Here is a 72,089-nt window from a genome sequence, read left to right on the forward strand (position 1 = left end):
TTCTCGTCTGTCCAGATTTGTCCAGCTTTCTCAGCTCTCTCTGCACGTTTCCTTCCAACAAGGAGGGATGGTGTCCTATGCATTCCCAATGCAATTTTTTTTCAGACTGTTGTGTTTCACATCTGATTTAATTTTCACCTAACCTGTTACTTGCCAATTATCTGAATGCTTTCAGATTCATCCAAGTTGAGCTGTATAACCTCCTGAGGTTATTAACACACAAAAAGGAACATGTACATGCTACTGCCCAGATATAAATGTCCTTCATTGGTTGGCCTGCATGTACCTATTTACTAACGATTCATCAGGTTAGCCTGCCCCCGTACCAGGACGATTACATTTCCATAAAAGTTCTTGGTTATGGAAATTTAATTGCAATGTAATTACATTTCTATAAACCTTCTTGTCATGAAAAGTAACTGCTACCTAGCAACTGACCTCTGCCAAGAATCCCTTTTTTTTTGTCCTGACCAAATGTAAATATTCAGACCTCTGTCTTTGGTAGTCATCTACCAAAACCACTCGCCATTCAGGATCACTCTCCCGCTGAATAGCTTTGTCGCTGAGATGATTCACAGATTGTTTCAACAAAGACAACTGTCTGGTCCACCAAGGGGCAATTCTCTCTCAACCCAAACTACAGGAAATTGAAAACTCAGTCATGAATTATTATTAGCATCTTGCAACTCCTTAACCAACTCAGAAGTAATTAATCGATGATCACTAGAACAATAATCATCAACAACAGACCAAACATCAGTCCTATCTGAAATATTCCTACCAACAGTAATAATATTTGTTCCAGCAAACAATCTCCTTCCATCTACCATTCCAGCATATGTTGGTAACTCACTAAAAAAACATTAAAGACATCTAATCCATACTGCACAACAAAGTCTTCAACTTATTCACCACTATCATCTGTGGACTCCACTATCTAAAGAAGTGACTTAGCATTTATATCAGCACCTAACAACAACTATAGCACTATAGACCAAGAATTAATTCTATCTCACCTTTATAAATGTAAATACCTCAATAGGATTTCTATATTGAAAATACGATCTAACAACACAGAAATGACAAGTTTAACAACAACAACATGATGAGTATCAGAAACTTGCCTCAAAAAAACACAATCCTACGTCCTCTTACACAAAACAACGAACATACTGTTAGTTCCAGTATAAAATTAATGTTATCTCTACCTAGCAAATGACCTATGAATTCCTCCTTTTAGACCAATTTTACGACATTGAAATATAATAATGTCTTAACATAATAATGCACCTAATCTGTATCCTCTAATAATCAATATCTTTTATTGATTACAGCAACCACTTGAAAATATATAACTCCTTTAATTTTTCTTTTTACATACCCTCTCTTTTTCTACTTTATAGTCCAGTTTTACAACACTGAAATTCAATAATGCTTTAACATAAGAATGCACCTAATCAATAACCTCTACTAATCAAAATTTTTTGTTCATAACAGTAACCACTCAAATATGTATAACCCCTTTCTGAATGTCTAAATGCCCCCTATTTACTGTGATAAATTTCTATTTCTCTTCATTGACCCCTATTCCATTTTTCTTTAATTCTGTCTTCTGATTCAGTTCTGCATCTACAACATAAAATTAATATCTAGATGTAAGTTTTATATAAAAGTGTTTTATTTTAATCGCCCCAGGCGATTTTCTTGTAAACTACACACAACACAAAAAAAATTACCAAAACAAAAGTTATTCAGATTGAAGAGGGACATCTTATGATGATCTTGGATATGATCTTGACCTTATTTCAAGATTAATAAAATTTGTGTAATAGCTATTTTTGACCCCACCGATGAAAATAGCAGAAAATTTTACATTGAAATATGTGGTGACACATATGACCTTGGACCTATTTGAAGGTCATACAGATAACCATCAGAGATAGTGTTATACGGGTGATAGTGTTATACGAGTTACACGTTTTTGAAGGTAATAAAATATTCTTGGAATATTTATATTCCAGGCCATTTATCTCACAAACTATGAGAAAGAACATATAAATGACTTTACACTATCGTATAACACTATCTCTGATGGTTAAACATATTACCTTCAAAAAAAGGTCAAAGGTCATATGTATAACCATATATTTCAATTAAATTTTCTGCTCTTTTCATTGGTGGGTCAAAAATAGGTCCTTCAATTTTAATAAAATCATATTAACCTTAAAGTAAGATCAAGGTCAAGTTAGAAGTCAAATACAAGGTCACCATGAAGTGTCTCCTTCCAATCTGATTGACTTTTGTAAGTGATTTGTTTTTATATTGTCTGTAGTTTACGAGAAAATCATCGGGGCGATTAAAAAGAAACACTATATATACAATTACTTACAAAGATACAATTTAGAAAAAAGGTTATATGTTTAAAATATATGAATGCATATTTTATATGTATATATATACATGTCATGTCAGGAACAGAGATAATACATGATGATGGGGAGATCTTTTAAATGGTTAGATAATTTATTAAATTGGTAATGAAAACATAATGAGGTCTTTTCTCGTAAGCTAAAGCATTATGTAGAATTACATGAAAGCAGTTCTGCTCTCTGGTTTAACAGAAGTGGATATTATTTTTTAAAAATGATTTTTTTAACGAAGATTACACATTTATTTATTTAAAACACGGATAATCTAAATATTTTTAATTTACTATATATTGGCCTGCACAGTTCATATTTATGGGCACTAAATAAGTTGATAGCCACCTTTTTATCATAAACACTTGTTCTGAGTTTTTGAGGAAGCCTCAAATGGATGATACTGTATTTAAGACTGGAATGTGCATAAGCATATATGGTTATTTTTTTGTACCTCACTACTCTATCCTTACTCGCAGTCCCCACGGGAAGCCCATTTTTATTAAACAGAATTTTTTTTAATTTACTTCATTTTATTTTATTTAATGTAAATTTAATTCCATTATTTTTGTAATTCTATTCATTCAATTGGTTTGAATCATTTACTTCAAAAATCATTTACTCCAAAAAAATTACAGTTTGATTGTTGCAAACAAAATAAATTTGCTTATACCAAGAGAGTTTGTCATTTAATAAAATACTTAGACATTTTACACTATATGCAGCAGAAGTAGTAACATTAATGAGAATTCTTTCCTTGCGATTAGCAATGTTTCCACTTGAGGATCAAAATGCAGCGATTTTATTCTTAATTAAAATTATGTTATCAATCCATAGTTTACATCAGGATAGCAAATACAAGCAGTTTAAGTTAGTAGCTGTATTTTATTTAAAATGGAAAATATAGCCAATTCTTGCATTCCCATGTGAAATTCATCGTAGGATAATCACCCAGCAAAAGAAACGTGATCGGTATATAATAAAATTCTCACTGCTTTTAAATTTCCTTTTCAAGAGAATCAAAATTTTCTCAGAATTCAGTAACTAAGACAACACCCAATTACACTAAAAAAAAAGGAAAACAAACGGAAATAAAGGACTAAATATCGCAGTATTTATGCAGTATTTAATTAAAATAATGGGTGACCAATCAACTTTCAGACAGTTTTAATTTTAGATATATTTTTCATGTTGTAGAAATAGCAGGCATTTAAGGTTGTCTAATAATTCAGTTCTCACCAGGTCTTACATTGATAAGAAAGTTTTGTCCTTCAACAAAAATTTTTAAATGTAGTTGCGGTCTCTTTAATATAGGACAATTACTATTTGGAGCCCCCCCCCCCACCTGCATTTAAATATTTTCTTTGAAGGACAAAATTTTCTTATTGATGTAAGACCTGGTGAAAGCTTAATCCTATTTTTACATCCTATTTTTACAACATGAAAAATATATTTAAACAAATTAAAACTATCTGAAAGTTGACTGGTCACCCATTATTTTTTTAAATTAAATACTGCATAACGATTTTTAGTCCTTTATTTCCATACTTTGTTTTCTTTTTTTAGTTCAATTTATTCATTTTTTGGCAGTCGTGTTTAATTTTTATAATTGTTTTTATTATTTAATACTTTTTAGTAATCATCAAGAAAAATTCATGATTCGAAAACGTATGGATATAATGTATTTAACGTACTGAGCCAAATGAGGAAACTGTAAACATTTTAATTTATTCATTTAATTGGCATATGCTAATCTAAAATTTCAGATTTCTCAAGTGGTTGAGTTCCTCAAGAGACTTTTTATTGTGCGTATCGTTCAGCAATTTTCTGAGATACAAACAACTAATGGCTTAACTCTCCGATTGTTCCACGCGACTCAGTGCTATGTAGGCCTGGCCCTTGGCAAAGATGCGAGTGCACAGATCTACGACAGCATTACCTAGGGTAATCCCTTGTAGTTTATGTACCATCATAGCTCAGCACAATATTAGTGATAGCATACACTGTTCACCGATACCCTGTCCCCATAAACATCAAATTTGATAATAGTGAGCTCAATCCGATGTTGAAAGCATTACCTCTAATAGTACTGTCATCAAACTCTACAAAGATCGTTTGTGGGAGCTCACTGGGCTCTAGCTGATCTCAGCTAGCACAGGCCACTTGATTCTTCTGAATATATCAGTTAATTTTTCTTCTGGTTTCGTTCCATTGCAATTTTGTATTATACTAGCAAATAGCGCGTTTGAATTTTGAAGATTGGTTGCGAAGATATAACAAAATTTCCGAATAGCCATGATCTGTTAGATCGAGAGGGTACCTAATTCATGCAAAACCATCAACCTACTAAAAAATACCCTGTTTGAATTTTCATAATCAGACGATTGTTTGCGGAGATAATTATAAGAGCACCCCATTGCAGGATGGACTTTTGTAGGATGTGAAAAAATGCACTGCCTGACTGGGATTCAAACCTGGAGCCTTCCGGGTAGAAACCTGAGATGCTATCACTCAATTATGAAGGCTAGTAATTACATTTTATTCAACTTTAACTTAGTGAAATTTAATCTTTCAAAATGTTTGGTATAATTTCTTACACCAAACAGTATACCTCTGTAAAACCAAACAGTATCTCTGGGGCACTGTTTTGAGATATCTGAAAACAGTAACCCAGAGGCATCCTATTTGTTACCAGTTGATGGTGATGACTGGTCTAGCCTAGCAAGAGGTGCTTGCATCACCTCACTACTCTATCCTTACTCGCAGTCCCCACGGGAAGCCCATTTTTATTAAACAGAATTTTTTTTAATTTACTTCATTTTATTTTATTTAATGTAAATTTAATTCCATTATTTTTGTAATTCTATTCATTCAATTGGTTTGAATCATTTACTTCAAACCCAGCTAATACAGTGATAGAGGCTCAGAGTTAGTTAATTGAATTCATTAAAGTTTGTGCTTCAACCAGCAGATCTCCAATATTACATATATTTATATATATATATATATAGTTTATGACATTCCCAGGAATGGAAGGATTCCAACACAGGGTCATAAATTTAAATCGGTCTGGCCATTGAGCTGCTACATTGGAACATCTGGGTAGTTGTGTAATAAAATAAATAAAATGAGAATCAGTTTTGTGGTTTCTAGGATACTGCTTTCAAAATAAAAATTACAACACATTTAATTATTTATTAAAAGAAATTATACCAAACATTTTGAAAGATTAAATTTCAGTAAGTTAAAGTTGAATAAAATGTAATTACCAGCCTTCATGATTGAGTGATAGTGTCTCAGGTTTCTACCCAGAAGGTCCCAGGTTTGAATTCCCGTCAGGCAGTGCATTTTTTCACATCCTATAAAAGTTCCATCTCATATTCTCACACATAAGCTCCAAATCAGGTTCATGATTTATTTATTATAAATTTATAAATTAATCATCTTCCGCCACAAAAACAAGTTATTTGCTGGGAATTAGTTATCAGTGAACTATATCTATGGGATTCCTCAGTATTATATGCATTTATTTCTGATAATCATGACTCTTCATTCATTTAAACAGATACAGATTGATTTCTGTTTATTTATTAATTTTTTTTTTACTTTTTTTACAATTTTGAGTTTTTTAGACAAGCTATTAATGTAATTTAACAAAAAAAGATTAATCTATTAAGATAAAAAAAGGTTTTTTATAAATCCTTAGAATTTATAAAAAGGTGTGTCACAAAGTACCCATAGTCTACTCAGGTACTACATAGTAAGATGGCTGCTATGTACTTACTATTACCAATAACAATAGCTTTGTAATGTGGAGTTTGTGTGCCTTAAAGTAACACATTTAACTTGGTTTACCATTCTGTCAGTCTTTCCTTATTTTTTTGGTAATAAAATTAATACACAGTGACGATGACGTTTCTCCCCCTCTGGGGTCGATCCTGCAGTTAAGCATTGCATGGCCCCAGGAGGTGCCTTTAGGGTCCAGGGATCCAGAGTCCCCGTGCTTCATCACCGTCAACCATCCGCTCAAGTGCAGATACACAATGGCTCCACTGGGGGCTGTCCTTCGCCCCTTCACCCTCAGGTCACTTTCTTCGCCTGAGTCTCAGGTCTTTTATACGCAACTCTGATTCCTTGCTGGGTGATCTTACTGAGTCCTCTTACTGATCTGGGTTCTAAATCAGACTTTATCCTATTCCCTAGCTTTTCTCGCTTCAGTTTTCAAGATACTTGTTGCTAGGTGTACTACCTTATCCCATTTTACTCTTCCTATCAACATGTATGGAACTGTTTCTTCTGGAAAAAGCCAGCTTAACCTGACATCTTGTATGCCCACATCCACTGTTGGCATTGGTCGATGGTGCGCTCAGTGGTATCTTCAATATCGCAGTACCTGCATAAAGGAGACGCTCTTCTGCCAAATTGATGCAGATAGGCTTCAAACTTGCCATGACCAGAAAGGAGCTGTATGATATAGAAACTTACCTCACCCAGTCCTCTCTGCACCCATCCATCTATTCTTGAAATTAATTTATGTGTCCATCCACCAGTAGGTGAGGTGTCCCAGGCCTCCTGCCAGTCAACCAAAAGTAAGTTCTTAGCCTCAGTCTTTGTCATACCAAGATAAATCTGCTGGAGCATCAATGCATGCAGCTGCACTGGTGGAATCTTGGAGATGACCTCAATAGCATTTCACGAAACTGTGTGGCCGCAATGTTCAACACAGTACGTCTTTGAAGCGAGGATATTTTATCTACATTCCTTTTTATTTTCCCATTTTTTTATTAGCCTTACCTACATTAATAGTAAGAATTTTAAATAATATCAAGATTATACCTTATTAACATAGTCTCTATAAATAAAAATGTTGTATTTTTCATTTTATTTATTATCCGGAAAGAAACTTAAAACTCTAAACAATAACTTGAATTGGATTTTTCAGTTTTATTCAATTTATTTTCAGACTTCTAAAACCAAATTGGCTGGTGTCCAAAATTTTATGAATATTGTTCATATGGTACTAGACATTACTGTTGTAATAGAATAGCAGGCATATATTATTTAATACATGTGCATTATTAATAACATTAAAGTTTTAATGTACGTGATTTTATAATATATAGACAAGCAACATTTAAAATTTTTGAATATGTGATTTGATGGGAACTAATAAGAGTATTAAGTGTTATTTGAGGAATTTCCATTTTAGATCATTGTCTAACCAGATTTTAAGATTTGATTTAGGATAGAATTTAAGTTACTTTAAGCTGAAGTCATATATCAGATTTCATTACTATTAACATATACTTTCCCTACCAATTGGAAAAGATATAAGAGTCATTCAAATATAAACCAGAATTTTGCCATGCAGACTGAGGAAGAGCAGTGAATGTGGTGGGCATAAGTGTTGGGAATGTGCATACAATGTTGTCAGACTGATGAATGTTGTCAGACTGAATGTTTAGCAAAGTGTTGGTGAGATGAGTTCCACATCTTTTCACTGTGACAGAGAATTGTTTCTAAGGAAATCTATTAGTGGCTTCTGAATTGCTTTGAAGAAGAAGGATAGGTGTTTTGTAACCTGTGGTGAAACGTGGGTCAACCATTATATCCCAAAAAGCAAGAAAACAAGTATGGAATGGTGGAAAAGTGGGGAGTGGACACTGATCAAGGCTGAGAAAGGCTTGAAAAGTCTGGCAACTGCGTCTTGACTCAAAAGATGTGCTGTTGATTTATTTCCTGCATGAACGAAGGACAATAAATGTGGCATACTACTGCCAGTTGTTAGATGATATCAGAGCTGCTTATTTCAACAAACGATGCTGGCAACCAGTTCACAGCGTCCTCTTTCTCCATGACAATGCACTGCCGCATACAGCAGTTCAGACTCACGATAAACTAGCTAAAATTCATTGGACACCTCTTGAACACACACCGTACAGTCCACACTTGTCACCTTGTGATTTCCACATGTTTAGTCTGCTGAAAGAAACTTTGGAAGGAGAAAGATTTTCTGATGAGGGGATCAGAAAGTTACCTATCCGGTAGAGAAAATGTATTTCTGTAAAAAGGAAAATAAGGTAATTTATTTGTAATTTTATCTAATAGCAATAAAGCTATGTATACAAATTCCAGTTTATATTTGAATGTCCCTCATATTCAAAAATATGTAGACTCTCAAAAAAGGTACGTTAATTTTTTACTTTCACTATTATAAATGCCCTTGTCTTTCTTATTACTATGATGTGTATAGAATATCTTAGATACAAGTACACTAATTTAGACTTATTTACTCTGAGAGTAATGATGTTCATTATACAATCACTTCTTTTGGTGAAAAGAACAAAGATATGATACTCTGGTGATGACCACTTGTAGAACTGAATATCAACTGTATTTCCAGTTGGCTTGGCATGCTATCATGCAACAGTATTCAGCTTGATGAAGAATATAAGCAGAACTTAATTTATCATCAGTTCCATTTGTAAGCCTGTCTGGGTACTTGTTATTTTTAGAAATGGTTACGCCACTTTCTGGAAGATGTTTGTTCATGTAAGGTTACTTTCAACTGATTTTATGTAGCTCCTTACTTATATATTTACCCATAAGCACTATCCATGTGTATACGTGTCTTAAATTTTATACAGTCATTGTTTGTATGTGTATTCATAAATAAATTAATCTTTATGGCAAATAATCAGATCCATTGTATTGATACTTGACAGTTTTGTAAACTTTAGTATTAACAAAAATATACATTTTTTTTACATTGTGATGTCAATAACAGTATTCCTTAAAACTATTTGTGAGCACTATTTATATAATATTCTTGTATTTGTGTAAACTATCTGTGTGGTCTTCTTCAGGAAGTGGACATCCAACTTCAGTAAGTGGATGTCCACTTCCTGAAGAAGACCTGAAAAACTATTTAAGAGGTGTTATTTATCTCTTTATCTTATGATTCCTTTGTGGTTAGATTTCCCTTCACATTATTCCCTTTTTTACTGCTAGTAATCCATAGATTTTGGCCAGATGCATGATGGATCTCTGCTAAGGATGCAAGAACCAAAATTTTATTGTATTCTTAATGTTTGAAGTGCAGTAGCTGTGTCTATAGATTTATTTACGGATTAGATCCTGTTCAGATATATTGTCTGTTCAAAAGAATGTTCTCTTCATTTTAATTTTATTCTTATATAAAAAATAAAAAATATAAAATAAAATATAATAAAATATAAAAATAAAAAAAATTATATAAAGGATATATTTTGGTAAAATGATGATACACCAAAATATATTATTACTAATTTAATAAAACTTAATATTCATATAAAACCTAATATTTATACAATAGTCAGCCTCACAAACTATCTTTCCATTGGAATAATTTTTTTTTTTAATTTGCAGATAATAAAAACAAGAATGAATATCAGTAATAATAATAGTAGATAGGTAAAATTAATAAAAATATATGAATAATACCTACTTAGTTTCCTACCTAGGATTGTTGAAATGCAAGATGATTTTTATTTATATAATTTATTCCTAATTTATTCCTGTCACGTTTTTTTTTATTTTATGTTTTTAGTCAAGTACTGGAGACAGGTGCAGCTAATTGCATTTCACATACAGTAACAGTGGCATTGGCTATAAGGGTTGAGCTGCTGTGCCTTATACTGTCACACAAAATCAAAATTAAAAAAAACTTGAAAACAGATTTTAGATATTTATCTGAAGAGTATTTGCAAGCCCAAATCTAATGAATATCGTTTAGTATAGTTGGAAATGGGGAAAATTTGTAATCATTGTTCAAAGTTTTTCTATCTTTCTTCACCACTTTCAAGGTCAAATTTTGAAAAATTTGGAAATTTATTTTTAGATATTTACATGAAAATTACACACACAAAAAATCAAGCTGGTATCTTCATTTTTTACTAGCAAATTTAAAAGAAATTGGTTTCAAAAAAAAATCAATAATCCATTTCAACCCTTTACATTCAGAATTTCAAAAAAATATTGATTTTTAGATATTTACATGAAGATTACACACACCAAAGTGCTGTGTATTCAAGGCCAACTAGCAGTACCTTCAGTTTTTAATACATTTCAGTAAAGAAAAATGATTGTTTCTTGTATAAAAATTGATAAAATTTAGAACAGTTTTGTTAGTAATGTGTGTTTCAGGCAATTCTTGAACTTTAGTTCATTCAGTACTTTGCACATTTATAGTTGCAATTTTAGAGTTATGCTTTTTTGTGAAGGGTTTTTCTTAGGGTACATATGATCAGTAAAAAAAATTTATTATACTGTACCATGTAAAACACTATATCTTTCACATTTTGTGAAGACTGTCAGTTTCTGTTTTAGTGTAAAAGGTATAACATTTTTACATCAGTTTCTTCCATTATATCTACCACATAAAAAATCAGATTGTTTTTTTTTTTTTTTTTTTATAAAATTGTGGTATTAGATTGCAGTAATGAAAAAAACTAATATCATTTATTTACTGGAACTTCATCCACCTCTGGAGGCACATTTTTGTTGCCATAGTTCCAGAATAATAAAAAATAAAGTTTTCCATATTAAAATGTTATAAGTTTTCCATATTTTTTTCATTTTCTCCTTTTGAGCTTGAAAAAGATACCATGAATTAAAATTTCTAAGAGAATTATCTGATATTATTTAAATTATTTTCTGATTACTTTGATGATTATTATGTAACATGAAATAATTATAACAGTGGTTCTATGAACAATAGACCTCGGTTCATTGGAAATATAATGAAATTGATTTAATAAAGTAAAAGTTAAAATGAAGTAGATAATAGATAAATTACAATCAGTTATAATTGAGTTAAAATATTTGGCTCATGCCATGTATAATCTTATTACATTAACAATATCATAACTATCTTTAGGGTCATCAGAATGAGCTGATGACTGTCAAGTAGGTGCTTCCACTATATATATATATATATTTAGGAACAAAAGTTAATCCTAAAGATGGATTAAAATGTAAGGAGTGAAGTATCCAAACTGTAGCTGCTAAGTGAAAAATTGGAAATGATGGGTGATGTCAGGAATTGTTTACATCAAGAAGAGTGGGAGGCATATGTTCATTCTGTTAACGTGTAAATTAAAACTTTTTCTCTGCACCTCTCCTTTTCTCCTGTTCAAGAAAGTTAAGGGTAATCATTTTGAAACAAAAAATTTTATGAAAAATTATTACTCATTCATTCTTCTAATAACAAGGAACCTTAGTGCAAAATTTAATTACTTTGCTCAATCAGAAATTTAAAATCTTTGTTGTATTTATATTACCATAAAAGATAAATAAAATATTTTGTCTAATTATAAAAAAATTATTTTTAATCATTCAAAAGAATGAAATTGTATGATATTATCTATGATTTCTTTTTTATCACCACATAAGTGCAGGTCTTATAATTAATTTAAGTTATTTATTTAAAATATATGAAGTACAGTCATGTCACTACTATATAACTGTAAATGTGAACAAGTTTATTATTTTTGAATAATAAGTGGATCATGTTAATGAATTAGAAATGTTATTTAAAAAGAATACAAACAGTTCATTTGTTAATCTTGACACTGTATATTAATTTATTTCTTTATCATTCATTTCTCTATTTCTTTATTCTTTTTAGCTAGTATGTCAGTGTGGGTGTTGTGAATCCTCAAAATTAAAAAATAAATTATATTTAAAAAATGGTAATAAATTAAAAATGATTTTAGTTAAATTAATATAAAATAACTACACTGATGATAATAATAACAATTTTTTTTTTGCGAAGGGAGATGGAAATGCATTTACGCACGGAGTGTTGGGCTCCCGCTGATGGTATTATCGAATCACTACCAGCAGACTACTGACTAAAACCACCCCCTTTTCTACCAGGGCTCGACCCGGAACCATTTAACACATTACTTTCGGTCGAGTCCTCCTATACTAGCCTGAGAAGGTGCTACCTAATTTTCAGGACTATCCAGGTCACCTTTTTTGGTCCTAAGAATGTTGCTATGAATTGGGCTACACTTTCCCAGCTGCTCAGGTCACGAAGCATCATCGCAACCACGTTTTGGGGGCTCAGTGCTCCGAGATCCGCCTATAGTGTCCTTCGATCTGCCGCCCACCGAGCACATTTGAAAAAGGTATGCTCAGTCCCATACACCGGGGCAATAGAGACAGTCGGGGGACGGCACTTTCCCTATGATATGGAGATAAGCGCGGAAGTATACGTGACCCGCTAAAAACTGAGTCATGTAGTACTCCACTTCTCCATGCCGCCGCTCCGTCCGCGGTCTGACGAGAGGGATAAGCCTTGCGGTCTATCGTCCTCTGGTCTCGTGGTCCCAGGTCTCTTACCATGCAAGAAACGTGCGAGTGCGTTCCTCTTTGGCAATGGTCTCCCGGTCTTCGCCTGCCCGTCGCCTCCTGTAGGTCACCTGGCGCTCCCTTGCCAAAATAGCAATGGGTATGACGCCGGCGACCACCATCAGTATTGCAGGCTCGGAAACCGTCCGATACGCTGAAGCGACTCGCAAGGGTGCGGTGCATACCCGTATAACAGAATGGAATGCACCGTGGACATCATCAATTGCCGTCTGCTGGCCTTCGGTCCGCCGACATTGGCCATGAGCCGGCTGAGAGCAGTTACGGCTCAGCAGTTTACGTCTTTGTCGGCGGCTTTCCGAAGCTGCTCAGCAAAGCTGAGTTTCCGGTCAATCATCATACCGAGGTACTTTGCAGCCGGTTTGGTCTCGACAACCTCCACCCCAACCCGAAGGGAGAGAAAGGTGTCGATACGATTCGTTAGAACCACGATCTTCATTTTACTGAGCTCTAGAGACAACCGATGGTCGTCCTGCCAGGCATCGACTCTGTGCATGGCTCGGCGGAGCCTGAGTTGGGCGCGCTACACGTCGCGGTCTGCGACAAGTAGCGCAACGTCGTCAGCGTACCCAACCAAGACAGATTCTTCAGGAATCTCCAGCCTCAGAAAGCCATCATAGACGTCGTTCCAAAGGTCGGGGCCGAGAATCGACCCCTGTCCTGCCCCTGACGTGATCGTAGTCCTACGCCAGCCTGCCGCGGTCTCGTAAATGAGACCGCGGTTCCTCAGGTGTGTCCACCATTCTGAGGAATAATAATAATAACGATAATGATAATGATAATAATATTCGAGCTGGTTGCGGTTGTGCTTCTCGGTTTCGCTGCTTGCAGCGGTAGTGGGAGACATGACCGTGATCTGTTTGCCGACACTAGGCGGAATGCGAATGGGGAGTGCCCATCCCTCTTTACGGTTGTGGAGCCGGGTTGAGGGTGGGCTGCCGTGAGCTTGCTCTGCCGAAGTCTTGCGCCGTCCAGTGTGTCAGTCACTTTGGCCTTTGGCAGGGATTATCCCATCGGTAAGGGTATCGGAGCCCTTACTGCTACGTTCGAGCTCTGGGATATCGGTATCGTGGGTAAGGCAGTACCTGACTCCCCGGCCCGGGTTAAATTTGTGATAGGCGGCTGACTGGGGGAACCCAGGCAGGATCATTGATCCGGGGCATGCCCAACCGTCTCTCCGCCCACACCTTGTGACATCATGACTAACGAAATTTAGGTTTATGGAAAAATTATCATCCACACCTAACATGACGAGGGTTCTCGTAAAAACCCTCGTTCTGGAGAACCTTCACAATTGCAGCGAAGGAAGAGCGTAGAATTTAGTGATAAGGAAGAGATTATAGAATTGGAGACGAAGAAAAGAGAAACGTTTAGGTTTAAACCATAGAGTATTGGTTCAGTACCAAAATATTTGGTTATCAAGAGGATAGACGGTGATTTTTCAAAAACAAGTCCTTTCGTGATAACTCGTGGCATCATGGAAGCTGCTGGAGGACCGGTAAAGTAAACACGGAAAACTGCAGTAGGACTTTTTGTAGAAACTGTTAATGATGTCCAATCATTACGATTATTAAAAGAAACGAAACTTGGAGTCATGGACATTGAGGTATCTCCTCATGGTACTCTGAACACCTCGAAGGGCGTTGTCGTGTGCAGGGATTTGTTAAACTGCACTGAAGAGGAGATTGTTGATCAATTACACAATCAAGGTGTTGTTGCGTGCCGTCGCCTATACATGCGTCGGAATGGGGAAGTTCAACCCTCCGCATCACATGTGTTAACATTTAATAAACCTAAGTGTCCAGAGAAAATTAATGCTGGTTTCCACAGGTTGGATGTATGTCCATTTATACCAACACCTCTGCGTTGCTTTGGGTGTCAGCGATTCGTTGGGTGTCAACTTGTACAAGGAAACAGATATGCATGTGTGGTGAGTCGTTACACTCAGATGACCCGTGCAGAGATCCTCTTGTCTGTGTCAACTGCCATGGACACCATTCTTCGAGGTCTAGGAATTGTCTTACATACAAACAGGAAGTAGCAATCCAAGAAATTAAGACAGAACAGAAAGTGAGCTACTTCGATGTGAGAAAAATTGTGCTTGCTAGGACATCTAAAACAGCTTCGTACACGTAAGTTACGGCTGCTCCTGCAGCTTCCATAAAATCAAACTATGTGTTTGCAGAATTGGCATCAGCCTTATTTACGATGATCGAACGAATCATCGAGGATAAAATGAAGAGACGTCCATCAAGAGAAATTAGTCCGAAGCCTGTGCAGAAGAAAGTAGATAGACCTGTCGAAAGTAGCACAGTAAAACCGAAATCTGTTTCTACAATTAAAGCAGTAAGTAAAGATAAAACTGAATCAACTAAAGGAAAGGTACAGGAAGTAAAAACCCCCACCGAGGGATCAGCGAAAATAGAAGTTCTGATTTTGGAAAAGGAAGATTTTAAGAAACCGACAGTTGAACCTCCGAAACTACAGAGATCATTACCGGAAAGGGCGAGACAATCGACCGTCCCACAAGTTTTGGCTGTAAGTGCATCCAATATGGACTGCGATGTACTTTTGTCTGCGCAATCGGACCCGGTGTCATCCGACGTTGGGGACTCCTCCGAGACTTTGGCGGGGGAACAGAAGACTCCTTCTCGGAGGACTCGGGCGCCATGGATGTCAACATCGAGGCCTTTCTCAGGATGGAGAAAAGAACTAAAAAAGGATGGCCAATGGGAAAATCGCGGCGATAAAATGAAAGGAAAATTGATTTTATATTCTATGGATAATTTATAGATATGTATTTTTAAATTAATTTTAGATACGTTTATTTTTGATGCGAGATATTAAGTGACAAGAGCCCTTTACACTCTTGTCATAACCTATATATAATTATATATTGACGTTTTTGAATGATAATTTGAATGGTTTAAATTTACTGACAATATTTCAAAAGGAAATGGTTTCAGGTTGCCATTTTGTGTTCTTTTGGGTTTTAGTCCTATGACAAGTTAGTGTTTTAGATGATTTTTATTGATAAGACAAGTCTTTTGACTATGTCGCTAGTGCTTTATTACTGGGAGGGAATAGTACCTTTTTTATTTTTGTTGTGGATGGGGTTAATGATCACAGTAGTGGATGCCCGTAAAACTTCAAAAAGAAAAAAAATAATAATAAATATATATATGTGTTACCAAAATTATATTTTCAATAGCAGCAGTAAAAACTGTCAAGAGTGTGCTTGTAATGAATCCCCAAACTTACCTACACCGACTATAGGTGATTTGATTTTTAGTTCATTTCTTTCAATGTTGATGATCATAATTCGCGTGCGCGCGCGCACACACACATACAAATATATATATCATTACTACCATAATAATACTTTTGAGATTAAAAAAAAGATTTTTTTCACTTTCTACAATTCTTGATGGACTATCTCAAATGTTTTACTCACATCAGCAAGCACACTTTTTAATCCTACACCTTATTCTGAATTAGTTTTCACTTATATTACATTCAACTATTATCTTCTAATAAAGAAACTGTGCACTACAATATCGGTTATGTTAAACATTATTCATCATTATCTGATCAATTACAAAGAGATTATGGAAATAAATTCAAAAATACAAATATTCAAAATCTGCTTAAAAAAACAAATTTAATTAAAATGTGAACTAGGTTACTATTTTGATTCTCAAAAGAATCATCAGCAGACACTAAGGTAATAATATAAAAAAATAACTAGTTATAAGTAAAATAAAAAATGATAAAATAATCTATATATACAAAATAACATGTCATGAGTTACTCATAGCCCAGCAAAAACTACTGAAGATAAATTATGAAAATTTGTATACACGTTCTCCTTATGGTGTAAGTGCACAATAAGAAAGGATTTTTTGAAATTCCAGTTTAAAGGGCTAAGATGGAGTAACAATGAAATTTACTATTTTATTTTTAAATTATCATGAACAAATGAAGATATCAACTTGATTTTTGGTGTGTGTAGTCTTAATGTGAATATCTAAAAACCAATTTCTAGATTTTTCAAAATTTGACCTTGAATGGCGTGAAGAAAGGTAAAAAACTTTTTGAAATGTTTCCATTTCCCCATTTTGGACTATAATGAATGAGATATTCACTAGATTTGCAAATACTCTTCAGATAAATACCTAAAAACCATTTTTTTTTTTTTTTTTTTAAGGGGTGTGATGGTGTACAGTAGTACAGTGGCTCAACCAACACAGCCACTTCCACTGTTACTGTTTGTGTGACATGACTTGCTACACCTGCCTCTGGTTACTTGACTAAAAAAACATAAAATTAAAGAAAATTGACTGCAACAGTAAGCACAAGTAATCATATAGCATGGGCAAAGCCATGATGGCGTTGCTAATAATAATACATAATTGTATGACAAATTTCTTTTTTAATGCTAACAAAGGTGTTTCTATTAAAGTCATATAAGTATTACTTCTTTAACAAAATTTAAATGAGTCACTGAAGGTAGCAGAATTGATAAAAAAATGTTTTGAAGAATCATTTTATTATAGAAATTTAGTTCAGTTTGTCATTATAAAAGTTTATATAAAGAAAAAAAGAACATTTGTCTGCAGTAACTTTTCATAACAAATGACACCGTATTTACTCTGAAACCTTTTAATTTGAATCTGCCATCTTATGTTGGTATAGGAAAAAATAAAATTAAACCCATTAAATGGTTCAATAATTACAGTTTAGGATAAATAGGGTAAAACTAAAAGAATGGTAAAGAACTATAACAAAATGTTTTAGAACAATTCTAAATGTAGTACTATTTTAAAATGTTTTTAAAAAAACATTTGACTCATTTTAAATACATTAAATCTGGGAAATTGATAGTTGACTAATATGTCTTTAAGCTGGTAAAAAAAAGTTTTCTTTAATGACTGTATAAATAGAAAGTATGGTAGAGAATTTTAATTTATTTACAATGGTAGAAAAACTTCATTATTGAATAACAGTAGGGGACTGGTATCTAACAAAATTTAGAAATCTGAAGATAACAGAATGTTATTCTGAAAAATTCTATTTATGGAAATTTTTCTAACATAACATTAAACGGTTATCCACCCTTTTAAATTCTGTTTAAGGGATGTGATATTTCTTTCATGGGTTGTAAGTTCATAATGTCCTATTCTTGAGATAAATCATTACCTTCCAAGTCTGTATAAAAGGTATGTATTAAGTTGTAGTGGGAAATTTGCGTCAGTTGTTTATTTGGGTTTAACTCCTTTTAAAAAACTTAACTTTCTTATTATTATTATATTATCATAGTAATTTTTTTATATTAATAACTTAGTGTCTCGTGAGAGCCAGTCAGTCAAAATGCCAATTTTTAGATTTTAATTAAATTTGTAAATAGTTTTTCAGAATTTCCTGATTTTGAATTTATTTATATTTGTTTCCTGTATTAAGAGATAATTTATGAGATAAATAATGATGAGCAGAAATGCTACTATTATGTTTATTGTTTGTTAAAGATTATTTAAGTATCCATTGTGAACAGTAATATCCATAAATTGGTTTTGCACAGAGTAATGTCATTAACACCATTAAATGCCTAGGCGAAGATGCTTTAATGCAAGTAAGCTTTTGTATTTTTATATTACCCTTAAAAATAATTATTATTTATCATATACTAAACATTCTCTTATATCTCATAGTTGTTAAAAAAAAAAAAAAAAAAAAACATTATTACAATCCTCGTTTTTATAACTTAAAAATATAAACTAATTAGACAAACCTAATTTTTATATTTTTAATCATTGGCAAGATTTCTGATTGGTAAAAAGTAGTTATCCTAACATTTTATTATCAGATCTCAAGAGTGGATTTTTGTGTTCGTCAAATGAAAAATATATATACTATGTATATACGTTACTTTAGAAAATACTGTACAGAAAGGCAGTTTATTGTGCTGAATGGTTAAAATGGTCGGTCTATTATTAATGGGAATTACAATAGTCAATGTTATCGTTAAAAAATGCTAAACGACAAGGTTGATAACAATCTGCGTTACAGTAGTTGTTTGTACGTATAATCATTGAGAATCGCATATTTGACAACAGCCGGTTAATTTTCATTGGTGTTCAGCGAACCAATAAGAAACAAACAAGTTTGCCAGCTGGTTTTATTCTTTTACAAAAAAAAGCAGATGTGTTAATGTTTTGATCAGTGCCCAAGTGACAAGTTATCAAAAAGTTGAGAAAACAAATTCGTGTTTTAAGAAAACTGCATTATTTTTCTTTTATCAGGTTAGCTATTGAAATTATTTATTTTCTCGAATACATAATTAATTTTATTGTGACACTAGGCCTGTGATTAGTTATATTAAAATTATTTTTACAGTAATTTCGAAATAGGTTTTTCACTTTTAAAAAATGTTTGTGCTGTATTTACATCTTGTTTTCTGTTTTTTATTTAACATTAATGTGTAAAGTAAGGCAAAGCTATAAGTTATTTCATAGCCTAATCTTCATAAACTAGCCTAAATACATTGACGTATAATTCGTTTATTTCTTTGACCTAAAATTAATGAATCCGTTGCAGATAATTGGAATTGATAATTGCTGAGTCGAGATAATATTTAGCTAATTGTATTAAAAGTTTATGATTAATCTCGAATTATATATAATTAATATTTTAAATATCAAAGATATTTATAATTATTTGTCATTGTATAACCCCATTGTAAGAAATTAGAAAATCTTGCAAGAAGTGTGTCACATAATTAAAGTAATTAGTTTAGGTTATATTTATATCTGAACTAGTTTGTTTGAAAGTATTGTCTTTAGTTTCAATGGTATATTATAATTAATGTAAATATCTTTTAAAAAATATTTGCCATGTTCCTTTTAGAAAGTTCCATTTAATTTTTATGATTTTATCATTTTTTCTTAACTAAATTATTGTGAAATTGTTAACATTGATAGTTGGTCATTATTTGTTGTTTTTCAACCTATTGTAACTTGTAGTTGTACATTTCTAAGGTAATTTGTTATTAGTGTTATTTTGGTGTTGATGAAATTAATTAAAAACTTTATTTCAGTTGAGTAACATTTCATTTAGAATGAAACCTAAGTTTGGGCTGGTATATTGAAGAAGTATGTTTTTAATCACACCTTATAAATAGAGTAAATAAATTTTATATTTCTAACTGCATGTTGCTGGCTTGTTTTGATCCACAATAACTGCATATGTTATGAATTCTGTTTTCTTCCAATGTCTAATATACATGCTGTCTGTAAAATTATTAAAAAATAATTTTTATGTGTTCTTAATGAAATGCTAGTCTTTGTATCTCTTTTTGCTGTAAATTATAAATTTTTACTTTCTTTGGGACCAGTAAGAAACTCTGGTACTAACAAAAATAATTTTAAATTGTGGTAATGTTCTGACTTTCTCTTCTGCTTATTTCAGAGTATCAACATTTACAAACTATAATGTAACTGGAAGAAAGAAATTCAATCATTTTTGGAAAAATTTGTTATTATTTGAATTAGTAACAAAAAATAATTGTGTAAATTTTCTGCCCCAATTTTTTTTTTATGTATGATGCCTTAGATTGAGTTTTATTAAATTGATTTTTATTTCCTGTTTATGAGAAATTTTTAGCCCAGAAGTAACTGTTTTAATTTACATTGTCACTTTCATAATGCCTTTGTACTTTTCTATTAATTTTCCATGTATACTTTATATTGTTCTTCTAATTATTTTATCCAGAACAACTTTTTAGTTACAATTGTATAGCCATCATTGTCTTATTTAACCATATTAGTTTGGTACGATCTGAAGATTGAATACATTGCTTAACCTTTCTGGTTACGTTTTCTCTCTTATCTTTCTGGTATAGTTAAACTAGTTAACACTTTTTTCTGTTGTTGTACATAAAAATTAATAACCTTGGCAGTACCAAAAGTAATCCAATTCCCTTTTTATAACCATATAAGTCTATCATGTTTTTTTTTTTATATTATTACTGAAAAATGTTCATTCCCATGGCCAACAAGTTGATTGTGTTGAAATTAAATTTTTAGAGGATTTTTTTAGCGTAAATCAACTAAGAAGGCTTTTTGTCTAATTTTATGATGATGAATCCTTTAAACCATTAACTTGTGTCTAGGAAAATGTGTATTTTACCCTACCAAATAAAATCCTTTAGCTTCTTGTTTCATTCTTAGCTTAGGATAAGATGCCTTAGCATTGATGGACAATTGTAACAGTTCAAGAATTGATTTCATCTTTTTTTCATATTTTCTATATCATGTTTCTACTCAGAATACCATTCAGAGCTTGGTGAGGATTTTGCCATTTTTCAGAGCTGTTATAAGTCTTTGTAAACAAGATTCCATTTATCTTAAAATTGATGTAATCTATTTACAAATTATAATGAAATTACTTTTTCATTGGGTTAGTGTTCTCCAGTAATTTTTAGCATTGTTTGTTTGCTTAGTATATTGATTACTTATCACTTTTAGTAAATAGATGTACCCACTTATGTAAGTTTTATTTTTATTGAACTTAAAAGTATTTATTTCATGCCACTGAATTGCTTGTTTTATAATTATGCCTTAATGTAATATTCTGCTTAAATTTATCAGTTGCTTTTTTCACATAGTGGATTCTTAAATTGAAATGAATAATATGATCATTTTTCTTGTATAAATTGTGTCAGTTTATAATTTTAATTCTAATATTTTGTTAGACTGCTGCGAATATATTGAAGAAGTGAAGGTTGTGTTTTGTTATGTAGGGAATTCTGTTAAAAGTCTGTTGTTTATTATGTATTCATTAAGATTGTCTGTTTCTTTGTTATTAAAAAAAAATAATTTTGTTGAGCTCAAGAGAGTTAATCCTTATAAAATCGCTCAGTACAAAATTAAAATGTTGCTGGTAAAAATTTTTTTTCACCTACAAAACAAAATAACTACATTTAGAGAGCTTAGGTACATTTAGTGAGTTGAAAGTATGGATTATTAAATTTTTAGGATATTTTGTATTCTATTGATTGGCCATTTGTAGAGTTATCAGACAGTTTTTCACTTTTTTGGGTTTACAGAAACTTTGATAACTTCCTTGTTTTTAATCAAGTATAAAATATAATATATTTTCAATACCCATTTTTCGATTTCAAATACCAATATGGTATTTGGCATTATTCACGCACTAAAATATTGATCTCCCATCCCATCTCTTATCATAAATGACTGTTTTTGGGGGGATTATCTCAAAAGTGCTAAGGATTATAAACACATAATGTAATAAATCCAAACATAAAAACAACTTTAATGTCTTTTATAGTCTATTTTTTATATTTTTTTTAGCATTTATACTATAATACAGTTTAGTCTTGCATTTTTTTTAAAACTAATATACAGTTATTTTTAATTATAGCAAGCATTATTTTATTGCGGGCCTTTGTGGCGCGAGTGGTAGTGTCTCTGTCTTTCATCCGGAGGTCCCAGGTTCGAATCCCGGTCAGGCATGGCATTTTCACACATGCTACAAATCATTCATCATCTCATCCTCTGAAGCAATACCTAACGGTGGACCTGGAGGTTAAACAAAAAAAAGTATTATTTTATTCACCAAAACAGAAACAAGAGTTTTTTTTAAAAAATGTATAATGCGTGTTAACATGAAGAGTGTGATATATGTGCAAGATTTAATGAACAGTAATTTTAAAACTTTAGTATGTAGAGTTTCCATTAACATGAAATCAGAACAAAGGAAAATTGAGAAATATACAAGTAATGGTTTATTTATGATCAAAAATAGTTTGCTTAAGGAAGGCCAGTTACCCATGCGTTTTAGAACTTTGTTGTTTCCCCCCTCCTCTTCTAGTTCTTAAAATTATAATGGTTTTTTTCTATGATTCCATTGCTGTATGGTGTATTTTAGTTAACTGCAGATAGAGAAGAAATGTACGTAGTTATAGTTTTAGGTACTAAATAAAGAGTGTACAGTGACCTTAGTCAATCTATAAATAGATTTTAAGAGTAAATAACACACTAAGTGACATCATGTAAACAATCAGATGACAAAAAAAATACCACATGGCTTAGTTTCCTTTGTGTTTTAATTTTCTTTAGCGGCTTTCTTTTTTTGTGATAATGCTTGATTTTAAATTATGCCGTTGTTAATGTTTATTTATTCCAATTTTGTTCAAATTATTGTGAATGTGTGTATATTTGCACGCACACAAGCACACATTCATGATATGATTATGTGTGTGATTCAAGATACTGGTACACACACACACACACACACATACACACACCAGTTATCTGCCACAGCCTCATTATTTATAAAGCTGAATTACTCAAAGCCTACGCCTACTGAAAGGTACAGTAATTTAGGGAAGTGACCAGTTCCTTGATCCTCACTTGAATTACTTTGATGATGTACTATATTAGGCCATAGTTTTATTGGGTGCAATAATCTGTTGTCAGTAATACTTGTGCTAATGCTGTTGTGCCCATAAGATCTGTACATTAAAAAAAATCTGTTCTTATCAGTTATCTGCTCGCCACCTATTTTTCCGTTCCAACGGGTTCAAACAGTAAGTAGTAATCAATTTACATGTTAGCTATGTATTATTTACTTAAATGTCATTATGCTTTAAAATTAGTGAAACAACTATTACCATTTGATAATTGTTTTCTCTATTGACAGCAGCGCCTGTCATTCAACTGATATCTTTTGAATACTTTCTGTTTTTATTCTAGTTAGATTTCACTTCAATTAGATTTGTTCGGAGTTTTGTGCTTCTAATTTACATTGTATGAAATGAACATTTGACAATTACCAAATATGGAACAGAATGTCGTGTAGTTCTTTATTGAGTTTAGGTTAGGTTAGGTTATTGTTAGGTATTATTTTAAAATTTTAAATATTGATTTAAACAATGATTGTACATGGCGGGCAGATAACCGATAAGTACCAAAAAATCTTCTTCAGTATATTTCATACAGTATGCACTATTCTTATTGTTGGATTTCATATAAGAGTGAAATAAAGAGCCTCTTATTTTCACTTGTCTATCAATAATAACAGTGTAGTGAACTGATTTTGACATAACTTGCTGAAACAGATTATCTCAACCACAACTTAAATGTACTCTATTGTATAACACAGATAATAATAATAACAATAATAATGTAGTTAATTAACATTTTTGAATTTGATTGCTCAAATGTTAATATTTCTTGCGCAGTTCTGCAAAAGAAGACCAATTTTTCATTATTTTATTTTGTATAATATTTTTTTATGATTATTTTGTGCAAGAAATATACAAAACATAAATAAATGAGAAAACTAAGGGGTATATTTTTTTATTTAATATTAAAATATATTTTCTGTTAAGAAGAAAATCTATAGTCATTATTTTTATGAAATGATTAAAAATAACAAATAGACCAGACCCTATACACAAACATCAAATTTAAGTTCACTTACCACTGTGACTTGTTATATAAGTGCATATCAAAAATACACCAATAAATAGTGTAGGTTTCACTTTGTTGTCTGTTGGTGACTTTAAATTGAGCTTAACTGAAGAATGACTCAGCCAATCTTCATCAAATTTTCACATGGATAACTTCAGATATACTACTACAGCATATCAAAATTTCAATGAAATTGATTTAGTAATTTTGGAGCAACAGATTTTAAATAGATTTTTTTTTACTTTACATATATATGCCTATTTTTAAAAAATTGTATTTTAAGCTTGTTTGGTCTGAGAAATTTTTTAGGGAAGTAATATTTGTCACCTCATTTTTTCTATATTGAAGTGATAAATAAATGTAATTAGAAAATAAGGATTTGTGTTCTACCATCATCTTTTTTCTTTCAACATAAAACGATCAAATTATCTGCACACAGTAGGACTGATTAAATAAAGTGAATCAATTTAATAATATTACTTTTAGTTAGGAAATTAAATAAACATTTGAGATTTAGCGAAAGTTGGATATCTATAAATAATGATTACTCAAGTAGGCATTACTTTTGGCTCATGATAGAGGCAGATATACACTATGTTATTAAAAACTCACCATTTACCAAGTGTATGTCCACATCACTACATTATTAATTTGTCCTGTTGATTGCAGTGAACCCTACATTTAAAATTACAGTTTCCCCTACACTTAAAAAAAAAAAAACTAGAACAAGTATTTAATAATTAAATATATAAAATTATTGTAATAATATTACGATATTCTTCATAGTGCTAAACGTACAGGGCAAAGTATGAAAAAACTGATGTTTTCAGCTTTTATTATCTTGTCCTCACCTCTGAAATATTTAACAGAAATCTTTAAAATTTATTGCCATATTTAAAAATTTAGTTATATGACTACTTTGAATTAACAATTTTTTAAATTACGTGGGGACTAGACTGATGAGGAAGTTTATAAATTATTTTGTAGATTAATAAATATTTTACCAAAGTGGATCCTAGAAAAATAAAACTTCTATATAGTAAGTATTTAAAAATATTTAATTCCTATACTTTTCTGTACTTTCTGCACTTTTATAATTGTGATGTCCTAGTTGTACAATGAAAATTTTATAAACTACTGAATTGAGGAGTGTGTGTAATTTATTGTGTAACAAAAAAGGGGGTCACTTGTCTATTACTTTATAACAACACTATTTTTTTCTAGGTCTTTGTTGTTTTATTCTTAACATTTTCAAACTATTTTAGGTTAAAGAGACATCAGCAGAGTTAGCTTTCTCAGAAAGTAATAATGTTCTTTATACATTCAGAGCCCCTACAGTGAACAAAGTGAATGTGTCGCTTGTAGTGCTTAATATCACCTGCATTTTGGTGGGTTTTTCTTGCTGATGTGCTACAATACATAAAAATAAATAAAAAAGGCAATGCAATAAAATTTCACTCCTACTCCTCAATTTCCTGGTAAGGCTGATATGGGATGCTTCTTATTCTTGATAAGCCAGTGTCTGTAGTGAATTGTGACTCATTCTGTGTTTATGATACCTAACCAAAAACAATTGTTGTTAGATGTTAATATACTGAATTTGAAAATGTAATATATTTTTCATAAGGACTATCTATAAATTATGTTAAACAATTTTTTTTTACTGTTCACCCTCCCCTCTGCCATCATCACATATTATCAGTATATACCACTTTCTAATAAATTGCATAATATTTCTGAGATTCCCTAAAATTAAAATGACATACTGTATTTTTAAACACAAAATTACATATTTTTTTCCTTTATACTCCCAAACCAAAATATTCATCAATCATGGTTAATTCATTCATATAAAATATTTTTATTGGATCCATGATAAAGTTTTTTGATTGAATGATAGGTTACAAATAAAAGATACATTTTTTTCTAGTTTAAATTTAACGTTTCCTAATATTCTTCATTTAGCAAATATAGTTTATATATAGTTTAAATAATGCACTAAGTATATAATTAAAATAATTATTATTTTAACAATTGTTTTGGTTGGCTGCATTTTTGTAACAGATTGTATTCATGATTTAATCGCAATAATTTAAAATGTTAATGATAAAACATGACTTCAAAACTTTGATATAAGTAGTATGAAACTTTCCGCAACCCAAAGTTTATGAGAGCCAAAGAATTCTTTTAGGTTTTTGACAGCTATTTATTTAGCTTGTTGGTAATGATAAACAAAAAGCTGTCGATTTAAAAACCCAAATCTTTGTCTTGGTATTGTATTTCATTTCTTGAATTGATCACCTGATCATCAGAGTTACCTGAACTCCCTGATAAATATGTCCAAGTATGAATAAACTTAATATTAATTGATAACAACTTTCTCTTAGATTGGTTTTTGATTTTTTTGACTTTCCTAATTATATCTTTGTATAACCCATTCATTTTTCACTAAGATTGGTTAATTATCATTGATTTTATTTATAAAAGAATGATGTATCTTATATTTTAATTTATTGTAGAAGTATTTATAGACTTCATTTTGTTCTGCAGTTATTCTGTAAAGAAAATAGAATGGATCCCTGTGAATGTATTTGGAATCATGAGTTAGCCATGCGACGGCTACTGTCACTGGTATGTATTTTATATAATTTTTTTTTATTATTTAGTTGTACAGAGTAAAGCAATTATATTAGTTACTTAACCATTGTAATCTTTACTCAGGTACGGATTGTTCCGGGATGTACTCCCTGAACTTCAGTTACTGATTCAGGACACCAAAATGAGCAAAAATGTTTGTATCCACATAAGTCCTATTTTGCTTTGTTTCTTTCTGGATACCATTTTGTGATTTTCAACAAAAAGATTATTTTTCAGGAATGGTTAAATCTACTTTAATTAAATTTGGCAGATTTAAGACTGAGTCTTATTCTACAAAATAGAAAATTTTGAAAACGTCACCTTCAAAAATTAAAAAATGGTGGCTATTTTAATTTTTTAATCTTCAATATCTTTGTAATTGTTTGATCAAATTTTTACTTATTACAAAATTTATTAAGCATTTTATTTTGAACAAAATTTCATCTCATTTGTAAAAATCCATCTACAAATAGTCGAGTTATTGCAGACAATTAACCTGGCAGTACGCTTGCGTACCGTAATGCAAGCTGATAACTTTTATTAATTTACTATTATTATTTTTCATTAATATTTTTTTATTATATTTAACAGAGGAAATAAAAACAGACAAAAAATGACTGATCACCTTGGTGAACAGTACCAGAATGATGACGATATCAAAATAGCCATTTAGCAATGGTTATCTTTTCAGGTGGCAGATTTCTATGAAGTTGGAATGCAGAAGCTAATCACATGATATGACAAGTGCCTTAATATAGGTGGGATTTATGTAGGATTGTAGATTATGATCCAGGCTTTCAGAAAAGCCTGGATCATAATCCAGGCTTCTTAAAATTTCTTGAATAGAAATTTTTTCAAAAAAAAATTTGCTTGTTATTTTTTATATCAAAACTGTACTTAAAAATAAAAAAATATGCTTCATATATTTTTTTTAATGGAACACTTTCAGCGCCATGTGTATCATTTTGATACATAGTGATATTTCTGTACGGACCATGTGTATCAAATTGATACATACATGAATGCTGAGAGAACTCCTAAATATACAGTTGGGCTGGAGGTAAAAACTTGCATCATAGGTCTGGCGCTTAAAGTGTTAAAATGCAGTCATCAGTGCTATTCATTTCTGTTGTTAACATTTTGATGTATATGCAAATTTTTAACACAATACATAATAGTTTTTTCTTCCTGTATAATGATATCATGGTCATTACATGTTTCAAACTATAACTGTAATCTAAAGTGTGATGTCACGTAAGTGGGTGAATGTTTCTGTAAATGCCACCCCAGTTTACAGTACCATTTACTGGTATGAACCTTAGTTCCAGTGAGCGCACACATTTAAGAGTGGTCTTTTGTTTCATTAAAACTTAGTAAGTTTTAGTCTTTAGTGATACAAAATAAACTTATCAACAGGGAGAGTAATACTGAGAGTGGTAATAAAAAAAAATCATAATTTTTTGGCAGTTGGGACATGTTGGAAAAGGAACACTCTTATAAAAAAGTGTATTCCTTTATTTTGCATAAGGTAATGAAAAGTGCTATCAAACGCTGAAGTCAATTAAGAGACTTACATTTGGGCCCTTGTATAGAAGTTAATAATAAAAATGAAATGTTATCCTTAGCATTACCATTTCCTGCAGAACAAGTAAAGGTCAGATATTTTTCTGTATGCATTCATCCATTTGTGTTGAATTCAAGATATTTAAAAAATACTAAAACTGTTAAAAGCCACAAAAATGTTCAGCACATTAAGATAGGCAATAAAAGTGCTGGATGTAGTAAAGCAGTACATCATGTTAAAGCATTACACCACTAATTCTAAAGATAAAATTTAGCTAATTTATTTAGAAGTCCTTTATAAAAATCCAGAAAAAGATTTATATTTTTCTGCTGTAACAGAAATACAGAGAAATTTTAAATTCCAAAAAATTGTTTAGGCCAACACCTGTGTGATTGGTTACAGTTCCTTCATTATGGTTGCAAACCTTTAGAAAAAAGGGTGCTTATCGTGCAAATAGAGCATTATAATGAATCTGACTGAACAAGCTGTGGCTCGTAGTATATTTAGAAAAGCAAGGAACTCATTCAGAACAAATTTATTGTAATCTGTTAAGTTACAATATCAAAAATAGCACATTTGATTTACATCATCAACTTAAGTTGTTACATGTAATTGTTTTTGTTATTTCTAATTAAAGGTTTTATATTAATTTTTCCTTTGGGAAATGGTAGCACACTTATAACCTGTCTGATTCGTAGTTAGTAAATTATATTTATGAAAATTGATATTGTGATGTTAATGATTTAAGTCTATGCAAGATCAGTATTCTGTATACATCTCATGTATAATGTTTATTGTTTGTTAAGTGGTAAATGTTTATTTGAATAAGAGTCTATTATCTATACTATTGTATTCATACTCAGCACATTATATTGTTGCATGAAACATAAATATTTCATCACCAGTTGTTTTTCTTCCATTATAAAATTGATTCACAATATTTCGTATTGCTAATTTTTTTATAAAATAAATATTTCCATAAATCTTACTTATTTATTGTTAAAATTTTAATTTTTTTTGTGTTGTTAAAAGAGTTTCCAGACTTTATGTTAAATTCTTTTCTTTCACATATATTTGGTCTATTTTATTTAATCAGTGTTTGATTACCTCTGTAAGGTGTGCCAGTTATAATATAGTTAAAATATTTCACAGAAATATTAAACTTGAAATTCTGACAAAAATCATTTCTAATGTTTCGGTTTAATTTTCATAATAAATAAATAAATCTTTTATTCTGATCAGTACATAATAATACATTACATTGGTCATGTCATTATAAGATAAATTATAAATATAAAGACATAAATTATTAGCTAAAAATAGATAAAAAGACCACATTTATAATTATTTACATAAAAACATGAAATAATGTTAAGGTAAATAAAAATAAAAAAATTATACAAAAATAATGTAAAATAATACATTAAATTACAAAAAATAAATACAGAATAATTCCCAATTCAGAAGGTGTTATTTAAAATTATCTTGAGCACTTATATATATATATATATATATATATATATATATATATATATGATACAGAAAAATTAGAATTTAAAAACTTTTCTAATTAGTATTATCTAAAGAAATTCATCAATACAGTAATATTGTTTCTAAAAAGAAAATTTTAAAATTTATTTTAAATAATTTGATGGGTAAACCTTTTAAATGATTTGTTTATTTATTAAAAATGACTGTTAATAAGGCCCTTTCCTCATAAACCAAAGTATTGCGTTGAGCTTTATAAAAACAGTTACATTGAGCTTTATAAAAACAGTTACATTGTCGCTTTGTTAGAGGTGAATATGGTTATTTTTTAAGAATATCTGACTATTTGTTTAGCAAATATTGTACATTTTCTAAATATCAATCTTCATGATTGATACTTATAGGCGCCAGACAATTTGACAGCTAATCTTTGTATCATAAAAACTCGTGCTGAGTCTCAAGAGAAATAATATATATTTAATAATGATGACAGGCTTAGAATTTTATTAAGGTGCTTTAAAGGAAAACAATATGATTTGATTTTGTTACAAATCAAATCAATTTAGTCATCCCAAGAGAACTTTATCATCTAATAAAACACCCAGAAATTTTGCTTTACGGGCAACAGTAATACTATCATCATTATTAATGAGAATTCTGCATACAGTGTTAATGATACTAGCAATGTTTTAGCAATTTTTTTCAGAGATCTAGCAATTATAGCCATTTTAATGATTACCTGAAAAGCACAATTCAATGGTTTATATAAATATATAAAGTTAGGTGATAACAATCCATCTAGTGAATAATTTTTTTTGACTATTGTAGAATTTTCAATTCCTTTTAAGTAATTATCTTCAGATATAAATATAGTTTTGTCACCTGTGAAGAAGATTATAATGAATAGTTTAAGATTTTGGGGTAGATCATTAATAAAAATAAGAAAAGCAAGGCACGGACTGATTTCACTTCCTGTGAAGTGATGATGAAGAGGCACACCATTTCTACATCGTAAAGTAAAGACCTAAATTTTACATGTGTGTTCATATCAAGGATAACATTTCAGATTTTTTATTGACTGTTGATAAGCTATAACTTCAACCATTTGTTAACAGCTCCTCTGATACAATTGCTATTAAATTTTTTCATCAGTAAGAATGTGAAACTAAATCAAGTTCTTTAGTGAAATTACATAAAATTTAAAATTGAATCTTTTTTGTTATCTACACAATTTAAAATATTTTTCCAAAACTGGGAAATGCCTGTGTCCGTAGAGAATTTTTTTCTAAAAATCATGCTGAAAATTTGTTAATTATACTTTATGCTTTCAAGAAATGTTAAAAGTAGATTTGTCATACTTTTCTCCAAAAATCTAAAGTATTTTATACATACAATAATGAAATTGATCTATAATTTTGTAGATTAAGTACCGAACCTTTTTTAAGGAGCAGAATAGCAACAAAATACTTAAGACAGCTGAGAAATACTTCATTGTTGACATGCTCATTAATTAAATTTGTTTGAGGGATATAGATTTAATAGGATCCTATTAAATTTTATTCCTATTTGGATACAAATTTATTCCTATTTGTATATTATGTTATAAGACAAATTATGTTTAGACATTTCATGGAGATTTCTTAACATGGAGCTTGATTTTACAATTCCTTTAGTAATCCATATGTTTTTCTTTTTATGTTTAAACTGTCTGTGTTTTTATTAAAGGGTAAACTAGAAAGAAAGCCTTTTTGTAATGAATTAAGAAAATTTTAAATTTTTCATCAAAGCTAATTTTTTAATTACTTTCCATATTTGTTTTTGACAACAATGTTCTCAAGTTTTTCATCCTTTTAAAAGAAACATTGACTCATCACACATCTCCATTAATAAGTGATGCTATTGTAATCTGTCAGTTTGGCATAAAAGACCATAATTTATTTAAAAGGATCAAAAATTATCTTTAGAAAATTTGTATATTTATTTTTTATACAGGTGGTTGAGGTCCTTGTTCTAGTTGGTTTGGAGATCAAAGTATTTAGATCTGCTAACTCAAACTGTGTTAAAAACATTTATTGGAAGACTAGAATTTTCTATAAAATTAACGTTAAATCACCACACCATGATATTAAATTTATTACCATTTTAAAAAAGTCTCTGATTGTTTATAGAAAAGTTTCTGAAAAACCAGAAAGAGATCTATAAATTAAAATCAATTTTAGACTAGAGCATTGAATTGCACTGTATTGAAAATTAATTTCTTCTGCGAATATATAACTTTCAGCTTTATGAAAGATGTAGTCTTACAAAGATTGAAAATTAAACATTTTTATGTGTGTTCTATAAGGAAGTTTGAAGTTACTTAGCTCAGCTCAATTAGTTCATTTACCTAGCTTCTGTGTTGTCATATAATATTCTGAAAAACATACAAAAACTGGTGACTTGGAAAGAAATATCTCAACTTCTTCAGTTCTGTTCCTTAGTCAATGAATATTTATATGGGAAATCTTGATGTTAGTGTGGTTAAAATTTTTTAGTAAGGAAGAATCAGTTTGATATTTTAAGATTCTCGGCCAACTTGTCTGATGAAATTGTGTAATTAAACTTTATCTTATTTTTATGGAGAGTTGTTAATATTAATGTTTTAAATAATGGTGTAACTGCTAAAAATTTGCATTTCCATATCAAGATCGCAAATCAAGTCATGGCCATATTGCAGTTGTTAAGTTTTAATGGTAATTTTTCATTTCCCAACCATTAATTAATTTTAATTATCCCGCTTATTTAGCAAACCTACGTAGGAAAATATTGCATGTATATCTTCAATTCACAAAAAAAAAGATTTGAAACTGAAGAATCCACTAGAAATATCTGAGACGATTCATTAGCTCAATGCTTCCATTATAATTTTCTATGTTTTTCTTACACATGCACTAAATTTACTATTATTTAATCTGCTTAAATAAAAGGAAAAGGCTTTAAATTTGGGCCCAATGTTTTATCGTTTTCTTGCTTTTAATTTCAAGTTCCACTATTTTCACTTTTCCTTTGTTAACTCTTCTGAGTGGACTGATTTCGATGATTTATTTTTTCTTGTAAAGGAATTCATCCTGGTATAAGTTCATCCAGGTAACATAAATGAAACATATTTTAATAAAAAATTATATTGTCTATTTAGAATGAAGAGATTTTCCATTTTTTTGATCTCATTAATATTGATGTTTATGATGTAACAGTTCATGTAAAGATGTCCTAATATTAAGAGTATCTTTACGTAAAAATTGCTTGTAAAAGTTTGGAAAAAATTTATTTTTAATACTCCTGGCATTCTAGAGAACCTTAACCTTACTTCTGTAGCTTTTTATGTTGCTTCTCTGTAATCATTTTCTTTATTCTTTGCAATTTTCTTGACTTTCTACAATTATTTAACTACTGACTTTGTTTTTCACCATCCATGTGATAGAACCAACTTAAAAAAATAGTAATACATAGTAACTAACAATTTTCAATTCTTTTAATTTTGACTTTTCAATGTCAGCATTAAATTAAGTTAGCAAGTTTATAGTTGTTTTAAATTTTACACTAACTTAAAAAAATTTGGAACTAAAATTCAAAATTTAAAGAAATTAGCATTTCTTCATTTGTATGGTATTATTATTATTTTTTTAAATTAGCCTTCTACTTTTTAAAAAAACATGTTAGGTATATAGAATTACGTGTTGTCTCTTTTTTATACAACATAGCACTTATAGAAAAACTTCATGGGTCCTACGGACAGTGACCTATTGTGTGGTGTCTGTCTAGTTTTGAAGTTTACACGATAATTGGTGCATTCTAGGAATTTTTTGTAGCACCTTGATTCCTTTTAGGATGTGTTTGACATTTTTATTTTGTAAATTATAAAAAAATTGGGTACCACTATTGTTTACTGAATGAGTTTTAACACTTGCTGATTATTTACAAGAAATTTTGTCTATTATTTACAAAAGAGTTAATATGAATCTGGTGATTAAACTAATTTATTATTCAGTGTTTATTATTTCATATAACTTGATGACCCCTCATCATTTTTATTTTATAAATTATGTTAATAGGTTGCAAAGTTCTCATTCTGTGATAATGAATGAATGAAATTCTATGTTAAAGTTTTTGAGGATATCTAGTGAAACTTTATTTAGTTGGGACTTGAGGTAGTTGCATCCCTTATTTTGTGAAGTGCAGTGTATTTTGTATAAAAGGGCTTTTAACCTCTTAAGTAATTTTTTAACAATCATTACTTCCTGATTTTTTAAATTCTGACCTGAAAACAGGACCACTACTCTGATACCTTTAAAATTTTAACTGATACCACCAAGCCTTGATATGATACACTGACCTGTGGTGGAAGGTCAGTATTTAATCTCTTTGCCATTGTAATGCACTAAACACAGTGCGATGTAAACTTACTGTTTAATAACTTCTTTTTTTAAAACTGATATTTCTCAATGAACTTTCATATCTAAATGTTGCCATAAATCATTTTTTTATTACTGATATGGGTTCTTAAATATTTTAATCATAACCTTTTGTTAATGATAAGCAGCAACAATCCTTTCTAACCCCTCTCATTGGTGCTAATTCTAAAATTATTATTTATAATAAAAATATGTATTTATTAATAATATTATTAATTAATTTGTATAGTAATTGAGTTTTGGAGGAATGAAGTTATCTAATTAAAAAAAAAGGAAAATTCTTTTCTAATTTATTTAATTTTGAAATGTTAATAAACATTGATTTTATTTTATTACTTTTATATATACTGTATATATTTTTTAGCTGTAGCATCCTTAGACAATAATGCACATTTTATTTAGCAGAATGTTTTATAAAGAATTTATTACTTTTAATGATTTAAGTAAAACCATGTAATGCTTTTTTAACAGATGTTATATGAATTGTTTTCATTAACATGTTTTTATTCTGTTTTAACAGCTGCGGCAGTCACAGACAGCTTGTACTGATAATGAATGTTTTAGCGAATGTAAGTTTTAATTTCATATTGTATACTGTATATTAATTTATACATGCATATTCACTGTTGCTTCAGATATTAACTTCATATTTTTATCATTGATTAATATTTACATTACATTAAGTAAATTTCTTTTTCTGATACTGCATATATTTGGTTAGGAGTATAAAATAACTGGAAGTGGTGGATGAGTAGAAAATAGAAATTACTCTTTTTATGATGGGATTTTCCCTTTATTGTGCTGTTCATCTCATTCTAAAATATAGAAATCAGTATTTATTGATGTAAAATTAATTCGTTATTCATACTATTTCCTTTAACAGAGTCTAGGTTTCTTTTACTCTATGAAATTTATTTATGTTGTGTATGAACTTTATGAGGCAGACAAGTTAAAAAGATTTTATTATTGTCATTGGTTTAGGTATGTCATTCACAACAATATTCAGGTATTAGATTATTTTTTTCTGCCTGGTTTCACCTAAAAGGCTAAGTAAACAGCAAAAATAGCAAATAATGGAATTCAGAAAACCCTCATGTTTTCAATTTGACCCCATTACATTCACTGAAGTTTGAAGTTTGGTATACAGTTTTAAAAAAACAAATAGTAGGACCACTAATAGCTGAATGTTTTCAGCAGATCATAATTTGGTTCATATTACTGCTAGAATGTGAACATTATCAATTATGAATTGTATGTTAAAAATGAAATTCTAATTTCTTTGTGGCCCTTTGGACATCCCTGTACAACATTACAATTGGTTTGTAATCTTTGTGTGGATCAACTTCCGTAGTGAACATTCTAAGGATATATGAGATTTCCAAAGGAGTCGCTATTTAAAATTGCTTCTTGGCTGGAGTGAAAACAGACAACCTAATTGTTTTTATTTGTGCAGGTCTGCATGCTAGGTTCATCATGCTTAGAATTCTGAGACCTGAAGATCCAACTTAAAAATAACATTTAACATTCTAATTAAGAAATCCCTGTAAATAAAAATAACAGAAAATATCTGAAAAAAGATTATTAATTTTACTTTAAGAAAAAGCTCATTCCCAATAATGTTAATTTGTAGTTTTTCTTTCTTTTTTTAACTTTAGTGTTTAACATAAATTTTAGACAGCATTGACTATCAAACTGTTCATAAATAATTTTTATAACTTAATGTATAATTAACAAATACTATATTAATTATGCATTGCCAATACTAGATTTAATTGTTAATTAGACAGTCGTTTGGTTTTTCTTCTTTTTCTCGTAGAAAAAAACTACAAGATTTGATTTTTAATTACTAAATTTATTAGTAGATTTTTACATAATATTTTTTTCAGCACTCAAGATTTTCAGAAAACTAAATACCAAATATTATATATTATGACACATTACATCATTAAAGTAGCATATAACCACTAAGTTTCTGATGAAGTATAATTTTAGTTAGCAACCCAGGTACCTACACTATACAGTGTTGTATTGTATAAATATTAAACACACAGTAAATGACTGTAGGTGGTACTGGTAAGAATATTTTGTTATTCCAAAAACAATGAAGGTCTTTCTAAAAAGACCTTAAATTTTGTGTCATAAATCCTAAACTGAATTGTTTATTTAGTTTTCTGAAAATCTTGAATGCTGAAAAAAATATTATGTAAAAATCTACTAATAAATTTAGTAATTAAAATCAAAACATGTAACTCAGTAGTTTTATTTTTTGTATAAAGTGCATAGTAAGCTGAACTGAACCATACATCAAAAACTGTGCAATAAAAAAGTATCCACTGTTAATGAAAAACATACGTAAATCCAGAAAAGGCAATATTAAAATGCTGCTCTTGTTATAAAGAACAAATTATATGACGGTTGTTCAATAATAAAGTGACAAATGTCAACAGCTAAAAAACTATTTAATAAACTGAAACTGTTTGATGTTTAAGGTGTATTCTGTGCGTCCGTTGCATAGAAAATATAAGCTGTTCAAAAAGAATTTTCAATATTATAATATCTTTTGTTTATTTCAAAATATCAACTATTTGAAATGTGCATTGTGGAAGAAAAGCATGATGTGAGAGATTTTTATTTTCTCAAAGTGTAAAACAGGCAAAAATTCACTAGCGAGTGTTAAAACAGTATGGTAAAAAAAGCATTAACCTTGCAAATTTTTATAAGTGGATTGAACAGTTTAAATCAGGCAGAACAAACATCACTGATTTTCATCTTAGTGGAAGACAGGCGGAAGTTTCAACTTACACTTTGTAAGATCAATTTAATGTCCTTTGTAAGGACAGATGAATGCTTTTTTTTTACTCATGGATTGCATCGTTTTGAGCCAAAATCCAAACATCACGGTATCGAATGGAAACATCCGAGTTCACCAGAATTATGAAAAAAATATTCTAAACTTACTCATCAGCCAGTAAAGTGATGCTAATGGTATTTTGGAACTGTAAAGGCCCAATTTATTGCAGTTAAAAGGTGTAATTCTTCTGCATATAACATCCATCCCATACCCATACTACTCAAAAGACATGAAAACTTAGTTAAAAGTTAGTTTAAGAGTCAGGACCAAATTTTTCTTTTGTCTGGTTGTCTCAGAGAGTTCAGCAACAATGAGCTGGTCAAGATTGTGATACAAGAGTGGCTTAGATACCTAGGTGAACAGTTCTTTACTACTGGAATAAGAATGCCCACAGATAAGTGGGCCCGCAGACAAGTGGTGGGACAAGTGCCTAAATGTAACAGTGGATAATATTGAAAAGTGGAGTTAGTTTCATTGTCACTGAATAAATAATAATCTTTTACTGTCATTTATCCCAATTATTGAATAACAATCACTCATCGAAAAAAAAAGCACCTTGTGCTTTATGATGTCAAAAGTTTTTAGTGTCTGAAGTATTATTTTAATATAAGAGGTCAGATGCCTGTAAAAGAATAAATATTTTGTTTGTGTGACCCACAGACATAATCAATATTTTTTTATTAAATTTTTTTTTATAGAATTAGTTTAATAACATTATCTTGTTCTAGTACCACTTTCACCTGGATCAACGCCAACTGAAGGTAACAGTTTTATGTTGATGGCTATGTGCTGGTTTGCTTTGGCTGTGTTATTGTATTTCTTACGACCACAATCATTAAGAAATCAGAATGATTCAAAACCAAGGAATAATGAACCAGTAAGTAAATAATATGATTTTCAGTTGTACGTTCAATATTTCTATAATGTTTTTTTAATGAGTAATAATTTTGCTTATTTTTATTTATAAGGATTATTTTACTTATGGAAGATCTGTTTTGAAATGAAGAAAAATCAGTGAAGATGGACAAATTATAGAAAAATAAGATATATAGAAATATAAGATAAGATTTGTGTATGGGTATTATTTTCTTATGGTCATTATTGATTTAAACATATGCTTTTTATGTCTTCATGAAATTCTCTACCAGTGAGTTATAACTACTTGCTAGCACACTTTTAAACACTTTATATTTTTCATTTATTTATAATGTCTACTGTTGTTTAAGATGTAGGAAGAGGTAATATCAGTTGTGCGAGATTAGCACTGTATGATAGTAATCAAAGATTTTCCAGCAAAGTTGCTGTCGTCCTTGAATGTTTTATTTTAATATGTCATATTAAAGCTAGTACTAGTAAACTAAAGCATAATCCTGTTGGATAGATTTCTACAATGTTTTTAATAGTCTGTGTAAGTTTAGAGTTTACCAACAGATTTACATCAACTGTAATTCCATCATGATTTTGAAATTCAGAATCTCATTTGAATTTAAGAAATAAGTTTTCTCACAGATTATTCTTTAAAATCCTCTATTCTTGAGGTTATTGAATTTTCCAATCTCATTGAATAATATTTTGTCTCTCTGTTAGTATGTATTCAAGTTTCATCTCTGATGTCGATGTGATCTATGAAGTTGAAAAATTAAAATAAAGTTATACTAATTTTTGCTCTTAAGTATTTATTTATGCTACAATAATTTTTCAATCCAAGCACACTAGTAACAATCTTAGATTAGCTATTGTATTTTTTGTAAAAGAATGAAGTGGTAAAGTACCTCTGCAAGTCTGAGCTTGTAACTGCAGTAAAAGTTTCATTTTAAAAAAATAAATAATACATATAAAGTTTTTTAGTAATTTAATATTTTACATCTTTTTTTTTGTGTGTAGATTAAATGATTTAATAAAAATTTTTCAAACATATCCCTTCCTAATAACAGCGTACTACAGGATGTGACAGCCAATGAAGGGTCACATACATTTTCTTATTGTGTGTGTGTGTGTGTGTGTGATGGTTATTCAGCTTCTTTTATAATTATTAGATTAGTATTTTTTCCTAATTTTCATAAATAAACAATATATTTGGTTATGAATCTGTTCATGGAATTGTTTTGTTGATTGATACATCAAGAGAAGTTAAACTGGCCGTATGTACATTCTAGGAAATTTTTCCAGCATTTGTCTGCAAGGAATAGAAAAAAAAAACATGATGAAATATTGTTAAATAGCACATAGTGTTTAAAAACAAAGAATGAAACGAATATAATAAACAGGTAAATTAAATGTTATGAACATTGAATCATTGAATGCTGTATTTACATAACATTTTGATTTAGTACACAGTATTTATATCATTGCATTAGATCGTTTACTGAGAAATTCCTAAAATAATTTTATCCAATATTTATAACTCTACAATTTTTATTTACAGAATGAAAAAATTTCACTTGCTTAGAAAGAGAATAGTAATTTTCAGTGAAAACTTACAAAGTAGTTTAGGAATGTTGTAGAACCAGTCGTAAATGTTTAAAGTGAAATTGTATAAATAAATTATACTGCTGCTACTTAAAATAGCTGAGACTTTTCTCAGCTACTTTAAGTAGCAGCTGAGAAAAATCTCTGTCAAAGTGAGATAAATAAATTACACAGTGTTTTCTTCAATTATGTAACATATTAACGTAATTGTTGGTTAGTAAATAAAAATAATTTTTTACCTATTATTACTCTTTCATGAACTAATGTTTGTTTAGTGTGTAGTTTTTGAAGTTTGATTAAATATAATGATTTCTTATGTTTTTAGTGATAGAAAATGTAATTCTAAGCCACAAATTTTACTATGTTGCACTGTTTGTCAACATAAAAACAAATATTTCTTTAGTATAATAACTGATCCATTATAATTATCAATTTGTTGTTAGGATGAGTTTCTCCATCACTGAACACTCTTTCAGGTTTTCTTTTGCACAGTTTAACCATTTCTACTCTCTGTCTACCTCTAGGAATTATGTTAAAAATTTATTTTGTTATTCTTCTGCTTTCATTCACTAAGTTCTCCTACCACCTTAGCCTACTCCATACAGCTTTCTCATGAGATGGTCTGCATCCTAGTTCTGCTATTGCTACAGTGTTTCTTATTTTGTCTTCTTTTAACTTTTCTGTCATGTTTCTTGAATAAAAAAATCCTTTTCTAGTTACTTGTGTTTTAATATGTTCTCTTCTTGTTGTAATCCAAAGCCTAAACCATATATGTTAGAATAGGGACTTAATGAAGTTAATATTGTTTGTTTATACTTTGCTAACACTTGCATAAACTCTTCATTCTTGCTGCATTCTGCTACTGATTTTCAATTGATCTTCACATCCTTTTGTATTTCACACCTTAAATATGTATGTCTTAAATATCAATTTCTTGGCCTTTTTTGTAATTGGAGACTTTGTTTTCCAATTTCATTCTATTTCAGTATCTGGTTAGTTTTCTCTAAACTAACCAGATACATTCCCGTATTCCTATTTCTTGCAATTATGATATAAGGTGATTTTGGATATCTGTACTCCAATACAACAATTTTATAACTGATAATAATACTAAAGCAAAGTAGTTGATATTGCAGGAGTGTTCAAATTTAAATTTTAGTTTTTTAATTATTCAAAAAGCAATATTATTTAAAAAAAGTTACATATGTAATTTTTCAATATTGTATAATCTCCCTTCCTTTGAATGTAGACACCATCTCTTCAGTAACTTTCATATTCCTAGAGAAATTATTTTTACCGCTGCAGATACACCCATTGCAAAACAGCATTGATGTCTTCTTTTTCATAGGAATGAGAGACGTTTTCCCTTGCCAAGAAATCTTTTTTGAGGTTCCTAACTCATGAAATTGAGATCAGAATTATAGAGTGGTTAAAGGAGAATGTTAATACAGTTTTTGAATTGTTAGTACTGTATGAGCAACCTGTAAGAATCCTAATGATAAGGATATAGATCTAATTTTCTCAGCATTCAAAAATTTTTTTTGAACTTTGAAACCATGATGGGACTGTTTTTCTATGTCAATTGCATGTATTGATAGTATTGTGTTTATAGCATGACATTTAATGACAGTATACAAAATTTGAGAACATTTTATCAAATCAAAGCCAATTTTTCCATTAGATTAAATTGCGACTGAGATTACTGGTTCCATTACAAAAAAGAAGAATTTAAAGAAGTTGTTTAGGCTGTGACATGCGCCCGATAATTAAAAATAAATTTAATTTAATATTACAGTTAAAGTGTTAGTTAATTTTAATTTGTAATGAATTTTATTTTTCACCTAGAAGTTTGTTTGTTACTTAAAGACTTCTCTCATAATCAGGATTTTTTTGGGTGAGATAATCAATCAAGTTTTTGATATGACCTAAAAGCCTTCCATAGTATATTCCCTTGTAATTTTATTTGAGAAGAAAAGACTGAGGGTGAGGCTGATTTTCATAAATAAACAATATAGTTGGTTATGAATCTGTTCATGGAATTGTTTTGTTGATTAATACATCAAGAGAAGTTAAACTGGCCATATATACAGATACTCTGGTCTCCTTCAGTGCGTCCAGAGTTCTGTATTTTTATCTACTTTTGGTGTTTTGGCTGCTGGTCGAGTGAGTACCTTCCAGTGGTATCAAGTCTACCGATTGAGAATTGCGAGCACAGTTAGCACAAGGAAATTTAGACTCATCTTTTCACTTTTTGCGGTAGTGAACGGAGAAAGCTTTCTGCGACGTGTGTCCGCCTCAACGGGGCTGAAAAGTGGCAACGACTGCTGGTCGTTAGCCCCCGTTACAGAACAGGCCGAGCCTTTAGTCCTTCTGCGCTCTTCTCAGAGCGAGGGCCGTAATTTATGGTTTTTTGCCATACGATCTGTATTGTAATCAATCGTTCCAGCAGCGGCAAGAGGCACAAAGCGTGACAGGAGAACGTAAGGGTCTCCGGCTGCCCGTACTCGCTGCGGAAAGTTGTCACACCGTGGGCTTCCCAAACCAGTCAGTAGGGTGACAGCGAGAATTTTGTCAGTTTTTCAGTACGTTAGGGAATCTTCGGCCATGTCGGAGTTCCAAGAGGTAAAGAAGTCCAGGCGGAAGAAAAAACCAGCGCCGGTACCGTCGACTAGCTCCTCAGAGGACGAGGTCAGCGATGCGATGGATACAGGGGCACCCACCCAGGTGCGATCCTCCCCTGTAGTAGAGGCATTTAAAAATTCTAAGGGCAGACCTGGTAGTTCTGCCCTGCTGTTGAAAGTGGTCCTGGACTACTTGGTAGAGTTTCTGTCGCTTCCCGGCAGGGTCAGTTTGGGGGTGAGGAAAAATATTCTCAATCGACTTGGCAAGTTGAGGGAAGCTTTTACGGCGGTAAGTGAGGGTTTCAAGGCCTTGGCCTCCAAACCCCAAGAGGTCAAGGCTCCCAAGGTGGTTGTTCAGCCCTCAGTGCAGCGTAAGCGCTACGCTGAGGTCCTGAAAACCAAACATATCAAGTTTTTGATATGACCTAAAAGCCTTCCATAGTATATTCCTTTGTAATTTTATTTGAGAAGAAAAGAGGGTGAGGAATGAAAGTTTGTGATTGTCTGTCGTTAAAGATCATGTAATAAAGTTGATCGCTAGTGCTTGAATTGTTACCTGCAGGCTTATTGGTTGATAAAGATAACATTAACTTGTCTTTATTTTTTTAAATTTCAAAAGATATACACTATAAAGTAAGGGACAAAATAAAAAAAATACATATCAGAATCTGTCAAACCAAAGGATTCTTGTGGTCGGTTTATTATTATTTTTTTATTTATTTTTACAGGATAATGATGGACAACCATCAGCTCCACCTCCAAGTATTCATTGATGACATGGGCTGATGATTTTGATTTTGCTGATAATCCAGTAATAAATGAATGAAAGAAAGAAAGATATAGGTTTTTTGCACTTTCCATTTTAATATTTGGTAAAATAAGTAACATCACATGTATATGTTTGTAATATATTATTCATATCATATTATTATTACATATATACATATATATTTATATATATATATATATATATATATATAAGATAAAAGAAACTTTGGCTCAAACAGCAATCAGCCTTTTTTATTTTATTATACTACTATTATTTAATGGATGGTTATCATTATTATTTCTTCTTATTTAATATAATATTTTATTATACATAATTTTGTCTGGTTTTAATCAGTAATATTAAAGTATTATGGTTTATTTATTCTTAATTGTAGATTTGAATGACTATTTTTAATATTGTATATTATAATTGCACATTATTATTGCTTAATAATTTAGAAAAAAACCAAAGTAATAATAACAGCTGTTTTGTGATATCTGTATAAAAAAGGTTTTAAATATTATTATTTTGTTATTTAGTAATTAAAATTGTTTCTTGAATCAATTACAGATGTTTTGCTAGTTGTCTTTTTGGTTGTTTTTATTATTGTTCATCAATAAAGTATAATAAAAAATGTGTAATTTCTCATAAATTAGGTTACAATGATAAGTATCTTCTATATATTTCTATAAATTACAACAAAATCTGGTTGAAGTAGACTTTTTTTTAAGCATTGCTTTATCATGTATTTAGTGAATTTTTTTCAGTATTTGAGTGAAAGTGTTTTATTGGGCACTCATCATCAACAGTATACTAATAGATACTGTCCTCTGTGTTTTTTTTACAGATCATCAAATAATCTGGTTTTTCTTCACTTCACAAATTGTGTTTATCAGAGCGGGGCAGATGTTGAATGCATATAAGGGTATATAAATAATTGCTGAGATGTTTTTTTTAAAACTTAATTAATTATTTAATTACAAAAATCTGTGTCTGTTGGATTTCTGTATCTGCTTCTGAAACTGGTGCTTACTGAATTTGCAAGATTTTTTCTTCTTACAATAATTTGAGAAAATTATAATGCTTTATTATTTAATTTCTATAATAAGGTACAATTTTTTTAATCCTAGCATAGCATCTGTATTCTTATCTTGTATTCTTTATTGTATGAAATTTCAAAATGAAAATTCTTTATCAGCGATTTAAATTATATTGTTAACAGATATATGTATAATTATATTGTATTCATGTTTTGTAAAAAAAAAAGAAATATATTAAGTATGATTGTTTTATTCAGTTTTAATTAAAATTTTATTGATTTTTATTTGTTATAAGTCCCTTTTTCTGCAAAACCTCTTATAAATAATTATTTCTTTTATAGTAGGCGAGCTGATTTTATATGAAGCAAATGGTTGGCAGTAGCACTAACATTACTTTGAGTCAGACAGATTTATTCGTTTATTCATGCAAGCAAATGATAGTGTAATCATTATGGTTTAATCTGGAAATATCCTTATTATTCTATTTTTACGCTATTATATTCTTTCATTTATTTAAATGTACTGTACTAAATTATAATAAAAATCTTATGTAGTAGATTAGATTAATAAATTATGAAACTAATTGTTTTATTGATAAAAATATAGATTATTTTACAAAGTAGTGATGAAAAACACTTCTGTGCAGGAGAAACCCTTCCAAATTCTTTGAGTGGTTGGGGTATTACCCAGTATGGAGTAGCATGTTACTGATAAATAATTATCATTTTTGTTGTCATATTTTCGACTAATGATGATGATGATTTGCTTTTCTATTCTACTACTGTCATTTCATTAAAACCAGCCTCATTATTGGATTCCGTCTGATTTACATTTTTTAAGCATTTAGCCAACCATTTAAGCTTTATATTTTTTCCTTGTTTTATTTTGTACAACTAATCCTAAAATAGATACCTTTCTCCTTGTGCACTCATATTTTTTCTGAAAATTAAGAATTGAAATAAGAATGCATTAATAAACCAATTGATGAAAAGATAGTATTTAAACAGTCTAAATTTCAGCATTTGATAAATCTTTGATTCATCAACTTAAATGAATTATGAGCAATAAGTATTTCTGGTGTATTATCACACACCAGATGCCCATCCTCTGTGGGTGCAATGGATTTTCATGACATAAGTGGAAATTTTCAGCACTCCAAATCCTATTATTTGATAGTGTAGCTGTCCAAATTGAAGCACACCTCAAGAGAAATATAAAGCATCCACAACGTGAATCATCCCAACCATTCTTCTTTGTTGGGATCAACAAATATATGAACTGTTTAAATTCGATATGGTGTTAGTTTAACAATTTTGTCAACTGATGAATGGATGATTTCCCTGAACTAATTTCAGCTTACAAGTGTATTATTTAAATTTTTTTTCTAAGGTGGTTAATTTGTCATTAATCTCAGTGACTGTGCCTGCATTCATCTTTGGCGCTTCTTGTCATTAACTGAATTTGTATGTGAATTTAATTATTGACCTTAATGTTGATATCTTATTATGAAATGGTCTACCTCGGTGCTTATGGCAAAAAACTATTTGCTGTAGTTACTGACTATTACTCAATAATAAAAACACATTGCCCTTTTGAAAACACCATCTTCTCATTAACAATGCACTAAACATTCTGAATGCTTTGTTATGGCTATTGGTAGAAGTGAACACAATGTACCCATAAAAAATTGTACAATGTTACAGCAGTTGTATTAATACATAAATTTTTTTTCATCTTTTAAACCGGTTTTCATTATTATAATCTTAGAGATTGCTAAAAGTTTTTTTTTTTGCTTGCTTTTCTTTAATTCACAATTTTTTTTTCATGATTGCCCTCAAATCTTGCATCTTTAATTTAACATACTTCCTGATATTGCCGATTGATGAAATTTTTCACAGTTACTAATTATGTCACAGATTTACAGTGACAGTATAATGTCGAACCATTACTTTTGCAAACATACCCTGTACAGGGGTAAATTTAGGGTGCAGGTGTAATAATTTAACATACACAAAATTGATTAAATATCACAAAACAGTGATATTTATAAGACACTTATATATCACAAAATTGTTATTGTTGATTAAGTAAATGAAATAAAAACTTCACTATAATTTTTTTTTTTGTTCTTCATGAGTCTGAGAAATATGATTAACATACCCCCCACAAGTGGGAAAGTGTCGGACTCGTACCGGTGTGGCTGGATGTTGTTAAGTGCCTATGTGTACCCACACTCTACTGACTAAATCTATCTCAGCATTCCTCCCCTCCTAAGGTAAGATCAGCACTTAAGTACTACTCGACCCTGGGAGGTGCCTTTAAGCTTAGAAGATCCAGAGTCCCCGTGCATTTTCACCATCACCCATCCATGCATGTGCAGATGAATGATGGCTCCACAGAGGGCTAAAATAGATACATTTGGGGTCTTTCACCCCTTTGTTCTCTGGTCTAGCTCTTCACCTGACTGCAGTTCTTTTAGATGGTTCATTCATCTTCACATTCCCCAATCTTTCTGTTTCATGATTTTGGCTATGTAATCAGCGATCGTGCAATACCACCATTCATTCTCTAACATCTTGGTAATTATATTTTCTACCTGCAGTGTCCCTACTATTGGTTCACATACCCGTCGTTCATTAATCCATCAAATGTATTGGAACACGATATGTTCTGGGGTGTCCTCCTCTCCACAATATGGACACTCATCATTGTCTGCATGGCATCTTTTGTACAGGTAAATCTTAAAGGCCTCGTGGGCAGTCAGAAACTGGGAAAGCCAGTAACTTTGATCCCCAAATTTTCTCCCATACCATGGTTCCACCCTTGGGATTAGATAGTATGTCCAACTAAGCTTTTACAAATTGTCCCATCTGGACTGCGAATCAATCATCAGTGTTTCCCAAGACCCCTTCTCTTTTTCACTGTCATATAGCCTCTTACGATGGTCCGCTAACAGTTTCAAAGGGAGAATACTTGCCACCACCATCGCAGCCTCCAATGACACCATGCTGCCTAATGCCAATGACACCATAACTTTTGACTGCCTAAGTAAACTAGATTCATGTCACAGACAAAAATCTACATAACAAATCAGTCATTCCCAAATCAATAAAATAAATACAGTACCTTAAAAATGATTATAAACGCTTATAAAATTGATAAATAGATAATGAACAGGATAAATAAAACTTCCAAAACCATAAGAAAAATGTTTATTAAAAGATATATTATTGTATGTAAAAGGTTATATGAATTTTTATGCTTTTCTTGTTACCAATGATACTAGAATCATATCACAGAACTAGCACAATGATCCCCATCCTGGGAGGGGAGGATTGGTTATATGAAGTTTGGTCGGTAGGGCACAGGCACAAATACGCTCTCTTAATAACATCTAGCGGAACCTGTTAGAAAGTCCGACACTCTGCTTGTAAATGGGGTTCCTTAGACTCATCAGAAATAATAAAAAGATTAAAAATATTATTACAAACATTTAAAACATATTAAATATTTTTAAATTGTATAACTTACTGTAGGCTGTTATTAACAAGGCATCTTCTGACTTGACAACAAACTAAGATACTGTACTCTAGCAATAAGTAGTTTTGAATGCGATGAGGGGATCAGCAAGGAGTAGAAGAATGGAGGACTGTTTGCGATACCCCAACAGTATAATGGTACAAAGGGTTAAAATGATCCATTTTCAGGGGGTTAAAAAATCATTATAGGTGTGGTGAATAATCAAAAGATCGGTTCCCAGCTACCTGGGTAGGACCTTGTGTTCTACCAAGGTAATTTGAGCTGATGGCACCTCCCAGAGCTGTAATTATGGGTCGGATCTACGATGGTGGGGTAAACAAAGATGAAAAAAAAGTTTATAAATATTTTTTTAAATGTTGTGCTACCTTATTTTCTTCTTATTCTTGTTGATAATATTACTTCATCAGAGATAACTCTTTTTTTCTTAGATTTTAATACTAATATCTACAAAAATTAAATAGAATAACAAAGTAACCAATCAATCATACATGACTGAAATATAATTATTTGTTCTCTCTGCTGTTATAAAAAAACTTAAAAATTAAAAAAAATATTATAACGTCTGACAAATAATTAATGCCCTACAAAAATACTCACAATAAGAAAAACAGCTAAACAATGAGAAGTTTTAAATATTCATTTATAAATTATCATGATTTTATATGTTTAAAATATATAAAAATTATTATAATATAAAATAAAAACAAAAAAAGAACTTTTTTCTTTTTTTTTGTATCATCATATATAAAATCATTATAAATAAAATATTTATTTTGAACAACCAAATAGAATTTTTTTTAACTGAATATATACATTTTTTGTTACCACTTCAGCCTTTATTTTTAAAACAGTAATATTTTATTGATACCTCAAATTGCAATAAATATTTATATTTTACAGTAATCACTTCAACTGTAAATTCAATGAAAAAAAAACTGCTCTTAAAAAGTAATAAAACTTTAATTAAAAATATAATTCAGTTAAACTGAACAAATATAAAAAAAAATTGCAAAACAAATATATATGCTTTTTTTTTAAATAATACATTTAAAATTTAATTTAAAGTAGTTTAATATAACTATTTTGTATCAGCTGTTTTTCTCTAACAATAAGATGAAAATTAATTTTTTGTATTAATACACTCTGCTTCAAATTCACTGTTAAAAATTATAACTCACCAAAAATGAATTATTATAAAATAATTTTTGTAATATCATGTATGTTTTGTTTTTGTCAATTTCTGAATGTCATAATTGCAATGTTAATCGGATTAATTGTTTAAGAGCTGATCTTAAGCATGTATGTACTAATTATCTCTGGTAGATTTAATTAGTACATTCATGCTCAAAAGCAGTATTTAATTTAACCAAGAGAAGAAGTTACTAAAAACAGATAACGTTGTAAGAGTACATTAACAAATGTATAGGAGAAAATTTTGTAACAGATTTTTTTTATTGATGAAATATTAATATGAAAAACTGTTATACAGTACTATCCAAGAGTATCTAAATAAGAAAAAAACACTTCTCTAGCTTGCAATCCTTCTGTAGATTAATATTATAATATTTTTGTTTAATAAGGCAAGCTGTATTTAATTCTACTTCATTTGCTATAACATTTACATTTACTTAAATCTTATTTATAATCGGTAATTACATTCTACAAAATTAATACATCCCCTTTGTGTATAAAAAATAATTGCAATTTTGACAGATTTTTAATCTTGAGTCAGAATTGCAATTATTTTGAGGTCTTTTTTTCCAGAGAACCTCGGTCAGGATTATATCTTAGCGGCTCCATCCCTGATTTAGCTCAACAAAACCATAATTAGTCATTTTTCTTTCAATAAATCTAAATGTACAGCTTCTACCATATTATTGTATTAAATGTTATACTGCCAGTCTGATATATTGAACATGACAAGTTTACAACTTTACAAATGCTGCCATGTTCTTATTAATTGCACATCATATTCGATAGTGTAAAACGCAATAGAAAAATTATCTACTGTTTAATCTACGTATTAGTATTAAATGAACAATATTTTTTTAGTACTACACACTGCTGTTATTAACATTTTTAATAAAATATAAGGGTCAAACCGTAGTATTTTAATGTACAATAAACCTTTTTAAATTAGACTTCTGTGGTCTGTTAGTTATAGTTTTAGCATGAACATGGTTTGTGTTTCTTTTTATAATTTCTTTTATTGATCTGCAGAATGCATTAAGTCAAATTAATCTGAAAAATATACCTCCAACATCATTTGGATTCCAAAATCAAGATGTTAGTTACTTTATATTCAGATATGCTCATACATAATAAATTGGAGGATTGTTGTTTATAAGTGACAATCAGTTTTTTAATTTTTATTAAAACATTAATTTTTACGAGTAATTTGTTATAGCTAATGAATAAAATAAGCAAATGAAATTGTTTTCAATTCCAAAAATACTTTTCCAATTTTTTTTTACTTAAATATGAAGCAATACTTTATTAATTTTATTTTTTTTTTTAATTCTTTTTCATAATATTTTTTAGGTGAAAGTGTAAAAATTAAATATGATAATGTAACTTTTGCCAATAACCTTGGCATTGTGGTAGTGTTTCGGCCTTTCATCTGAAGGTCCCGGATTCAAATCCCAGTCAGGCTTGGCATTTTTCATATTCTCACATACAAGCTTTCTTCTAGGCTTCTGTGATTAATTCATGAGTCAAAAAAAAAAGAAAAGAAAATAACCGAATTTCAAACTTGCAGTTAGGTGTATAATTCTACAAAGTAGTTTGTACTATAAGTTAAATTCTTTGTAGTTCAGATCACATTGTTTGTAAACAAGATCAAATAGGGAATGGTCATTAACATTTTAGTTAAAGTTATTGATAAGTAAGGTTCTGAATGTTTAAAAAAGATTATGTATTTTTAATAATGTATATTTTACAGATGAAATTGTTTTTTCATGCAAATAAAAAAATAACAATGCAGTTTATTTTAACATCTGTATCTAAATGTATTTTAACATATTTGGTCATTTCAATTCTCTGTACAACAAACAAACTGGCTATGATATAAGTAGTGGGTCGATTGGCAAGTTTCTCTACTTTGTAGCTAACAATTGTTGTAGTCGATATATTCGATATATTGTTTTTGAATAAAATTATGAAGTCATATAAAATTTAGTGGCATCGTCATACTAATGCTATTATCATTTCAGTACTAAAATCATAGCCATGGTATTTATAAAATTTACAACCACATAATATAAACATTAAATTGACATGTCACTTACTGCTCACTGCTCATATTATAGTTGTAGCCTTCAAAGTCAAATTTTATGGTATTATTATAAGTAGTATTTATTATATAATACTTAAATATTTATAAATTATTAACATAAATACATATTTTAATAATTATTTAAAATCTTTTAAGACACCTTATTACTTTAGAATTCTGTGATCATATAAATCGCCACAAAAAGTAATTATACAAATAATTGTGTTTTTCATTTAACGAAAACATGTTCACTTAATAAAAAACTTGGAGTACTATACCAAAGTTCAAATTAATTAGAATTAATATACCGTGATAAACATATTAAGACTGTTAATTAATTTTATTAACATGCTGTCCAGGAGGTGTGGGAAACTATGGCATCTGATCACCTATATACATTTTTAGTCCCCAAAGAGAAAATTATAAGGGATCACTTTTTCGCCAAACAGGAAGTCAGAAAAATTATAAAAATGATGCCCCTTAAAATTTTTTCTGTGAGGACTTCTGCTGACTCGCCGCATGAGCCTTTACCTCGAGTATCCTGCATGCTTCAGTGGCTTGGAAATCAAACTCCGCACACTTGCCTCCCACCACCAGCAGGAGATAACCATCAGCCAGGTTATTGTCTTACAGGTGGGTTCTGAACTATATTAAGGCATTCAATCTGAGGGCAGGTAATTTAATGACTTCTCTTTGTGTAATGCCGAACAGTTTGTAGATGTTCTACATTGTTACAAATGCTGCCAGTTTGGACACACATCTGAACTGTGTAATCATCTGATGGTACTGTGCTTCCACTTTGATGATGAGAGTCATAAACGAGAGGAGTGTCCTAAGAAGTCAGAGGGCCCGACTTGTGTTAACTGCAGACGTCTTCAGATGGGACCATAAGCAAATCTGTGAATAGTAAGTATTGGGCATGTTATAAAGAGGTTTACATTACATATTACAATTAAATATCTTTAGATAGTTTAAATTCGGTTATTATTTGTGTCGTGTGCTTACATTGCACAGATTGAACTCTGCGAGATCACCATGCGTAGGGGTTTGGATGTTGTCTTGTTGCAGGATATTTACTATTTTGTGTCCAGTGACTGCTAGGTTTTTCTCGTTGGTAAAGATTTTATTTTGTTTCTGTTTGCATGTCAACTGCACTGTGTAGAAAGGAACTTTGTTCGAAATTTCACAAACGATCATAACATTGTTGTTCCACTACGGATGATTGGAACTTTCACCTGCAGGTTAACAGTCATATTTTAAATATAGAGTTCCTGCTGATCGTTATCTTTTAGTATGGTATAAAATCCTACGATTCTCAGGTGCCAGTCGATTCTTTGTTTCTGTGGATGTGAATATAAAGTCACTATTGTGGCATAATGGCTTAACTGATGATGACGGCGAATTAATTGAGCGCTTTTTGGCACAACATACTTTGCAGGTATTTAATGTACTTGATGATTTGCCACCTAAGCAGGTGTGTTGATGGCTGTCAGATTTTTGTTTGGTGGAACGAAATCATGGGCAACCATGAGTTGGGGAAGGTACTGTAAAAGGCTCAGGGCAGTGTGTTGGTCAGTTATTGTGAGAGGTGGAGTTTGATTCACTTCTGCGGCTTAGGATGATCAGCGCGCGTCACATCTTGGCTTATGCTTACGACGGTCTCCTGCTGGATGAGGGAGGCTCATGGAAGGAGGTTGAATTCCAACTGTGCAAGCATGCAGGATATACGAGCTAAAGGGTCATCAACATAAGATGTCCTTTAACTTGGAGAAAACCACGATGATGATCCTCAATCACCGTTTGGCTGTGAGACGGCCAGTTGGCGTTTTGATGTCTCAAACACATAATATATTCTAAGTCCTCACATTGACATTTATAAGGTGCTTCTCTTTTTTTCATTTTTCTGACTTTCTGTTTATCCTAGATCAAACTACTTGCTAGCACACTTTTAAACACTTTATATTTTTCAATTATTTATAATGTCTACTGTTGTTTAAGATGTAGGAAGAGGTAATATCAGTTGTGCGAGATTAGCACTGTATGATAGTAACCAAAGATTTTCCAGCAAAGTTGCTGTCGTCCTTGAATGTTTTATTTTAATATGTCATATTAAAGCTAGTACTAGTAAACTAAAGCATAATCCTGTCGGATAGATTTCTACAATGTTTTTAATAGTCTGTGTAAGTTTAGAGTTTACCAACAGATTTACATCAACTGTAATTCCATCATGATTTTAAAATTCAGAATCTCATTTGAATTTAAGAAATAAGTTTTCTCACAGATTATTCTTTAAAATCCTCTATTCTTGAGGTTATTAAATTTTCCAATCTCATTGAATGCTGTTTTGTCTCTCTGTTAGTATGTATTCAAGTTTCATCTCTGATGTCGATGTGATCTATGAAGTTGAAAAATTAAAATAAAGTTATACTAATTTTTGCTCTTAAGTATTTATTTATAAATACTAGTAACAATCTTAGATTAGCTATTGTATTTTTGGTAAATGAATGAAGTGGTAAAGTAGCTCTGCAAGTCTGAGCTTGTAACTGCAGTAAAAGTTTCATTTAAAAAAAATAAATAATACATATAAAGCTTTTTAGTTATTTAATATTTTACATTTTGTGTGTAGATTAAATGATTTAATAAAGATTTTTCAAACATATCCTTTCCTAATAACAGCGTACTAGAGGATGTGACAGCCAATGAAGAGTCACATACATTTTCTTATTGTGTGTGTGTGATGGTTATTCGGCTTCTTTTATAATTATTAGATTAGTATTTTTTCCTGATTTTCATAAATAAACAATATATTTGGTTATGAATCTGTTCATGGAATTGTTTTGTTGATTGATACATCAAGAGAAGTTAAACTGGCCGTATGTACATTCTAGGAAATTTTTCCAGCATTTGTCTGCAAGGAATAGAAAAAAAAAACATGATGAAATATTGTTAAATAGCACATAGTGTTTAAAAACAAAGAATGAAAAGAATATAATAAACAGGTAAATTAAATGTTATGAACATTGAATCATTGAATGCTGTATTTACATAACATTTTGATTTAGTACACAGTATTTATATCATTGCATTAGATCGTTTACTGAGAAATTCCTAAAATAATTTTATCCAATATTTATAACTATACTATTTTTATTTACAGAATGAAAAAATTTCACTTGCTTAGAAAGAGAATAGTAATTTTCAGTGAAAACTTATAAAGTAGTTTAGGAATGTTGTAGAACCAGTCGTAAATGTTTAAAGTGAAATTGTATAAATTAAATTATACTGCAGCTACTTAAAATAGCTGAGACTTTTCTCAGCTACTTTAAGTAGCAGCTGAGAAAAATCTCTGTCAAAGTGAGATAAATAAATTACACAGTGTTTTCTTCAATTATGTAACATATTAACGTAATTGTTGGTTAGTAAATAAAAATAATTTTTTACCTATTATTACTCTTTCATGAACTAATGTTTGTTTAGTGTGTATTTTTTGAAGTTTGATTAAATATAATGATTTCTTATGTTTTTGTGATAGAAAATGTAATTCTAAGCCACAAATTTTACTATATTGCACTGTTTGCCAACATAAAAACAAATATTACTTTAGTATAATAACTGATCCATTATAATTATCAATTTGTTGTTAGGGTGAGTTTCTCCATCACAGGTGAGTTTTCTTTTGCACAGTTTAAACATTTCTACTCCGTCTACCTCTAGGAATTATGTTAAAAATTTACTTTGTTATTCTTCTGCTTTCATTCACTAAGTTCTCCTACCACCTTAGCCTACCCCATGCAGCTTTCTCATGTGATGGTCTACATTCTAGTTCTGCTATTGCTGCAGTGTTTCTTATTTTGTCTTCTGTCATCTTTCTTGAAAAAAAATCCTTTTCAAGTCACTTGTGTTTTACTATGTTCACTTCTTGTAGTAATCCAAAGCCCAAACCATATATGTTAGAATAGGGACTTAATGAAGTTAATATTGTTTGTTTATACTTTGCTAACACTTGCATAAACTCTTCATTCTTGCTGCATTCTGCTACTAATTTTTCAGTTGATCTTCACATCCTTTTGTATTTCACACCTTAAATATGTATGTCTTAAATATATCTTCAATTTCTTGGCCTTATTGTAATTGGAGTCTTTCTTTAGCAATTTCGTTCTATTTCAGTATCTGGTTAGTTTTCTCTAAACTAACCAGATACATTCCCATATTCCTATTTCTTGCAATTATAATATAAGGTGATTTTGGATATCTGTACTCCAAGTAAATGAAATAAAAACGTCAGTATAATTTTTTTTGTTTGTTTTGATGAGTCTGAGAAATAAGATTAACATACCCCCACAAGTGGGGAAGTGTCGGACTCGTACCGGTTTGGCTGGATGTTGTTAAGTGCCTATGTGTACCCACACTCTACTGACTAAAACTATCTCAGCATTCCTCCCCTCCTAAGGTAAGATAAGCACTTAAGTACTACTCGACCCTGGGAGGTGCCTTTAAGCTTAGAAGATCCAGAGTCCCCGTGCATTTTCACCATCACCCATCCATGCATGTGCAGATGAATGATGGCTCCACAGAGGGCTAAAATAGATACATTTGGGGTCTTTCACCCCTTTGTTCTCTTGTCTAGCTCTTCACCTGACTGCAGTTCTTTTAGATTGTTCATTCATCTTCACATTCCCCAATCTTTCTATCGTGCAATACCACCATTCATTCTCTAACATCTTGGTAATTATATTTTCTACCTGCAGTGTCCCTACTATTGGTTCACATACCCGTCGTTCATTAATCCATCAAATGTATTGGAACACGATATGTTATGGGGTGTCCTCCTCTCCACAATATGGACACTCCTCATTGTCTGCATGGCATCTTTTGTACAGGTAAATCTTAAAGGCCTCGTGGGCAGTCAGAAACTGGGAAAGCCAGTAACTTTGATCCCCAAATTTTCTCCCATACCATGGTTCCACCCTTGGGATTAGATGATATGTCCAACTAAGCTTTTTCAAATTGTCCCATCTGGACTGCGAATCAATCATCAGTGTTTCCCAAGACCCCTTCTCTTTTTCACTGTCATATAGCCTCTTACGATGGTCCGCTAACAGTTTCAAAGGGAGAATACTTGCCACCACCATCGCAGCCTCCAATGACACCATGCTGCCTAATGCCAATGACACCATAACTTTTGACTGCCTAAGTAAACTAGATTCATGTCACAGACAAAAATCTACATAACAAATCAGTCATTCCCAAATCAATAAAATAAATACAGTACCTTAAAAATGATTAATAAACGCTTATAAAATTGATAAATAGATAATGAACAGGATAAATAAAACTTCCAAAACCATAAGAAAAATGTTTATTAAAAGATATATTATTGTATGTAAAAGGTTATATGAATTTTTATGCTTTTCTTGTTACCAATGATACTAGAATCATATCACAGAACTAGCACAATGATCCCCATCCTGGGAGGGGAGGATTGGTTATATGAAGTTTGGTCGGTAGGGCACAGGCACAAATACGCTCTCTTAATAACATCTAGCGGAACCTGTTAGAAAGTCCGACACTCTGCTTGTAAATGGGGTTCCTTAGACTCATCAGAAATAATAAAAAGAATAAAAATATTATTACAAACATTTAAAACATATTAAATATTTTTAAATTGTATAACTTACTGTAGGCTGTTATTAACAAGGCATCTTCTGACTTGACAACAAACTAAGATACTGTACTCTAGCAATAAGTAGTTTTGAATGCGATGAGGGGATCAGCAAGGAGTAGAAGAATGGAGGACTGTTTGTGATACCCCAACAGTATAATGGTACAAAGGGTTAAAATGATCCATTTTCAGGGGGTTAAAAAATCATTATAGGTGTGGTGAATAATCAAAAGATCGGTTCCCAGCTACCTGGGTAGGACCTTGTGTTCTACCAAGGTAATTTGAGCTGATGGCACCTCCCAGAGCTGTAATTATGGGTCGGATCTACGATGGTGGGGTAAACAAAGATGAAAAAAAAGTTTATAAATATTTTTTTAAATGTTGTGCTACCTTATTTTCTTCTTATTCTTGTTGATAATATTACTTCATCAGAGATAACTCTTTTTTTCTTAGATTTTAATACTAATATCTACAAAAATTAAATAGAATAACAAAGTAACCAATCAATCATACATGACTGAAATATAATTATTTGTTCTCTCTGCTGTTATAAAAAAACTTAAAAATTAAAAAAAATATTATAACGTCTTACAAATAATTAATGCCCTACAAAAATACTCACAATAAGAAAAACAGCTAAACAATGAGAAGTTTTAAATATTCATTTATAAATTATCATGATTTTATATGTTTAAAATATATAAAAATTATTATAATATAAAATAAAAACAAAAAAAGAACTTTTTTCTTTTTTTTTGTATCATCATATATAAAATCATTATAAATAAAATATTTATTTTGAACAACCAAATAGAATTTTTTTTAACTGAATATATACATTTTTTGTTACCACTTCAGCCTTTATTTTTAAAACAGTAATATTTTATTGATACCTCAAATTGCAATAAATATTTATATTTTACAGTAATCACTTCAACTGTAAATTCAATGAAAAAAAAACTGCTCTTAAAAAGTAATAAAACTTTAATTAAAAATATAATTCAGTTAAACTGAACAAATATAAAAAAAAATTGCAAAACAAATATATATGCTTTTTTTTTAAATAATACATTTAAAATTTAATTTAAAGTAGTTTAATATAACTATTTTGTATCAGCTGTTTTTCTCTAACAATAAGATGAAAATTAATTTTTTGTATTAATACACTCTGCTTCAAATTCACTGTTAAAAATTATAACTCACCAAAAATGAATTATTATAAAATAATTTTTGTAATATCATGTATGTTTTGTTTTTGTCAATTTCTGAATGTCATAATTGCAATGTTAATCGGATTAATTGTTTAAGAGCTGATCTTAAGCATGTATGTACTAATTATCTCTGGTAGATTTAATTAGTACATTCATGCTCAAAAGCAGTATTTAATTTAACCAAGAGAAGAAGTTACTAAAAACAGATAACGTTGTAAGAGTACATTAACAAATGTATAGGAGAAAATTTTGTAACAGATTTTTTTTATTGATGAAATATTAATATGAAAAACTGTTATACAGTACTATCCAAGAGTATCTAAATAAGAAAAAAACACTTCTCTAGCTTGCAATCCTTCTGTAGATTAATATTATAATATTTTTGTTTAATAAGGCAAGCTGTATTTAATTCTACTTCATTTGCTATAACATTTACATTTACTTAAATCTTATTTATAATCGGTAATTACATTCTACAAAATTAATACATCCCCTTTGTGTATAAAAAATAATTGCAATTTTGACAGATTTTTAATCTTGAGTCAGAATTGCAATTATTTTGAGGTCTTTTTTTCCAGAGAACCTCGGTCAGGATTATATCTTAGCGGCTCCATCCCTGATTTAGCTCAACAAAACCATAATTAGTCATTTTTCTTTCAATAAATCTAAATGTACAGCTTCTACCATATTATTGTATTAAATGTTATACTGCCAGTCTGATATATTGAACATGACAAGTTTACAACTTTACAAATGCTGCCATGTTCTTATTAATTGCACATCATATTCGATAGTGTAAAACGCAATAGAAAAATTATCTACTGTTTAATCTACGTATTAGTATTAAATGAACAATATTTTTTTAGTACTACACACTGCTGTTATTAACATTTTTAATAAAATATAAGGGTCAAACCGTAGTATTTTAATGTACAATAAACCTTTTTAAATTAGACTTCTGTGGTCTGTTAGTTATAGTTTTAGCATGAACATGGTTTGTGTTTCTTTTTATAATTTCTTTTATTGATCTGCAGAATGCATTAAGTCAAATTAATCTGAAAAATATACCTCCAACATCATTTGGATTCCAAAATCAAGATGTTAGTTACTTTATATTCAGATATGCTCATACATAATAAATTGGAGGATTGTTGTTTATAAGTGACAATCAGTTTTTTAATTTTTATTAAAACATTAATTTTTACGAGTAATTTGTTATAGCTAATGAATAAAATAAGCAAATGAAATTGTTTTCAATTCCAAAAATACTTTTCCAATTTTTTTTTACTTAAATATGAAGCAATACTTTATTAATTTTATTTTTTTTTTTAATTCTTTTTCATAATATTTTTTAGGTGAAAGTGTAAAAATTAAATATGATAATGTAACTTTTGCCAATAACCTTGGCATTGTGGTAGTGTTTCGGCCTTTCATCTGAAGGTCCCGGATTCAAATCCCAGTCAGGCTTGGCATTTTTCATATTCTCACATACAAGCTTTCTTCTAGGCTTCTGTGATTAATTCATGAGTCAAAAAAAAAAGAAAAGAAAATAACCGAATTTCAAACTTGCAGTTAGGTGTATAATTCTACAAAGTAGTTTGTACTATAAGTTAAATTCTTTGTAGTTCAGATCACATTGTTTGTAAACAAGATCAAATAGGGAATGGTCATTAACATTTTAGTTAAAGTTATTGATAAGTAAGGTTCTGAATGTTTAAAAAAGATTATGTATTTTTAATAATGTATATTTTACAGATGAAATTGTTTTTTCATGCAAATAAAAAAATAACAATGCAGTTTATTTTAACATCTGTATCTAAATGTATTTTAACATATTTGGTCATTTCAATTCTCTGTACAACAAACAAACTGGCTATGATATAAGTAGTGGGTCGATTGGCAAGTTTCTCTACTTTGTAGCTAACAATTGTTGTAGTCGATATATTCGATATATTGTTTTTGAATAAAATTATGAAGTCATATAAAATTTAGTGGCATCGTCATACTAATGCTATTATCATTTCAGTACTAAAATCATAGCCATGGTATTTATAAAATTTACAACCACATAATATAAACATTAAATTGACATGTCACTTACTGCTCACTGCTCATATTATAGTTGTAGCCTTCAAAGTCAAATTTTATGGTATTATTATAAGTAGTATTTATTATATAATACTTAAATATTTATAAATTATTAACATAAATACATATTTTAATAATTATTTAAAATCTTTTAAGACACCTTATTACTTTAGAATTCTGTGATCATATAAATCGCCACAAAAAGTAATTATACAAATAATTGTGTTTTTCATTTAACGAAAACATGTTCACTTAATAAAAAACTTGGAGTACTATACCAAAGTTCAAATTAATTAGAATTAATATACCGTGATAAACATATTAAGACTGTTAATTAATTTTATTAACATGCTGTCCAGGAGGTGTGGGAAACTATGGCATCTGATCACCTATATACATTTTTAGTCCCCAAAGAGAAAATTATAAGGGATCACTTTTTCGCCAAACAGGAAGTCAGAAAAATTATAAAAATGATGCCCCTTAAAATTTTTTCTGTGAGGACTTCTGCTGACTCGCCGCATGAGCCTTTACCTCGAGTATCCTGCATGCTTCAGTGGCTTGGAAATCAAACTCCGCACACTTGCCTCCCACCACCAGCAGGAGATAACCATCAGCCAGGTTATTGTCTTACAGGTGGGTTCTGAACTATATTAAGGCATTCAATCTGAGGGCAGGTAATTTAATGACTTCTCTTTGTGTAATGCCGAACAGTTTGTAGATGTTCTACATTGTTACAAATGCTGCCAGTTTGGACACACATCTGAACTGTGTAATCATCTGATGGTACTGTGCTTCCACTTTGATGATGAGAGTCATAAACGAGAGGAGTGTCCTAAGAAGTCAGAGGGCCCGACTTGTGTTAACTGCAGACGTCTTCAGATGGGACCATAAGCAAATCTGTGAATAGTAAGTATTGGGCATGTTATAAAGAGGTTTACATTACATATTACAATTAAATATCTTTAGATAGTTTAAATTCGGTTATTATTTGTGTCGTGTGCTTACATTGCACAGATTGAACTCTGCGAGATCACCATGCGTAGGGGTTTGGATGTTGTCTTGTTGCAGGATATTTACTATTTTGTGTCCAGTGACTGCTAGGTTTTTCTCGTTGGTAAAGATTTTATTTTGTTTCTGTTTGCATGTCAACTGCACTGTGTAGAAAGGAACTTTGTTCGAAATTTCACAAACGATCATAACATTGTTGTTCCACTACGGATGATTGGAACTTTCACCTGCAGGTTAACAGTCATATTTTAAATATAGAGTTCCTGCTGATCGTTATCTTTTAGTATGGTATAAAATCCTACGATTCTCAGGTGCCAGTCGATTCTTTGTTTCTGTGGATGTGAATATAAAGTCACTATTGTGGCATAATGGCTTAACTGATGATGACGGCGAATTAATTGAGCGCTTTTTGGCACAACATACTTTGCAGGTATTTAATGTACTTGATGATTTGCCACCTAAGCAGGTGTGTTGATGGCTGTCAGATTTTTGTTTGGTGGAACGAAATCATGGGCAACCATGAGTTGGGGAAGGTACTGTAAAAGGCTCAGGGCAGTGTGTTGGTCAGTTATTGTGAGAGGTGGAGTTTGATTCACTTCTGCGGCTTAGGATGATCAGCGCGCGTCACATCTTGGCTTATGCTTACGACGGTCTCCTGCTGGATGAGGGAGGCTCATGGAAGGAGGTTGAATTCCAACTGTGCAAGCATGCAGGATATACGAGCTAAAGGGTCATCAACATAAGATGTCCTTTAACTTGGAGAAAACCACGATGATGATCCTCAATCACCGTTTGGCTGTGAGACGGCCAGTTGGCGTTTTGATGTCTCAAACACATAATATATTCTAAGTCCTCACATTGACATTTATAAGGTGCTTCTCTTTTTTTCATTTTTCTGACTTTCTGTTTATCCTAGATCAAACTACTTGCTAGCACACTTTTAAACACTTTATATTTTTCAATTATTTATAATGTCTACTGTTGTTTAAGATGTAGGAAGAGGTAATATCAGTTGTGCGAGATTAGCACTGTATGATAGTAACCAAAGATTTTCCAGCAAAGTTGCTGTCGTCCTTGAATGTTTTATTTTAATATGTCATATTAAAGCTAGTACTAGTAAACTAAAGCATAATCCTGTCGGATAGATTTCTACAATGTTTTTAATAGTCTGTGTAAGTTTAGAGTTTACCAACAGATTTACATCAACTGTAATTCCATCATGATTTTAAAATTCAGAATCTCATTTGAATTTAAGAAATAAGTTTTCTCACAGATTATTCTTTAAAATCCTCTATTCTTGAGGTTATTAAATTTTCCAATCTCATTGAATGCTGTTTTGTCTCTCTGTTAGTATGTATTCAAGTTTCATCTCTGATGTCGATGTGATCTATGAAGTTGAAAAATTAAAATAAAGTTATACTAATTTTTGCTCTTAAGTATTTATTTATAAATACTAGTAACAATCTTAGATTAGCTATTGTATTTTTGGTAAATGAATGAAGTGGTAAAGTAGCTCTGCAAGTCTGAGCTTGTAACTGCAGTAAAAGTTTCATTTAAAAAAAATAAATAATACATATAAAGCTTTTTAGTTATTTAATATTTTACATTTTGTGTGTAGATTAAATGATTTAATAAAGATTTTTCAAACATATCCTTTCCTAATAACAGCGTACTAGAGGATGTGACAGCCAATGAAGAGTCACATACATTTTCTTATTGTGTGTGTGTGATGGTTATTCGGCTTCTTTTATAATTATTAGATTAGTATTTTTTCCTGATTTTCATAAATAAACAATATATTTGGTTATGAATCTGTTCATGGAATTGTTTTGTTGATTGATACATCAAGAGAAGTTAAACTGGCCGTATGTACATTCTAGGAAATTTTTCCAGCATTTGTCTGCAAGGAATAGAAAAAAAAAACATGATGAAATATTGTTAAATAGCACATAGTGTTTAAAAACAAAGAATGAAAAGAATATAATAAACAGGTAAATTAAATGTTATGAACATTGAATCATTGAATGCTGTATTTACATAACATTTTGATTTAGTACACAGTATTTATATCATTGCATTAGATCGTTTACTGAGAAATTCCTAAAATAATTTTATCCAATATTTATAACTATACTATTTTTATTTACAGAATGAAAAAATTTCACTTGCTTAGAAAGAGAATAGTAATTTTCAGTGAAAACTTATAAAGTAGTTTAGGAATGTTGTAGAACCAGTCGTAAATGTTTAAAGTGAAATTGTATAAATTAAATTATACTGCAGCTACTTAAAATAGCTGAGACTTTTCTCAGCTACTTTAAGTAGCAGCTGAGAAAAATCTCTGTCAAAGTGAGATAAATAAATTACACAGTGTTTTCTTCAATTATGTAACATATTAACGTAATTGTTGGTTAGTAAATAAAAATAATTTTTTACCTATTATTACTCTTTCATGAACTAATGTTTGTTTAGTGTGTATTTTTTGAAGTTTGATTAAATATAATGATTTCTTATGTTTTTGTGATAGAAAATGTAATTCTAAGCCACAAATTTTACTATATTGCACTGTTTGCCAACATAAAAACAAATATTTCTTTAGTATAATAACTGATCCATTATAATTATCAATTTGTTGTTAGGGTGAGTTTCTCCATCACAGGTGAGTTTTCTTTTGCACAGTTTAAACATTTCTACTCCGTCTACCTCTAGGAATTATGTTAAAAATTTACTTTGTTATTCTTCTGCTTTCATTCACTAAGTTCTCCTACCACCTTAGCCTACCCCATGCAGCTTTCTCATGTGATGGTCTACATTCTAGTTCTGCTATTGCTGCAGTGTTTCTTATTTTGTCTTCTGTCATCTTTCTTGAAAAAAAATCCTTTTCAAGTCACTTGTGTTTTACTATGTTCACTTCTTGTAGTAATCCAAAGCCCAAACCATATATGTTAGAATAGGGACTTAATGAAGTTAATATTGTTTGTTTATACTTTGCTAACACTTGCATAAACTCTTCATTCTTGCTGCATTCTGCTACTAATTTTTCAGTTGATCTTCACATCCTTTTGTATTTCACACCTTAAATATGTATGTCTTAAATATATCTTCAATTTCTTGGCCTTATTGTAATTGGAGTCTTTCTTTAGCAATTTCGTTCTATTTCAGTATCTGGTTAGTTTTCTCTAAACTAACCAGATACATTCCCATATTCCTATTTCTTGCAATTATAATATAAGGTGATTTTGGATATCTGTACTCCAAGTAAATGAAATAAAAACGTCAGTATAATTTTTTTTGTTTGTTTTGATGAGTCTGAGAAATAAGATTAACATACCCCCACAAGTGGGGAAGTGTCGGACTCGTACCGGTTTGGCTGGATGTTGTTAAGTGCCTATGTGTACCCACACTCTACTGACTAAAACTATCTCAGCATTCCTCCCCTCCTAAGGTAAGATAAGCACTTAAGTACTACTCGACCCTGGGAGGTGCCTTTAAGCTTAGAAGATCCAGAGTCCCCGTGCATTTTCACCATCACCCATCCATGCATGTGCAGATGAATGATGGCTCCACAGAGGGCTAAAATAGATACATTTGGGGTCTTTCACCCCTTTGTTCTCTTGTCTAGCTCTTCACCTGACTGCAGTTCTTTTAGATTGTTCATTCATCTTCACATTCCCCAATCTTTCTATCGTGCAATACCACCATTCATTCTCTAACATCTTGGTAATTATATTTTCTACCTGCAGTGTCCCTACTATTGGTTCACATACCCGTCGTTCATTAATCCATCAAATGTATTGGAACACGATATGTTATGGGGTGTCCTCCTCTCCACAATATGGACACTCCTCATTGTCTGCATGGCATCTTTTGTACAGGTAAATCTTAAAGGCCTCGTGGGCAGTCAGAAACTGGGAAAGCCAGTAACTTTGATCCCCAAATTTTCTCCCATACCATGGTTCCACCCTTGGGATTAGATGATATGTCCAACTAAGCTTTTTCAAATTGTCCCATCTGGACTGCGAATCAATCATCAGTGTTTCCCAAGACCCCTTCTCTTTTTCACTGTCATATAGCCTCTTACGATGGTCCGCTAACAGTTTCAAAGGGAGAATACTTGCCACCACCATCGCAGCCTCCAATGACACCATGCTGCCTAATGCCAATGACACCATAACTTTTGACTGCCTAAGTAAACTAGATTCATGTCACAGACAAAAATCTACATAACAAATCAGTCATTCCCAAATCAATAAAATAAATACAGTACCTTAAAAATGATTAATAAACGCTTATAAAATTGATAAATAGATAATGAACAGGATAAATAAAACTTCCAAAACCATAAGAAAAATGTTTATTAAAAGATATATTATTGTATGTAAAAGGTTATATGAATTTTTATGCTTTTCTTGTTACCAATGATACTAGAATCATATCACAGAACTAGCACAATGATCCCCATCCTGGGAGGGGAGGATTGGTTATATGAAGTTTGGTCGGTAGGGCACAGGCACAAATACGCTCTCTTAATAACATCTAGCGGAACCTGTTAGAAAGTCCGACACTCTGCTTGTAAATGGGGTTCCTTAGACTCATCAGAAATAATAAAAAGAATAAAAATATTATTACAAACATTTAAAACATATTAAATATTTTTAAATTGTATAACTTACTGTAGGCTGTTATTAACAAGGCATCTTCTGACTTGACAACAAACTAAGATACTGTACTCTAGCAATAAGTAGTTTTGAATGCGATGAGGGGATCAGCAAGGAGTAGAAGAATGGAGGACTGTTTGTGATACCCCAACAGTATAATGGTACAAAGGGTTAAAATGATCCATTTTCAGGGGGTTAAAAAATCATTATAGGTGTGGTGAATAATCAAAAGATCGGTTCCCAGCTACCTGGGTAGGACCTTGTGTTCTACCAAGGTAATTTGAGCTGATGGCACCTCCCAGAGCTGTAATTATGGGTCGGATCTACGATGGTGGGGTAAACAAAGATGAAAAAAAAGTTTATAAATATTTTTTTAAATGTTGTGCTACCTTATTTTCTTCTTATTCTTGTTGATAATATTACTTCATCAGAGATAACTCTTTTTTTCTTAGATTTTAATACTAATATCTACAAAAATTAAATAGAATAACAAAGTAACCAATCAATCATACATGACTGAAATATAATTATTTGTTCTCTCTGCTGTTATAAAAAAACTTAAAAATTAAAAAAAATATTATAACGTCTTACAAATAATTAATGCCCTACAAAAATACTCACAATAAGAAAAACAGCTAAACAATGAGAAGTTTTAAATATTCATTTATAAATTATCATGATTTTATATGTTTAAAATATATAAAAATTATTATAATATAAAATAAAAACAAAAAAAGAACTTTTTTCTTTTTTTTTGTATCATCATATATAAAATCATTATAAATAAAATATTTATTTTGAACAACCAAATAGAATTTTTTTTAACTGAATATATACATTTTTTGTTACCACTTCAGCCTTTATTTTTAAAACAGTAATATTTTATTGATACCTCAAATTGCAATAAATATTTATATTTTACAGTAATCACTTCAACTGTAAATTCAATGAAAAAAAAACTGCTCTTAAAAAGTAATAAAACTTTAATTAAAAATATAATTCAGTTAAACTGAACAAATATAAAAAAAAATTGCAAAACAAATATATATGCTTTTTTTTTAAATAATACATTTAAAATTTAATTTAAAGTAGTTTAATATAACTATTTTGTATCAGCTGTTTTTCTCTAACAATAAGATGAAAATTAATTTTTTGTATTAATACATTCTGCTTCAAATTCACTGTTAAAAATTATAACTCACCAAAAATGAATTATTATAAAATAATTTTTGTAATATCATGTATCTTTTGTTTTTGTCAATTTCTGAATGTCATAATTGCAATGTTAATCGGATTAATTGTTTAAGAGCTGATCTTAAGCATGTATGTACTAATTATCTCTGGTAGATTTAATTAGTACATTCATGCTCAAAAGCAGTATTTAATTTAACCAAGAGAAGAAGTTACTAAAAACAGATAACGTTGTAAGAGTACATTAACAAATGTATAGGAGAAAATTTTGTAACAGATTTTTTTTATTGATGAAATATTAATATGAAAAACTGTTATACAGTACTATCCAAGAGTATCTAAATAAGAAAAAAACACTTCTCTAGCTTGCAATCCTTCTGTAGATTAATATTATAATATTTTTGTTTAATAAGGCAAGCTGTATTTAATTCTACTTCATTTGCTATAACATTTACATTTACTTAAATCTTATTTATAATCGGTAATTACATTCTACAAAATTAATACATCCCCTTTGTGTATAAAAAATAATTGCAATTTTGACAGATTTTTAATCTTGAGTCAGAATTGCAATTATTTTGAGGTCTTTTTTTCCAGAGAACCTCGGTCAGGATTATATCTTAGCGGCTCCATCCCTGATTTAGCTCAACAAAACCATAATTAGTCATTTTTCTTTCAATAAATCTAAATGTACAGCTTCTACCATATTATTGTATTAAATGTTATACTGCCAGTCTGATATATTGAACATGACAAGTTTACAACTTTACAAATGCTGCCATGTTCTTATTAATTGCACATCATATTCGATAGTGTAAAACGCAATAGAAAAATTATCTACTGTTTAATCTACGTATTAGTATTAAATGAACAATATTTTTTTAGTACTACACACTGCTGTTATTAACATTTTTAATAAAATATAAGGGTCAAACCGTAGTATTTTAATGTACAATAAACCTTTTTAAATTAGACTTCTGTGGTCTGTTAGTTATAGTTTTAGCATGAACATGGTTTGTGTTTCTTTTTATAATTTCTTTTATTGATCTGCAGAATGCATTAAGTCAAATTAATCTGAAAAATATACCTCCAACATCATTTGGATTCCAAAATCAAGATGTTAGTTACTTTATATTCAGATATGCTCATACATAATAAATTGGAGGATTGTTGTTTATAAGTGACAATCAGTTTTTTAATTTTTATTAAAACATTAATTTTTACGAGTAATTTGTTATAGCTAATGAATAAAATAAGCAAATGAAATTGTTTTCAATTCCAAAAATACTTTTCCAATTTTTTTTTACTTAAATATGAAGCAATACTTTATTAATTTTATTTTTTTTTTTAATTCTTTTTCATAATATTTTTTAGGTGAAAGTGTAAAAATTAAATATGATAATGTAACTTTTGCCAATAACCTTGGCATTGTGGTAGTGTTTCGGCCTTTCATCTGAAGGTCCCGGATTCAAATCCCAGTCAGGCTTGGCATTTTTCATATTCTCACATACAAGCTTTCTTCTAGGCTTCTGTGATTAATTCATGAGTCAAAAAAAAAAGAAAAGAAAATAACCGAATTTCAAACTTGCAGTTAGGTGTATAATTCTACAAAGTAGTTTGTACTTTAAGTTAAATTCTTTGTAGTTCAGATCACATTGTTTGTAAACAAGATCAAATAGGGAATGGTCATTAACATTTTAGTTAAAGTTATTGATAAGTAAGGTTCTGAATGTTTAAAAAAGATTATGTATTTTTAATAATGTATATTTTACAGATGAAATTGTTTTTTCATGCAAATAAAAAAATAACAATGCAGTTTATTTTAACATCTGTATCTAAATGTATTTTAACATATTTGGTCATTTCAATTCTCTGTACAACAAACAAACTGGCTATGATATAAGTAGTGGGTCGATTGGCAAGTTTCTCTACTTTGTAGCTAACAATTGTTGTAGTCGATATATTCGATATATTGTTTTTGAATAAAATTATGAAGTCATATAAAATTTAGTGGCATCGTCATACTAATGCTATTATCATTTCAGTACTAAAATCATAGCCATGGTATTTATAAAATTTACAACCACATAATATAAACATTAAATTGACATGTCACTTACTGCTCACTGCTCATATTATAGTTGTAGCCTTCAAAGTCAAATTTTATGGTATTATTATAAGTAGTATTTATTATATAATACTTAAATATTTATAAATTATTAACATAAATACATATTTTAATAATTATTTAAAATCTTTTAAGACACCTTATTACTTTAGAATTCTGTGATCATATAAATCGCCACAAAAAGTAATTATACAAATAATTGTGTTTTTCATTTAACGAAAACATGTTCACTTAATAAAAAACTTGGAGTACTATACCAAAGTTCAAATTAATTAGAATTAATATACCGTGATAAACATATTAAGACTGTTAATTAATTTTATTAACATGCTGTCCAGGAGGTGTGGGAAACTATGGCATCTGATCACCTATATACATTTTTAGTCCCCAAAGAGAAAATTATAAGGGATCACTTTTTCGCCAAACAGGAAGTCAGAAAAATTATAAAAATGATGCCCTTTAAAATTTTTTCTGTGAGGACTTCTGCTGACTCGCCGCATGAGCCTTTAGCTCGAGTATCCTGCATGCTTCAGTGGCTTGGAACTCAAACTCCGCACACTTGCCTCCCACCACCAGCAGGAGATAACCATCAGCCAGGTTGTTGTCTTACAGGTGGGTTCTGAACTATATTAAGGCATTCAATCTGAGGGCAGGTAATTTAACGACTTCTCTTTGTGTAATGCCGAACAGTTTGTAGATGTTCTACATTGTTACAAATGCTGCCAGTTTGGACACACATCTGAACTGTGTAATCATCTGATGGTACTGTGCTTCCACTTTGATGATGAGAGTCATAAACGAGAGGAGTGTCCTAAGAAGTCAGAGGGCCCGACTTGTGTTAACTGCAGACGTCTTCAGATGGGACCATAAGCAAATCTGTGAATAGTAAGTATTGGGCATGTTATAAAGAGGTTTACATTACATATTACAATTAAATATCTTTAGATAGTTTAAATTCGGTTATTATTTGTGTCGTGTGCTTACATTGCACAGATTGAACTCTGCGAGATCACCATGCGTAGGGGTTTGGATGTTGTCTTGTTGCAGGATATTTACTATTTTGTGTCCAGTGACTGCTAGGTTTTTCTCGTTGGTAAAGATTTTATTTTGTTTCTGTTTGCATGTCAACTGCACTGTGTAGAAAGGAACTTTGTTCGAAATTTCACAAACGATCATAACATTGTTGTTCCACTACGGATGATTGGAACTTTCACCTGCAGGTTAACAGTCATATTTTAAATATAGAGTTCCTGCTGATCGTTATCTTTTAGTATGGTATAAAATCCTACGATTCTCAGGTGCCAGTCGATTCTTTGTTTCTGTGGATGTGAATATAAAGTCACTATTGTGGCATAATGGCTTAACTGATGATGACGGCGAATTAATTGAGCGCTTTTTGGCACAACATACTTTGCAGGTATTTAATGTACTTGATGATTTGCCACCTAAGCAGGTGTGTTGATGGCTGTCAGATTTTTGTTTGGTGGAACGAAATCATGGGCAACCATGAGTTGGGGAAGGTACTGTAAAAGGCTCAGGGCAGTGTGTTGGTCAGTTATTGTGAGAGGTGGAGTTTGATTCACTTCTGCGGCTTAGGATGATCAGCGCGCGTCACATCTTGGCTTATGCTTACGACGGTCTCCTGCTGGATGAGGGAGGCTCATGGAAGGAGGTTGAATTCCAACTGTGCAAGCATGCAGGATATACGAGCTAAAGGGTCATCAACATAAGATGTCCTTTAACTTGGAGAAAACCACGATGATGATCCTCAATCACCGTTTGGCTGTGAGACGGCCAGTTGGCGTTTTGATGTCTCAAACACATAATATATTCTAAGTCCTCACATTGACATTTATAAGGTGCTTCTCTTTTTTTCATTTTTCTGACTTTCTGTTTATCCTAGATCAAACTACTTGCTAGCACACTTTTAAACACTTTATATTTTTCAATTATTTATAATGTCTACTGTTGTTTAAGATGTAGGAAGAGGTAATATCAGTTGTGCGAGATTAGCACTGTATGATAGTAACCAAAGATTTTCCAGCAAAGTTGCTGTCGTCCTTGAATGTTTTATTTTAATATGTCATATTAAAGCTAGTACTAGTAAACTAAAGCATAATCCTGTCGGATAGATTTCTACAATGTTTTTAATAGTCTGTGTAAGTTTAGAGTTTACCAACAGATTTACATCAACTGTAATTCCATCATGATTTTAAAATTCAGAATCTCATTTGAATTTAAGAAATAAGTTTTCTCACAGATTATTCTTTAAAATCCTCTATTCTTGAGGTTATTAAATTTTCCAATCTCATTGAATGCTGTTTTGTCTCTCTGTTAGTATGTATTCAAGTTTCATCTCTGATGTCGATGTGATCTATGAAGTTGAAAAATTAAAATAAAGTTATACTAATTTTTGCTCTTAAGTATTTATTTATAAATACTAGTAACAATCTTAGATTAGCTATTGTATTTTTGGTAAATGAATGAAGTGGTAAAGTAGCTCTGCAAGTCTGAGCTTGTAACTGCAGTAAAAGTTTCATTTAAAAAAAATAAATAATACATATAAAGCTTTTTAGTTATTTAATATTTTACATTTTGTGTGTAGATTAAATGATTTAATAAAGATTTTTCAAACATATCCTTTCCTAATAACAGCGTACTAGAGGATGTGACAGCCAATGAAGAGTCACATACATTTTCTTATTGTGTGTGTGTGATGGTTATTCGGCTTCTTTTATAATTATTAGATTAGTATTTTTTCCTGATTTTCATAAATAAACAATATATTTGGTTATGAATCTGTTCATGGAATTGTTTTGTTGATTGATACATCAAGAGAAGTTAAACTGGCCGTATGTACATTCTAGGAAATTTTTCCAGCATTTGTCTGCAAGGAATAGAAAAAAAAAACATGATGAAATATTGTTAAATAGCACATAGTGTTTAAAAACAAAGAATGAAAAGAATATAATAAACAGGTAAATTAAATGTTATGAACATTGAATCATTGAATGCTGTATTTACATAACATTTTGATTTAGTACACAGTATTTATATCATTGCATTAGATCGTTTACTGAGAAATTCCTAAAATAATTTTATCCAATATTTATAACT

General features: G+C 30.4%; 1 protein-coding gene across 1 annotated transcript; it reads left to right on the forward strand.

Moving 5' to 3' along the window:
- Positions 1-18,974: 18,974 nt before the first annotated feature.
- Positions 18,975-44,484, forward strand: LOC142323825 (small integral membrane protein 14). The gene is made up of 5 exons (XM_075364078.1): positions 18,975-19,132; positions 26,876-26,956; positions 34,986-35,034; positions 38,045-38,193; positions 43,135-44,484. Exons 2-5 carry the CDS (start codon positions 26,897-26,899, stop codon positions 43,177-43,179), a joined length of 303 nt encoding a protein of 100 aa, XP_075220193.1. The 5' UTR covers positions 18,975-19,132; positions 26,876-26,896; the 3' UTR covers positions 43,180-44,484.
- Positions 44,485-72,089: the final 27,605 nt, after the last annotated feature.

Source organism: Lycorma delicatula, chromosome 4 (genome assembly GCF_047948215.1).
Source record: "Lycorma delicatula isolate Av1 chromosome 4, ASM4794821v1, whole genome shotgun sequence".
NCBI classification, from domain to species: Eukaryota; Metazoa; Arthropoda; class Insecta; order Hemiptera; family Fulgoridae; genus Lycorma; species Lycorma delicatula.

Bases quoted from the DNA above. Each gene is read 5' to 3' on its own strand.
- LOC142323825 (XM_075364078.1), top strand. From the start codon at position 26,897: ATGGATCCCTGTGAATGTATTTGGAATCATGAGTTAGCCATGCGACGG. The intron at 35,035-38,044 runs GTAAGTTTTAAT...ATCTTGTTCTAG, and splicing joins TAATGAATGTTTTAGCGAAT to TACCACTTTCACCTGGATCA. The intron at 38,194-43,134 runs GTAAGTAAATAA...TTATTTTTACAG, and splicing joins AACCAAGGAATAATGAACCA to GATAATGATGGACAACCATC.